At 41.6% G+C, this 72,089-nt stretch overlaps 2 long non-coding RNA genes across 5 annotated transcripts; one reads left to right on the top strand and one right to left on the bottom strand.

Annotated features, from left to right (window-relative positions):
• Positions 1–26,141: 26,141 nt before the first annotated feature.
• Positions 26,142–26,782, bottom strand: LOC140616896 (uncharacterized). Its single transcript, XR_012017213.1, has 2 exons — positions 26,684–26,782; positions 26,142–26,592 (listed from the first exon to the last, which is right to left on the bottom strand). It is a non-coding gene; the product is annotated as an uncharacterized lncRNA (long non-coding RNA).
• A 68-nt stretch (positions 26,783–26,850) lies between these two features.
• Positions 26,851–71,655, top strand: LOC140617631 (uncharacterized). 4 transcript variants are annotated; one of them, XR_012017810.1, is made up of 7 exons: positions 26,851–26,933; positions 30,051–30,169; positions 34,872–34,969; positions 52,467–52,553; positions 53,522–53,672; positions 62,955–63,042; positions 68,935–69,121. It is a non-coding gene; the product is annotated as an uncharacterized lncRNA (long non-coding RNA). The 4 variants fall into 4 exon arrangements; XR_012017812.1 differs by lacking the exons at positions 62,955–63,042; positions 68,935–69,121 and adding an exon at positions 71,300–71,655; XR_012017811.1 differs by lacking the exon at positions 62,955–63,042.
• The last annotated feature ends 434 nt before the right edge of the window (positions 71,656–72,089 follow it).

Here is a 72,089-nt window from a genome sequence, read left to right as displayed (position 1 = left end):
AGAGAGAGGCAGAGATACAGGCAGAGGGAGAAGCAGGCTCCATGCAGGGAGCCCAACGCGCGACTTGATCCTGGGACTCCAGGATCACGCCCTGGGTCAAAGGCAGATGCTCAGCTGCTGAGCCACCCAGGCATCTCTGATGTTCTATTTCTTGATCCAGGTGCTGGTTACATAAGAGTGCTCAGTTTGTAAAAATTCATCATAATTTCCACCTGTGATATGAGTACCTAAACAAAAAGTTCATTTTGGGGGGCGCCTAGGTGTCTTAGTCGGTTAAGCATCTGCCTTTCACCTCAGGTCATGATCCCAGGGTCCTGAGATTGAGCCCCAGATCAGGATCCCTGCTCAGTGAGGAGCCTGCTTCTCCCTCTCCCTCTGTCCACACCTCTCCAGCCCTGCTTGTGCATGTGTTCTGTCTCTCTCAAATAAATAAAATCTTTTTTTAAAAAAGTTTTTTTCTTAAAAAGCCAATAGCACAGCCATCAAAAACAGCTGGATGACATCATGTAAACAGTACTTCCAATTGCCCAGGTCAAAACCCTGACTGTTCAGTTGCAAAAGCCTTGCCTCCTGGCCATGCCCAGAGTCCCCATCCACACATGTCATGTACCCCAGAAATGACAGTTGTTATCCATTTTTCAATGTTCTTTACTCCTTACTGAGATGTTAGAGTTTGGAGGAGTATAGTGGATGGATTATGTCCCCTAAAATGATATGTACAAGTCTTAACCCCAAATATTTATGAATATGATCTTATTTGGAAATAGAGTCTTTGTAGATATAATTAAGATCCCGAGATGAAATAATTCCCAATTTATAGTACTTCCTAAATCCAATGACTGGTGTCCTTATAAGAAAGAGAAGAAGTTAAAAAAGAGAGAAAGAAAGAAAGAAAGAAAGAGAAAGAAAGAAAGAAAGAAAGAAAGAAAAAAGAAGTTTTGAGACACAGACACCAAGGAAGAAATATAGGGAAGAAGGCATGTGAAGATGGAGGCAGAGGCATAATGCCACAAATCAAGAAACACCAGAAGACACTGGAAGAAGCAAGGAAAGATTCTCTCCTAGAGCCTTCAGAGGGAGTGTGGCCCTGCCAAAGCTTTGATTTCAGCCTTGTGACCTCCAGAACTGGGAGAGAATAAATTTCTATCCGTTTAAACCAGTCAGCTTGTAGTAATTTGTTATGGTAGCCTTAGGAAACTAATACAGGGGGCAAATATACAACACTCCCCTTTCCCTGCCCTAGTTCTAAACTGAGAGATTAAATATTACACTCAAACAAACAGATATCAGAATTCTATCTTGACTGCTGATAAAGCCATACTGGACGGCAGGATTTAAATCATGCCAAATTAGCCTACTAATAACAGCCTAAGAATTGAATTTACTACTCTCCACGACGGATCTCCCTAGCAGGGGCTAGAATCTGCCCTAAAATGCTTACTATTTAGCCAAGAACAAGAAAGATCAGATTTATCCAAAAGATGTTCAATATTTGTTTAAAGGTGCAAGATGCTTCCTGGGGGGATGCAGTAAAGGTACTGTCCATCAGAGAAAGACAAATATGTGTGATCACACTTATATGTGGAATCTGAAAAAGCCAAACTCACAGAAATACAATAAAGTAGTGATTACTGGGGACTGGTGGGTGAGGGAAGTGGGGAGATGTTGGTCAAAGAATACAAAGTTTCTAGTTACATGATAAATAATTTCTAAGAATCTAATGTACAGCATGGCAATGATAGTTGATAATACTGTATTATATACTTGAAAGTTGCGAAGAGAGTAAATATGAAAAGTTTTCACTACACACACATAAATGATTAATTCTGTGGCATGATAGAAATGTTAACTAATGCTACAGTGGAAATTTTTTTGCAGCATATGAGTATCAAATCATGATGGACACGCGAAACTTCCACACTGTTGTATGTCAACTATATGTCAGTAAAACTAGGGTGGGGGAGAGCTGTCCATCACTCTGAATAATTCAGCTCTGGCCCCATACTTGCACACCCCCACCAGGAAGAGCTGAGTACAAGAGTCTTCTCTTATCCACTTGGGATACATTCCAAGCCCCCTAGTACTAAGCCCCACATATACCATGGTTTTTCTCCTATATACACATACCTGGGATAGAGTTTAATTTATAAATTAGGCACAGCAAGAGACCCATAGCAATAACTAATAATAAAACAGAATAATTATAATAATATGCTGCAATAAAAGTGATATGAATGTGGTCTCTCTCTGTCAAAGTATCTTACTGTACTGTCCTTACTTACCCTTTTTCCTCTTGTGATGATGTGAGAGATGAGACACCACCAACCTGGTGAGACAAGTGAGGTGAATGACATAGGTACTGTGCCATGGTGTTAGGCTGTCAGAAGGATGATCATCTGCTTCTGGATGACAGTTGACCAAAACTGCAGAATGCACAAATGTGGACAATGGGGAGACTATTGTCATCAACAACACCTTCCATGAAGGCAGATTAGAGGCTACTAGTTGCTACTTGGGCTTTGAGTATATCTCTTGAGCTTTTACCTACACAGATATCCACCAAGTGGCTCATCAAAGTATTCTCACCACATATATTACTGTGCCTATGACGAGTCATCGCTAAAAAAAAAAAAAAAAAAAAAGGTTTTGTTACATGTTACTAATGTTGGAACACCCATTACAGAGTATCATCCCTTACTGGGGCTTGCCTGGCCTGTCCCCAGGACTGCTCTGCTAAGGAAACCAGTGGAGAGATACTCTCTTTAAGATGATTCAATCTCGTTGTCACTCTGTAGGACAGAGAATGGGCTGGACATAAGTTCCTGTCTGGAAGGCTTACTGTGACAACAATGTCTACTCTCAATAATATCAAAGTAATCAGATGCAAAAATAAATGTGACAAGTAGCAGGTAAAGGTCCCCTTTGGCTAAGGCCCTCCTAGGGGTCTATCACTCTCCCCCGTGGGTGTTCTTGCTGCCAGACATGGTGCTCCACCCTGGACCACACAGCAGTGCATGTTCCAAAATCATTTTCCCCTCTTTCGACTGCACCCCACCTCTCCTCTCAGCTGATTGTCTGGGCAATGCCTGGGAGACAGTTCATCCCCTCTGACGTGCAGTGTTGGTGACAGCACGCATTGTCTCTCTCCGGGATATGTGAATTTTGAAAGAAGGCAACTGATGACAGTGAGGCCTGACGTCAAAGGAATGAAAGTGTAATGTCGCCAGTGTAGCCGGTGAGAATAGTCAGATCTCCCTATAGCCCTCAAATAATGTTCTGTGTGTGAGCATCAACTCTGTCGGGCCTAAAACAGGGGCTGCTCAGTGCATGTGTCATTGTAAGATGTGGCGGTCACCGTAGGAAGTCCTACTTTCCCTCACTAGGACACACGATGGGATGCCGGAGAGAGAAGGCATGACACCAGAGAGGCGGGCAGAGTCCCAGCACTGCGCAAGAGGGAACTGGGACTCTCTCCTGTGGGTGAGGGCAAGTAACCTGGTCCCACTGGCATTTTAGCAAACTACTCCACAGCCGTGTAGAGAACGGGTAGGGGAGCCAGCAAGCTCGGCTGGAAAGTCGCCGTGGGGAGGACATGAAAGGTTATGGAACTTGGAGCTCAGGCCAAATTGGTGTAGAAGGAGCGGAGGGGAAGGGTGTAAGAACACCAGAGAGAGGGCAGCCCGGGTGGCCGCGGGTTAGCGCCGTCTTCGGCCCAGGGCGTGATCCTGGGAAACAGGATCGAGTCCCGCGTCGGGCTCCCTGCATGGGGCCTGCTTCTCCCTCCTCCTGTGTCTCTGCCTCTCTCTCTGTGTGTCTCTTGAATAAATAAATAAAATCTTTAAAAGAAAAGAAGAAGAAGAAGAAGAAGAAGAAGAAGAAGAAGACCAGAGAGAGAAAAGAAGGAGCCGCAGTGACGGCCCCCCTCCGTGGCTGGGTGCCTTCTCCCACCTCTCCTGCCTCCGTGTTGTCTCCGTCCACAAACACAGGCGCTGTCTCGTTCCTGTGCATTAAAACCTCAGGGGGCGTCAAGTGCCCCCCCCCTTTCTGTTTCATATGTGTTTTTGTCAAGGACAAAACTCAGTCTTACAAATGGGATATCTGGGCCAATGATGGGATGTTCAAACATACTGCAGAGTGGCTCTGGATTGATAGTGACTTTCTTTGAATGACCCCTTCTGTCCCACAGTAGCCAAGGCTGTGTATCTTCTGAAGGACAGTCCTGTGAGAGCAAAGCCCAGAGAGCCTCAGTGGGGGATACAACAGGTGCCACCTTCATCTTTCATCCACGCAACTTGTCATTTCTTACCCCCTCCCCTAAAATTCAGAAATGACAATGTTGCCAAAAGGGTTCCCCAAATGGAGAAATGACAGCGAGCTCTTTCTGACAGAAGGCTGTCTGATTTGGCTGATGGGTGATCCATTAAATGTTTTCCACAAGGTGAGTCAGATTGATCTGTGCTACTGAGGTTCTGATGAAAATAGATGTAAAGCAAGTGACAAAATAAAAGCATTTTAACTCTAAGATGTATTTATTGGCAAAGACAACCAAAGTTAACCAATATTTCCATTTTCCGAAGGTCTCTGAGTTTATCTGGTTGAACAAGCTGCCTTTAAGTGAAAGAATAACAGGTATAATTTACAGTCATTGAACATGTTGGGGTAAAGCTGTAGTTGAATTCCCAGAAGTCCAAAAAAAATGACACTAGTATCTGAATAACAAATCCACTCAGAGGCCAAATGGCTTTTATTTAATCGTTTTCAACAAATTGGTGGGGGACATAAATTATCAGTTGATAAATCATCAACTGACAAAACATAGTTTTGATGACACATCACTATGTGATGTTTGGGCAAATAACTTGGAACTCATTTGAAGGACTGAATGACTCTGCCATAATAAAACTTCTTCCCTTGTCATCTACTTTTTATGTGAACAGAACGTCCATAAAAGTGAAACATCAGAATGGAATAGATGTTGAATCACATAATACTCATCCTCAGATACGTGGGATAATTGAGAATAGAAATTTCCAATTAACTACCAATAAAACTATCATTTCTGTAATTATTTTTGTAATAATTACAAAAATATGTCGATTATGTAAAGTCATAGAGAAAATTTCATTTCAACCTACATACATACTTTTGTGGTAGAGAAACAGAACAGGATGATCAATGAAAACTATTCAGCCATAAAAATAGTCGTGTGCAGATAAAATTCTGTGGGGCTCAAGGAGAAAAGAGAACTAGGTACACCCTTTGACCTTTAAAATTTATAAATGTATTTTTTAAATGAATGATGACCTGGGTCAAGTAGCTTGATTCTATGTGCTACATTTTTAAGTGATGCAACCATATTTTACAAATATGTTAAAATGTCAATGAAATGCCAATAGGACAAGAGTTTCAAGATTGACAACTATTAAAAAAAAAAAAGGTTGACAGCTATTTAAAGTTAGAATGAGAAATTCTGGATGCTTAAAATGGGTCGTTTTCAGACGGGTTGGAAACGCTCTTGGAGGGGGTTGCAAAGGGTGCCCACTGCTCTCCCTCCAGGGCAGCCCTCCCTCCCGAGGGCAGCCCCCACCCAGGGCGGTCGTCCCTCCAGGGCCCTCCCTCCCTCCCTAGGGCTGTCTTCGGAGGATCCCAGTTGGGCGACGCTGAGCCCCAGCGCTGTCCCCGGTGCGAAGCAGGGTCCCCTCGGTGGCCCCTCCTTCCCCCATTTCACACCCTTTTGGCGAGAAGGCTTCCCTCTGTCGTGCTTCCCGGGCCGCCCAAGGGGCTGAGAGAAGGCGCGGGGCCCCCCCAGCCCGCGCCCCCCAGCCCGCGCCCCCCAGCCCGCGCCCCCAGCCCGCGCCCCGGCCCCGGCCCCGGCCCCGGCCCCGGCCTCCGGAGGCGGCGGCCCCGCTCTCATTATGTAATCCGGCCGCCACGCCAAGCCCGGCCTTCCCGCGCCGCGTGCATTTCCGTCCGCTCTCGCCTTTCATCCGCCGAGGGGCCGGGAGGGAGAGGATGTGACCTCATCCGCGTGGCATCCGAGCCCAGGGGTGCCCCGTGCTCCCCGCCGGCCCGTCCGCGCGGGAGGGGCGCGCACGGCCGGGGGCTCGGCTGCCGGGGAGGCGGAGGGCGCAGACGGCGGCGGAAACGGCCTTGGCGAGACGTTCACTTTCTGTGAAACGTGCCCCCCCCCCCCCCGAGGGCGTGCGCGGAGCTGCACACTCAGGCTCGCCGCCGCAGGGCTCCCGTGCCCACCGCGTGCTCACACACACACACACACACACACACACACACGCACGCGCGCGCGACGCTAACTCCTTCGGGCCCAGGCACAATCAGGAGGCCCGAATCAAGGCGAAAGCTACCTGGAGGAAGGATGGAAACCTTGGGAATCCCGGAGTCGCCGTGGAGGGGGCATCAGGGCTGGGAGCCCCATCTTCAGAGCCCCCAGTCTATTCGGGGCTGCCAGCAGGCCGCCCATTGCTGGACCTCTCTCTTTTCTCCTGCCCCCAAAGAAAACATGCTCTCCGCTTCTGGTGATGCCTGGATTTTCTCTCCATATATTGGAGCTCAAATCCTTTGGGGTCTTCAGGGTTTCCAGTCTTCCGGAATCCTTGGCTTAAATACAAGTACCTCACGGAAGAGTCACACAGGAGCGTGCACACACACGCACTCACAGAAACACGCTTCTGAGGGAACAGGACAGGAGCAAATGTATGAAGGCGTGGGGCTTAAAAGGAGCAGGGGGGCAATGTCCCTCTCCCTCTCCAAATCATTCCTTAACCCACAGCACTGAGCCGGGTTGGTACCCTCAGGCTGGGTGCCAATCCCTAAGCTTGGTTTGCAGGGATGGCTGGATGTGCTGCTCCTTCCCTGCTCCTCCTGAGAACCCTGACAAAGGTGGGGCTCCCATCTGGGCCACTGAGAAAATGCCCCTGCCTTGTGGGATGCCCCCCACGCCACCAAGTTTGCAGAGACAGCTTTACTGCTAGCTACGTTTCCTGCAAGTTAGTAACCCAACCACAATTAATACAAAATGATGAATACAGCCGAAGTTGCTGATCCCCATCTCAAAAGCTCCCCACATGTCTTCTTAGCACACACCACATGCCTGCCACCTCTGCCACAACTCACCTCTTGGACTCTTAAACCCTTCAGGTCTTTATCAGGGAAGTTTCATTCAACCCCTCTACCTAGAGTTGCCTTCCCACACTGCCCTCTTGTTTCCTATATTGCCGTGCTTATTTTCTTCCAAAGACCTGTCATTATTTGATCTTATGGACTTATTTACTTGTTTATTATCTGAGCAGCACCATTACCTCCTCCACTCGGTCTCCAAGAGTGTGAGCTCCACAAATGAAAGGCTCCTGGCAGTCTCACTTAGCATTTGTACAGCCCCAGAAGGGGCTCCAACACCCCTAAAAGTTACAGATTTGTTGAATGAGAGAAAGAAGGGAGAAATATTAGGTGTTGGTGATGTCTGGTGCCCTCTGAATCCCTCTTTGTTAAAGCGTTTCACATTAAATTACTATTTATAATATATGAACATGTATATTAACATATAACATTTTATAAAAATTATAAACATTGTATTAAAAATATATGATTATATATATAATATGTAAATATACCACATATAATTACCAGTGTCTGCCTTCTGTATCAGACTGTGAGCTACCTGAGGGTGTTAACACTGTCTGAGCCCTCTCTAGAGGGCCCAGCATCCACCAGAGCTCCTCACAGAAAGTAAGTACTCAAGAGTTTATTGAACTGTGTTTGCTGTGTGATGACAAGCAAAACATTGTATATTACCAGGAGGAAAGGGATCAATCTTACATGTGTAAAGCTCTTGAGAGCCTACTAAGTTCTCCCAAGTCCATTTCATTCCCACAGCTTGAAAATGTAAGCATGGAATAGCACTCTCTTACTTTAGAAAAGAGCAAACTGACTCTCAAAAGGTTGAATGATTTGTCCAGGGCAAGCATTGGTAAGAAAGGAGCATGGAAATCTCCGGCAATACTTGAGGAATTGCCTACTTCTTCTTTCAGTTCTATTAGATATGCTTTATGTATTTGGAAACCCATAGAATTAGGGTGGGCTCATGCTACCTCCCCTCATGGCCATCCTTCCAAGTTTTCCATTGTGGTGGGTTTGCCCATCCTACAAGATGCAGTGCATACATCATTTCCTCTTAGTACCTTTTCCTTGATTACTTTTTTTGTTTGTTTGTTTTTTAGATTTTATTTATTTATTAGAGACAGAGAGAGAGAGAGAGAGAGAGAGGCAGAGACACAGGCAGAGGGAGAAGCAGGCTCCATGCAGGGAGCCCAAGGTGGTACTCAATCCTGGGTCTCCAGGATCATGCCCTGGGCTGAAGGCGGCGCTAGACTGCTAAGCCACCGGGGCTGTCCATTTCCTTGATTTCTTAAGCAGAAATCAGCACTTCCACAACTGTATTTCTGTTTTATGCACAATTTATCATAGCTCTTTTTTTTTTTTAAGATTTTATTTATTTATTCGTGAGAGACACAGAGAGAGAGAGAGACAGGGACACAGGCAGAGGGAGAAGCAGGCCCCATGCAGGAAGCCCGACATGGGACTTGATCCCAGGTCTCCAGGATCAGGCCTTGGGCTGAAGGCGGCGCTAAACCGCTGAACCACCTGGGCTGCCCTATCATAGCTCTTAATGCCTTCCCTCCAGTTACTTGCATTTGTGCATGTTAACTTAGTACTCTGACTAAACCTCAGGCAGGTAAGAGGGAGTGGAAGCACTCGTGCCCCATCTAAAGGGATAGCTGTACTCAGCTCCAACATATATGCAAGAATGGTGGGCGGAGGGGTATTAATGTATATTCCAATTTTTTAAAAGAATCTGGAAACCTGGACTTTTAAGAGAAATTCTCTGATTTTTAATGTTGGCTCAACTTAAAAAAAAATACTGTGTGTGCCAAATAAAACACACCTGTGGGTTTTAATGGGCCAATGGGTAGCCAATCTGGGAACACTGGTTAGAATGTATATAAAGTGTGAGGCTGGACATGGCTAGTAATGAGCAAAAGTAGAGGTTGAAGCATGAGAAAAGTTCTAGGGCTGCCTACGGAGACAAAATGGGGATGAAAGACCATTGCAGGGCTTTAATCTATGACCAGGTTTATATTTTAGGAGGACTATTCTGGCTGCAATATGGAGAATCAATGGAAAAGAACCAGCAGTGTCAAGGAGGAAGATCAGTTTTTAGAAAATGGTTGTGATAACACAGGTGAACAATGTGGCTTGGTCTTAGGTGGCGGCACTGGAGAAGGATAGAAATGGAAGCATTTGGAAAATATTCTGGATCTAGAATCACAGGATTTTCTGTCTGATTGGCTGTGAAGGATGAGAAAAAAAGAACAGGCAAGAGTGATGTGTAGGTTTCTGGCTTAGACACCCAGGTGGTGTTAGTGTCACATAGCAAGAGAGAAACACAAAACGGGGAGTGGGTTTGGGGGAAAGGGGAGTTCCATTTTGAACATGCTGAATTTAAATTTCCAGAGATAGCTCCAAATGAAAATTTTAGTGGACAATTGGATTTCAATGAAAGAAATTTGTGTTTAACATATAGATTTTGGAGTTACTGGCAGGTTATTATAAAGCCATGAGGAAGTGTGTGCAGAGAGCAGGAAAGAGCCCACGACAGAGCCCATTCTGTGGATAAGTTTGAGTAATTGCACATAGATCAAAACAAACAGAAAAGGAGAAAACCAGTTGAGTGTTGGAGGTGTTTTCATGGGAGCCAGGGAGAGAAGTGTTTCCAGGAGCAAATGGACAGCTGTGTCAGATGTCGAAGACATGTCAAATAAAAAGAGAACTGGAAAGTGTCCATAGAATTAGTGACATGGAGGTCCAGAGTGATCTTGGGGACGAAAGTTTCACTGAAATGATTGGGATGAAACCCACCTTATAAGGCACTCAGAAATAAATGAGACATGAAAAAAAGGGTCCAATGAATTTAGACATCTCTTTCAAAAACGTTGGCTGTGAAGGGAGAGAGAAACATAAGACAAGAGGAGAGTGGAGGATCAAGGGAAGGTTTTTATATAGAAGAAAGAGTTGAAAAATAATCAAAAATAAAAAATAAAAAAAGAAGAAAGAGTTGAAAAATAATTAAAAATAAAAAAAGAAGAAAGAGTTGAACATATTTTACTATTTATGAGAAATCTTTAGAGGGGGAGAAAGAAGTTGAAGGAACAAGAGAGAAGAAAAATCATCAGTAGTCCCAATGTGGCTAAGAAGGCAGGAAAGATGGACTCCTGAGCAAATGCGGAGAGGTCACTTTAGACCCATGATGAAAGGAGGAGAGTTGCCGGCTCAGTGTCCATAGTGAGTTCCATTTGAGGGCTGCTTCTTTTTCCTTATCAAATCAGAGTTAGGGTGGAAGTGGAAGCATTCCGAGAGTCAAAGGAAAGTGAATAATCTTTGGGGACATCTGGAAACAAAGTAAAAGACTTGCCTTAGTTCCTACATTTGGTAAGTCTGGGATTATCTGTGTGTTCTAGTGATTCCTCTTTTGTGCAAAGAGCAATTGGATTTCTCACCAGTGGTCCACAGCATTGGTATTCCTTCCCATATCTTGCAGAAAATGTTCTGGACTGGGGCCAAGAGGTCTGAGGAGCATCCCAGCCCCACCACTTACTAACTTGGACGTAAGGTAAAAACACCAGGGCATGAAAAGAGAGGTCATGTTTGGTTACTATATGCCCAAGCCAACTGTTCCCAATTTACAACCACACCATCTTCAGTTCCTTATCCTGAGTACTCAGCCCCCATCTCCTCCTCTTAGTTCCAATCTCTAGCATTTTGCCCAGAATTTTAGTGTTCAATCTCCAGGTGATAACCACTCCTAAATACCCAATATAAGTACTTCCCTATTTACCACGTCCAAATCTTTCATTTCCTAGAGTTGGCTCCATTCTGCTAATTCACCCCCTCTCAGCAACTTTAGAAAGAAAATAAGGAGAAATTCTCCTCTGGCCTCCTCCTTTAAAACCCAGTCAGGCAGCAAAGTCTAGGGGACAGCACAAGAGTGAGGCAACATTGGGACCCAGGCCCAAGGCCTGGCTGCATGCTGAGTGGTCCCAGAGATTCTTCTCTCTGATCTTTCACATTTGAATTAAGACTTTGTTCTTCAGAGGCTGGTGCAGACCTGCTGCGAAGGTGACATCATTCTCTGGCCTTTAAAAGAGCAAAACTGGAACTCCTAGGTGGCTCAATGGCTCAGCGGTTGAGCGCCTGCCTTTGGCCCAGGGCATGATCCTGGAGACCCGGGATCAAATCCCACATCGGGCTCTCTGCATGGAGCCTGGTCCTCTCTCTGCCTGCGTCTCTGCCTCTCTGTGTGTGTGTCTCTTATGAATATATAAATCAAATCTTTCAAAAACAAACAAACAAAAAAACCAACACCTAAAAGATTCTAGCTACTTGAACAACTTAACCTGTAGCTCACTGCCTTGCAATAAAGAAATCTTGGCCCCTCTATCTCTTGCTAAAGTGAAAACCTTTTTTTTTTTTTAATCCTCTCTCTGTGTACAGAGAAGGTTCCTTTGGCCTTTTTTTTTTTTTCTTTTTTTTTTTTTCCTTTGGCCTTTACCTTGAGTTTAATGATTTGTCTCACACTTCAGCTTTCTATTCTCCTATTTGCCCAAGGCCCCTCTGCATTTTGTTTTGATCCAACAACAGTAATAATACCATCATGTAACAAAATGGAAAAACCTGGATTTTCCAGAATTTCTTCTAGGAAGGAAACATATTTTTTGATAGGTGCTTGGGCCTGTGAGTAAAACGCGGGTAGAACTGCTTGGCACAGGTCTAAGAAAGAATTTGCTCTTGTCCATCACTCTGAGCAGATGAAGGGAAAGAAGGAGAGAAGAGATGAAGTTTTCCCCTATCTCCAAATCCTCATTAAAAATACCTCACTCGGGATCCCTGGGTGGCGCAGCGGTTTGGCACCTGCCTTTGGCCCAGGGCGCGATCCTGGAGACCCAGGATCGAATCCCACGTCGGGCTCCCGGTGCATGGAGCCTGCTTCTCCTTCTGCCTATGTCTCTGCCTCTCTCTCTCTCACTGTGTGTGACTATCATAAATAAATAAAAAAATTAAAAAAAAATACCTCACTCAAAAAATATTTGGGCCCAGGGACACCTAGGTGGCTCAGTGATTGAGCATCTTCCTTTGGCTCAGGTCATGATCCCGGGGTCCTGGGATCAAGTCCCACATCCCTCCGGGAGCCTGCTTCTCCTTCTGCCTATGTCTCTGCCTCTCTCTTTGTGTCTCTCATGAATAAATAAAATCTTTATTAAAAAAAAAATTTGGGTCTGACCAGATATTTTTATGGAAAATACTGAAGGAGCAGAGACACTAGATTGATAAAGCAGAGAAATATAACCAATATCAAGATTCTAGAGGAAGTCATTAGTCATCTATTGCATAATAAATTACCCTAAAATTTAGTGAGTTAAAACAGCACATTCTTTATTATCTCCTGTTTTCTAGGAGTCAGGATCCCGGCCTGGCTCAACTGAGTCCTCTATCTCAGGGTCTCTTACAATCAAGTTGCCATAGAGGTGTCGTCCAAAGCTAGGGTGTCATCCACAAGGTCGCCTGGGGAAAGATCCTCCTCCGAACTCACACAATTGTTGCCAGTCTTCAGCCCCTCTCTGGTTGTGGACTAGAGGCTACCCCTGGTTCCTTGCCACGGGGGGCCTCTCCAACATGGTAACTTGAGGAACCGCGACAAGGGAGTGGAGTCTAATAGCAAGGCAGAAGTCAGGATCTTCTGTAATCTAATCTGAGGAGTGACTTTGATTTTGCCATACTCTTATCAATTAAAGGCAAATTACTAAGTCCAGCCCAGGCTCAAGGGGAGGGAGTTATATGAGGACATGAATACCAAGGGGCAGGGAACTGGGGGCCACCTTATATGTCCACCTACCACAAATAGGCTCTGGATTTTCACAGGACTGTGGAATAGGTGTTCATGCCAGGTTTAATCGAATCTTAGAGAGGCGGAGGGACCTTGGCTGACATTTGGCTTTTAAAGAGGCACAGCTAATTGACACAATTATATGCCAGTTACTATGCTCAGCTATATACATGCATTTCTTTTTGGATGTGCAAAATAATGTTACAAATTAAATGGTTCCACTATCCAGATTTGAGAAACTAAGTAAGGTTAAGTAATTTGTCTGGGGTCACATAGCCAGTAAGTGGCAGAGCCAGGATACAAACACAGGCTTGTTTGCTTTAGACTGATGCCCTTAAAGCTGTATTTGTGTCTCCTCTACACAGCCAGCTCTGCATTTTAGACTCTGTTTACCCCTGGATACCAAAATCAGGATCAGTGAAGAATGAGTTTGGCTCAATATCCAACAACCAGGGTTTAAATATGAAAGGCTTAAATAAAAGTTCTTAGGACAAGCAGTCCAGTGCTATTGTTGCGACTCCCTAATTTGGTCTAAGCCCCAAACTCGTTCTCTTTTAGTTCTACCAATTTCTGTGTTGGTGAGTGACTGCTGCCCCTCTGGAATCTCACCCATATCCCAAGCAGGAAAAAATAGCGCCAGTCTTCACCTTTTGTGACTTTTTCTCTTGATTCAGAAAAAAATCCTCTCCAAGCAGACTTGCACTTATAGCTCTTTGATTAGAACTGGCGTGGGCAGCCCAGTCAGAGCCTGTGTCTCTGACTCTGTGTGTGTGTGTGTGTGTGTGTGTGTGTGTCTCATGAATAGATAAATTAAAAAAAAAATCTTTAAAAAATAATAAAATAAAAAAAAAGAATGGCGTTATCCTGTTCACTCTAAGTTACAAAGGGTATAAGGATAGCTAGAATTTTAGCTTTCCAACTTCTATTAAAGAAGGGAAAAGAAAGGATGACAAATGGGTTAGAGTTAGCCAGTTCATACCCTATGCCCAGCTTTATACATATCTATTCATTACAGATCTCCATGTCCCCATATTAAGGATGAAGAAATAAGTGCAATTAAGCTTCTTCCCATCTCCTCTCCTTTCTCCATCTTAAGATTTTTATTGCTTATATTATTATTATTGCTTGAATTATTATTCTTATATGGCCAAATTGATAGCATTTACACTCTTCCGAAATTGTAATTCACACAGTAAAATAAAAATATTTTATTTTTTTAAGATTTATTTATTTTTAGAGAAAGAGAGAGAGTAGGGGGGTGGGTAGAGGAAGCAGAGGGACAGAGGGAGAAGGAGAGAGAGAATCTTGAGGAGGCTCTCCACTGAGCATGGAGCCCAGCACAGGGCTCTATCCCACGACCCTGAGATCATGACCTGAGCCAAAACCAAGAGTCAGGCACTCAACCAATGGAGCCACCCAGGTGCCCCTGAAATTGTAATTTGCACACTTTTAAAACTGCCATTCTATATTTAAATCCTTTTAACATGGCTTTTCCATTTATCTTTTTTGTTGCCAAGTGTTAGGTTAAATTATACCAAATTGCCAATATTGGACCAAATTTGCCCTAGAAAAATGCAAATTTAACATGCTCAATCTAATAGTCAAGAGGATTTTTAAAATATCTGTCAGTGCCTTAAAATAAAATGAAAGTGTTTTTGTGTGACACTTTTTTTCTTGAGGGTTTATAGATCTTCTTTTGCTTTTTTCTAATATTAGGATGTTGCTGTTGAAATCTCAAACCAGCCTGATAGTATTTTCCTCTTAAATGACTAGGATTCTTGTTTAGATGCCCACAAAATTTATTACTTTTATCTTCTTTTTTTTAAAGATTTATTATTTATTCGTGAGAGAAACAGAGAAAGAGGTAGAGACATAGGCAGAGGGAGAAGCAGGGTCCAGATGCAGGGAGCCAGATGTGGAACTCAATCCTGGATCCCAGAATCATGTCCTGAGCCAAAGGCAGACACTCAAACAGTGAACCACCCAAGCGTTCCACTTTTATCCTTTTTCTTTTTTTACTTTTATCTTTTTTCATTTAAAAAATTCTTAATCCTAGAATTTCCAGTAGATTTACTGAGATACACATAATAGTTTTGACAGTTCATTATCAAAGATTTTCCTGGGAGACAATTACAATCAACACATTCATGTCTTTTTTTTTTTAAGATTTTATTTATTTATTCATGAGAGACAGAGAGAGAGAGAGAGAGAGAGGCAGAGACACAGGCAGAGGGAGAAGCAGGCTCCACGCAGGGAGCCCGATGTGGGACTCGATCCTGGGACTCCACGATCATGCCCTGGGATGAAGGCAGGCGCTAAACCACTGAGCCACCCGGGCTGCCCACATTCATGTCTTCTAAGAAATATTTTCATCTATTTATCATTTTTTCTTCTTCATTTCCAACATTCTTTTCCTTAAAGAAACTCCCTGTTCATTTGTTGGGTTGTCCTTATCTTCCTTATTTGTCATCTTCCCTCATATCCTTAAAATCTTTCTTTTCTTTTTTAATTTTAATTACGTTTTAATGTGCATTTTTCATGCCATTGTCTTCATCACCATTTTTTGTTTCTTCTATAATTCTAAGAAAAAATTGGTATACAGACCATATAGTATACAAAGTGTTCCAAGAATCTTGGAACAAGAAGAGAATAAACACATAAATTTGCCCAGATATTTATAAATATAAATATTAAAATGTCTAGAGTAATCATCTGGAATACAAACATAGTGTAAAACTTCTAAACTAACTGAGGGGGAAAAGTAATAATATATACATATTATGCAAAATATATTTATGCAAAAGAAAGTAAGCAAAGTAAAGAAAAGCAAACACAGAACAGGCAGGAAAAGTGAAGAACATAAAAGATGGTAAAGAATAAATATTAAAATATATTCATCTTTATGTTGACTATAAGTGACAAAATTGTCATAATGGATAGTAATTGTCAAAAAAATCCAGAATCATGCTTATTACTAGATACATGATTATTAATAATAATCATGCTTATTACTAGGTACAAACCAAAAGCATAAAAGTAAAGGAATGGGAATAAAATTGAATGACAAAATCTAATTGATAAATCAAAAATAAAGTAAGAAAGGAGGAACAAAAAGCAAATGTGACAAATAAAACCAACAAAAGAGTAGAGTTAAATACAATCACATCAATGGTTATATTAAGTGTAAATAGACTGAAAACACCAATTTAAACTCAGAGATTTTCAAATAGATGAAAAAAAATTAACACAGCTCTGTGCTACTTACAAGAGACATACTTTAAATATAGGAACACAGATAGGTTGAAAATAAACAGATGGGAAAAGATATGGCATGCACAATATAATCTAAAGAAAGCTATGATAATATATGAATAATATATTCATATATATAAAAATATATATATAGCTTGGTTTGATTATATTAACATCAGGGAAAACTAAACTTAAAGACAAAAATTATTTCCCGAGTTAAAGAAGGGCATTTAAGAATTATAAAAAAGATCAATTCCTCAGGAAGACATAATAGTCCAAAATACACATGCACCTAATAATAGAGCTCCAAAATACATGAAGCATAAATGGGCAGAACTAAAAGGGGCTGGGGAATAGAATAAACAGACAAAACTCCAGGAAAACCAGACAAAAAAACAGGCTATAAAAGATGTGAACAACAGTTTTATTCAACTTGAACCAATTGATATGTCTACAACACTGCATGCAACAAATTCAGAATATTCATTCTTCCAAATACATACAGAATATTTACTAAAACACAACTATATGCTGCACTATAAGACAAATATTAATAAAATCCAAAGAATTGAAATCATACGAGCATGATCTCAGGCCACAATAGGATTAAACTAAAAATTAATAATAGAAAATAATTGAAAAATAATGAAAAATCTTCAAATGTTTAAAAATTAAGCAATATATTTTTAAAGAATTCATGAACCAAAGAAGAAATTAGATAAGAAATTAGAAAAGATTTCAATTTGAATGAAAAGGTAAATATGATGTAAAAATTTGGAATGCAACTAAATTAGCACTTAGAAATTTATAACTTTAAATGCATCCCTTTCAAGGAACTAGAAAAAGAAATGCAAATCAAAAGCAATAGAAAGAAGGAAATTATATAGATAAGAACATAAAGAATGAGAAAACAGATATATAAAGGTACAGAACAAAGATGAGTAAGATAGCTAAAGCCATAGCAAGACTGATCAAGAAGAAATTACCAGGATCAGGAATAAAAAGGAGATATTATTTCAAACTATAGGTGTTAAAGAAAAATAGAAGGATATTATGCTGATACCTTTATGCCAATAAGTTCAACAATTTACATGAGTGGATGAATTTTTTTGAGAAACACAACTCACTGAAAGTGACACATGAAGAAATAGAAAATGTGAATAGCTCTAGGTCTGTCAAAGTATTTGTAAAGAGAAATCTTGTAAAGAGAAAATTCCAGGTGCTGATAATTTTACAGTGAAATTCAAATTTGTTCAGTAAAAAGGTAATGCTTCTCAACTAATTTCCTGAAGCCAAAAATAACCCTGATACTAAAACCAGAGAAGGAAATTACAAAGAAAGAAAATGCAAACCAATATCCCTTATGAATACAGACACACACATTAAAAAGTTTATAAAAGTATTAGCAAATCAAAGTCAGCAAGATGTGAAAAAAAACAATATATCATGACTGAGTGGGATTTATAGCAGGAAGGCAAGATTAGATAAACATTTGAAAAACAGTATATATCACCACATTAACAGAATAAAGAAAAAAAGAATATGATCATCTTAACAGAATAACAAATGCAAAATATTTGATTAAATTCAGTTCCTGGCCAGAAAATTGAAAATAAACAGGAACTTCTTCAATGAAAAAATATCTTCTAAAAATCTACAGTAACATAAAACTTAATAGTCAAATATTGAATACTTTCCTCTAAGAAAGCTAGGGTGTCCACCCTCACACTGTTATTTAATATTATACTGGAGGTCATAGTCAGTACAATAAGGAAAGAAAATGCATAAATATTAGAAAAGAAAAAGTAAAACTTTATCTATGAAAGCAGACAGAAAAAATCTATAGAAATCTAAAAACAAACTGCTTTAACTAGTACTTACTAGTTTTAGAATTTAGCAAGGTCACTGATTAATATACATAAATCAATTGTATTTATATATAGTTATATAGTTATATATTTTTTATATCCTATCAGTGGACAGTTGGAAAATAAAACTAAAAAGTAGAATAACTTACTATAGTATTAAAAGAAATCAAATTCTTGGGAACAAATATAACAAAATGTGCACAAGAGATTTACACTAATAATTTTTAAATATTTTTGAGGAAATAAGAAAAGAAGACCTAAGTAAATGTAGGAATGTGCCATGTTCATAGATCGGAATGCTTATTATTGTTAAGATGTTAGTTTGTCCCAAATTGATCTGTAGATCTATAGATTCAATAAAATTTCAGAAAAAAATAAAATAAAATCTCAGTCAAAATCCTAGTAGTCTTTTTGAAAAAATCGACATGCTTATTCTCAAATGTATATGCATTAGTAAGAAATTTTGAAGAAGAAAGAAAAATCAGAGAATTTACACTGTCACATTTCAGAACAATATAAAGCTATAGAAGTTAAAACAGCGTAGTATTGTCATAACAAATAGTGGAATAGAATAGAGAAATCTAGAAATGAAACCACACGAATACAATCACTTGATTTTTGACAAAGGTACCAATATGACTCAGTGGGAAGAATGCAAACGTTTCAATAGTGGTGCTAGAACAACTGGATTTTCAATAGAAAAAAAAATATTCATAAACTCTATTCCATGGCATACACAAAAGCTATTTTAAGATGAATCATAGGAACACCTGGGTGGCTCAGTTGATTAAGCTTCATTCAGTCTCTTGATTTCAGCTCAGGTTATGATTCAAGTTCTTGGGAAGGATCCCCACCTCCAGCTCCCTGAGGAGTCTGCCTCACTCTCCCTCTGCTGCTCCCCCTGCTTGAGTTCTCTCTCAAATAAATAAATATTTTAAAAAGGAGAGAGAATAAAAGATGAATTATAAAACCATGCATGATAACTAGAACTATAAAGCTTCCAGGAGATTGCATAGGAGAATATTTTCATGACTTTGGAGTAGGAAAATATTTTTTAAATAGGATGCAAAAAGTACTAACCATAAAATTTTTTAAATGATAAATTGGATTTATCAAAATTCAAAACTTATGTTCATCAAAAGACATCTAAAAAGTAAAAAAGTGGAGCACCTGGGTGGCTCAGTCCTTTAAGTGTCTGCCTTCGGCTCAGGTCACAATCCCTGGGTCCTAGGATGGAGCACCACGTCTGGCTCCTTTGCTCAGTGGGGAGCCTGCTTCTCCTTCTCCCTCTGCTGCTCCCCCAGCTTGTGCTCTCTCACTTAAATAAATAAAATATTTTGGGCAGCCCGGGTGGCTCAGCAGTTTAGTGCCGCCTTCAGCCCAGGGCTGGTCCTGGAGACCTGGGATCGAGAGTCCCATGTTGGGCTCCCTGCATGGAGCCTGCTTCTCCCTCTGCCTGTGTCTCTGCCTCTCTTTCTTTCTGTGTGTCTCATGAATAAATAAATAAAATCTTATTATAAATACATAAATAAAATCTTTTTTTTTAAGTGAAAAGTCAAGCCACAGACTAGGAGAAAATATTCACTATATATACATAAATACATATATATGAGAAAGCACAAATATTCAAAGTATATAGAAAACTCCTATAAAATAATAGGAAAAAGACAAACAATAAATGTTTTTTGAACGGAAAAAGGCTTGAACAAAAACTTCATGAAAGATGATATCCAGTAGCCAATAAGCATTTGAAAAGGAATTCAATATGCCATAAGGAAACTCATTATCTTCTTAAAATGAAGATCATAATTAAAGTTATGATCACCTATTCATCAAAAGGCACTATCAAAAACTAGAGAGTGGGAGAAGACATTTAAATAATAAGACTGGGATCCCTGGGTAGCGCAGCGTTTTAGCGCCTGCCTTTGGCCCAGGGCGCGATCCTGGAGACCCAGGATCGAATCCCACATCGGGCTCCCGGTGCATGGAGCCTGCTTCTCCCTCTGCCTATGTCTCTGCCTCTCTCTCTCTCTCTCTGTGACTATCATAAATAAATAAAAATTAAAAAATAAATAAATAAATAAATAATAAGACTTAGGGATGCCTAGATGGCTCAGCGGTTGAGCATCTGCCTTTGGCTCAGGTCCTGATCCAGGATCGAGTCCCACATCAGGTTCCTGTGGGGAGCCTGCTTCTCCCTCTCTCTCTGTGTCTCTCATGAATAAATAAATAAAATCTTTTAAAATAAATAAATAAATAAATAAGACCTAAAAAGATTTGTATCCTTTTTTTTTTTTTTTAAAGATTTTATTTATTTATTCATGATAGTCACAGAGAGAGAGAGAGAGGCAGAGACACAGGCAGAGGGAGAAGCAGGCTCCATGCACCGGAGCCCGATGTGGGATTCGATCCCGGGTCTCCAGGATCGCGCCCTGGGCCAAAGGCAGGCGCCAAACCGCTGCGCCACCCAGGGATCCCAAGATTTGTATCCTAATACAAAAACTCTTGTATATCAGTAGAGACAACCTCCCCCACAATTTAGCAAAATTAATTCACAAAATCCCACAGAAAACGAGGCACAAATTTTCCATGCAGATATAAAACTATCTTCAACCATTAGTAATCAGAGAATGCAAGTTTAAATTAGAACAACATACTTTCTATACCCACCCAAAGAGCAAATATTAAAAATCCTGCCAATCCCAAGAATGTAGAGCAATGGAACTCTCATCTAGTTGCTGATGGGAATTCAAAATGTCATAATTACTAGGGGAAACTATCTCCTCTTGCACCTACACACCAGAAGACTTACAAAATGTAAGAAAATGTCCACCAATAGTACAATAGATAGGTTTCTTGAGGTATTGTCATACATAGGGATACTCTATGAGAGTAAAAACTCTATGAGCTAGAGCCATGTGCATCAGCATGGGGAAAATCTTAAAAATATGACATTGGGCAAAAGAAACAAGTTAAAGAAAACTGCATACAAGTAGAAGTCTACTCATATGAAGTAAATAAATAAGTAATAATTTAAATGTTTGATAGCACTACTAAAATCTCTAAAGAAAAGAAAGAAAAGGGATCCCTGGGTGGCGCAGCGGTTTGGCGCCTGCCTTTGGCCCAGGGCGCGATCCTGGAGACCCGGGATCGAGTCCCACATCGGGCTCCTGGTGCATGGAGCCTGCTTCTCCCTCGGCCTGTGTCTCTGTCTCTGTCTCTCTCTCTCTCTCTCTCTGTGACTATCATAAATAAATAAAAATTGAAAAAAAATACTTTAAAAAAAAAAAAAAAAAAAAAAAAAAAGAAAAGAAAAGAAAGAAAATAATTGGCACAAAATTTGCTGTGAGCGAGGAAAGAGGAGAGAAAATGCAGTTGGTAAAGGGCATGGTGGTGCATGTCTGAGGTATGATAATGTTCAATTTTTTTTTATGTTCAATTTTTTTATGTTCAATTTTTTGGCCTAAATGGTGAGTACATAAGAGTTTATTATTTTCTTAAAATTATATAAATGCTTTTTCTTATATTCTTTTGCATGTTTTTGTGTAATTCGAAACTTAAAAAAAGAAGTTGCCCGGTTTTCATTACTAACATTTGACTTTATAAGTTCTATATTATATCTTATAATTCATAATTTATAGTTTCTGAAAACATGGGTGTAAGGTAGTTTTTTGAAAAGACTGTCATTTTCTGTTGTTTTGTAAAGCTATTTCAGAACCTAAAACACCTTGGGGCACCTGGCTGTTTCATCTGGTAGAGCATGTGACTCTTGATCTTGAGGTCTTGATTTCAAACCCCTCATTGAGTGTAGAGATTTTTTTTTAAGATTTTTATGTATTTATTCATAAGAGATACAAAGAGAAGCAGAGACATAGGCAGAGGAAGAAGCAGGCTCCTCACAGGGAGCCCAATGCGGGACTCGATCCCAGAATCCTGGGATCACGCCCTGAGCCAAAGACAGACCCTCAACTGCTGAGCCACCTAGGCATCCTGAGTGTAGAGATTATTTAAATCAATCAATCATCTTAATTTTGGACTGTTTCTTAGTGGGTGTGATGGTTAGTTGTATGTGTTAACTTGGCTAAGCTGTAATACTCAGTTGTTTAATCAAACACTAACCTTGATATTTCTGTGATGCTTTTTATAGATGTGGTCAGTGTGTACAGGCAGTTGACTTTAAGTAAAGGAGATTATCCTTGATAATGTGAGTGAGCCTCATCCAAGCAGCTGAAGGCCTTAAGGGCAAAAACAGGTTTCCCAGAGAAGGCAATATTCTGCCTTAGGACTACAGCAGCAATACCTGCCACAGTGTCCAGGCTGCTGACCTGCCCCATGGATTTCAGACTTGCCTGTCTCTATGATCAAATTTCTTTAAATAAATTAGTTCCATTTCTCTCAAGAATCCTGATCAATCTAGATTTTGGTGCCAGGAATTTGGGTGCTGCTGTAACAAATACCTAAGAATGTGGAAGTGGCCTTGAAACTGAGTTATGGGAAGAGACTGGAAGAATTTTGAGGTACATGCTAGAAAAAGCCTGGATTGCCTTGAGAGAGAATTGGTGGAAATGTGGATGTTACTTACTGAAGATTCTGGTATGGGCTCAGAAGGAAATGGAAAGAATGGTAGACAGGCATCTATCATCTTGGAAATATATATATATATATATATATATATATATATATATATATATATCATTATAAAAAGAATGTCAGCAGAAATATTAACGGGGCTTCTAGTAAGACTTTGAAGGAAGTGAGGAGCGTGCTATTGGACACAGGAGGAAATATGCCCTTTGTTAGGAATGTCAGAAAATTTGGCTGAATTGTGTTATACTGTTGGATAGGAGATAGAATTTGTAAGTAAGCCTTGGGGTGCCAGTGTGGCTCAGTGGCCGAGCATTGCCTTCATCTCAGGTCATGATCCCGGGGTCCTGGGATGGAGTCCCTCATCAGGCTTCCTGCAGGGAGCCTGCTTCTCCCTCTGCCTGTGTCTCTGCCTCTCTCTGTGTCTCTCATGAATAAATAAATAAAATCTTTTAAAACAAAACAAAAAAGTATGAAAGCCTGGGTTTTTCCTTGCTGCTTATAGTACACAGTAATGGTATAGGAAGAGAGATACACTGAGGAAGATAAATTTAGTGTTAAGTAAAAAGGAACCAGAACTAGATGATTTGGAAAATTCTTAGCTATCCATATTAGAAAAGATGATAAAGCATGCCCTCATGTAGACACTACCCATGTTGTCACTGGACAGCCTTGTGGTATGTGGCTATGGGTCCAACCAGCCACCTCAGCAGAAGCCAGGAATTGAGATGGGGTTATCTAGGAAGCTCTGCAGAGAATGGTTATGTCTAGTGGTGTGGATCCTCTTGACATCCACAAAAGACCTACAAGCATTTAGAGAATTTTGTACCAGCTTAAATACTGCCAGCCCGGACAGAAAGGGGCAGAGACAAAGTGAAAGGAGGGAAAGAATGATCTTTGAAAAGGAGCTTAATATCTTATAATGTGTAGGATAGAGTCACTGATACAGGAACCAGAACAGGCAGAAAGAGAGACCTAGAGGCTGTGTCCTCCACAGGCCCAGAGGGCAGAGAGAGAGCATTGAGCCACAGAGGCTCATTCTCAGGCCTTGAGACCTAATGAAATTTTCTCTGCTGAATTTCAGACTTGCTTGGGACAGGTGAACCCTTCATTGCTTCCATTTTCACCCCTTTGGAATGGGAATATTTATCCTGTGCCTGGCCCAACATTTAATTTTGGAAGCAAAAAAGTAAACTTCCAGTTGCATATGTTCACGGGGGAGAGAAATTTTGACCCAGGATGGATCACACCCAGAGGCTTGTCCATACCAAATTTAGATGACCTAAATGAGGAGATTTGGGGCTCTTTGAGTTAATGACATTTAGATTCTAGACTTAAAGCAGATGAGACTTTGGGAGATACTAAAATGGAGTTAACGCATTTTGCACATAGAAAAACATGAATTTTGGGGGGTTTAAAGGGAGGACTCACTGTACTGGGTTCAATGGTTTCCCCCAAATTCATGTTCACCCAAAACCTGATAATGTGATCTTATTTAGATATAAAGTCTTTGCAGCTGTATTCAAGTTAAAATGAGGCCATGGTGGATGATGGTGGGCTCTAATCCATTGACAGTTTTTTTGATAAGGAGTGTGTTTATAGGGAGACAGAGATACAGACACAGGGGAAAGCCATTGGTGACCCAGGCAGACATTGGAGTGATGCCACTGCAAACCAAGGAATGCCAAGGATTACCAGCAACCACCAGAAACTAGGAAGAGGCAAGGAAGGATTCTTCCCTAGAGCTCTCCTGCCCCTAGCTCCCTCCCAGGAAGCATGGCCCTATTGACACCTTGATTGCAGACTTCTAGCCTCAAGAACTGTTAGAGAATCAAGTTCTGTTGTTGTATGCCATCACACTGATGGTAGTTTGTTAAAGCATCCTGGGTAACTAATACAGCAGGCATGGGAAGTGATTACTTCTAGGGAAAGAGGGTAAGGTGAGGAATGGAACAGGTATGTTTTCTTTCTTACAGCAAATCTTGTAAAGCTTTGCTTCTCTAAATCATTTGCACCTATCTTTGACTTTTAGAAAGGAAAGTTTTCAAGTTATAGTTATAGATCAAGTAAACCTGACAGTTTATATAAAAATAAACAAACCAGTCTCACTTATGAATACCAAAGCAGAGGGTTGATCCCAGAACTGTAAAAATGATTCAAATAGAAAACAATGATTCTCCACTTCATTAGAGAAAAAAGATGACATTCTCCATAGATGCTGAAAAATAAAACTAAACATCTTTTAGTTTCTGTAAAATGCTTAAGAAAATAGAAATAGGTAGGTACTTTCTTAACATGATAGCATACACTTATAACCTAAAAGCCAGTATCCTCCTAAATGCACAAATATGAAAAGGAATTCCTTTTCATATTTTTTAAGGATTTTATTTATTTATTCATGAGAGAGAGAGAGGGAGGGAGAGAGAGAGAGAGAGAGCGGAATTCCTTTTCATATTTGAAGACTTAGGAACACCAAGGAACACTTAGGAACAGGACACAGGTGTCTGGTATCATCAGGTTCCAGAAAAAAATAATTAAAGAAGAAATAGAAATCTGACATATAAAAATTAGACAGGTAAAGATCAATTATCATTAAAGGCAAGTGAGAGTATAATATACTTCAAAGGTCACTCAACTTGTACTTTAAAGGACCAGGTAGTAAATGATACCTGGCATATTTTTTTCTTCTTCCTTTTTCTTTAAAACAGTTCTTTCTTTCTTTCTTTCTTTCTTTCTTTCTTTCTTTCTTTCTTTCTTCTCTTTCTTTCTTTTAAGATTTTATTTATTTATTCATGAGAGATACAGAGAGAGAGAGAGGCAGAGACATAGGCAGAGGGAGAAGCAGGCTCCCTGCAGGGAGCCCGACTTGGGACTCGATCCATGGACTCCAGGATCAGGCCCTGGGCCGAAGGCGATGCTAAACCACTGAGCCACCAGGGCTCCCCAAAAGCAGTTCTTTCAAAAGAAAAAAAAAGGTGAATTTCCTGGATGGCAGAGGCAGTTGAGCGCCCGACTCTTGGTTTGAGCTCCAGTCATGATCTCAGGCTCATGAGATTGAACCCTGAAACAGTCTCTATGCTCAGCAGTCTTTTTTTTTTTTTTTTTTTTAATGCTCAGCAGAGTCTACTTGGGATTCTCTCTCCCTCTGTCCCTGCCTCCCCAATTTTTAGTTCTCAGTGATACAAAAATAGCCTATAGCTGGCATTGTCCCAGAGGACATAGTTTGCAGATCCTTTGCATACCTGGAAAAAGGAGAATCAAAGGAAAATACAACAAACTCAAATAGAATTCAATAAATTCCACTTGTATATATATATGGAAATCAAACAGGACTCATATCTACAAAAATAGCCTGTTAGAAAATACAAAGAAAGCAAAGACCCTATTTAGAATAGCTAAATAAATAAATAAATAAATAAATAAATAAATAAATAAATAAATACATTTTAAATCCTGAGAATAAACTTAAGAAATGCAAGCTCTACAATTTACAATTTTAATGCTACTGAAGGACACAACAGAAGATTTAACAATGCAGAGGCACATGGTGTCCTTGGATTCTCAGCATCATAAAGCTGTCAAAGATAGCTCATCTGTAAATTTAATGTCATCCCAATAAAAATACCAAAAGGGAATTTTTTGGGAACTAGCCTAGCTAGTTCTAAATTTCATATGGAAAAATTACCAAGAATAGCCAGGAAAATTTTTAAAAATTAAAGTAACAAGGAAGGTTAAAACTACCATATATAAAAAGCTATTCAAAGTCCTTAAAACGTGAATAGAGGGGGTCCCTGGGTGGCTCAGCGGTTTGGCTCCTGCCTTTGGCCCAGGGCGCGATCCTGGAGTCCTGGGATGGAGTCTCGCGTCGGGCTCCCGGCATGGAGCCTGCTTCTCCCTCCTCCTGTGTCTCTGCCTCTCTCTTTCTCTCTGTGTCTATCATAAATAAATAAATAAATAAATAAATAAATAAATAAATAAATCTTTAAAAAAAGGGGGGGGGGGAATAGAAACAAAGATCACTAACCCCAAACAGAAAATCCAGAAATAGATTTTAGAGAATTTATGAGAATTTTCCATGTTAAATAAATGATCTTGGCTCAGCTGGATATCCTTTGGAAGAAAAAATAAACGTAATGCTTTGTTCACAATTAACATCAAGATAGATTCTGACAGACAAAAGATTTCGATGACCTCATAAGTTCCTAGACAGAAAGATGAGAAGTATTTTATAACCTCATGTGAGAGAAACTATGACACAAAATCCAGAAGCTTAAGTGAGTGTTTTTGTTTTTGTTTTTGTTTTAATATAAGCTATGCTGGGCAGCCCGGGTGGCTCAGCGGGCTAGCGCCTGCCTTTGGCCCAGGGCCTGATCCTGGAGACCCGGGATCGAATCCCACATCAGGCTCCCTGCGTGGAGCCTGCTGCTCCCTCTGCCTGTGTCTCTGCCTCTCTCTGTGTGTCTCTCATGAATAAATAAATAAAAAATCTTTAAAAAAAATAATAAGGGCCGGCGACGCGCGGGCGGTGAGCTGAAGCCGGCGGTGGACGAGATGCTCCCCGAGGGCGGGGGTAGCACCGGGCTCCTGAAGGACTTGGCAGCCGACGAGAAGGCAGTTCACGCAGACTTTTTCAATGATTTTGAAGATCGCTTTGATGATGATGACCTCCCGTGAGACGCCGTCCAGGGGCCTGTGTGCTCACGCCTGCACCGACCGCTGCGGTGGAGCTCCGCAGAGGACGACTTCAGATGGCTCTAAAGGCTCATGGACATCACTTGAAAGGAGGTGGTTAGCAAGAAAGAGAAGGATGGTTTTAAATATCTGCATGAAGCCCGCTAATCTCTGAATGTGATCAACTTTTGTCTTTCAATTAAAAGAAAAAATGATGCCGTCAAAAAATAATAATAATAAAATAAAAATATAAGCTTTGTACTCAATGTGGGGCTCGAACTCACAACCCGAAGACCAAGAGTCACATGCTCTACTGACTGAGCCAGCCAGGTACCGCAAGAGTGATAAATTTTAACGTGTAAAAACGTTTTACTTTGTTTTCTTTGAAACAAAGACAAAAATAGTAATAGTAATAGTAATGCCTCAGTAAAACCGAAGGGTAAGCAACTAACTCGGGGAAAATTTTTTTTGAGGTGAGGGAATCACCATTTTGTTGAGGGGCTTCAGAGACCGGTTGAAAGGGTAGGAGGACAGTTAGATTCGACGTCCTTGGCCAGAATCTTCCCAGTTCCACAGTCACCAAAAAAGTGGGGAAAATATTCTTAACTTGGGACTCCTGTGGCTCAGCGGTTGAGCGTCTGCTTTCTGCTCAGATCGTGATCCCAGAGTCCCGGGATCGAGTCTCGCATCGGGCTCCCTGGATGGGGCCTGTTTCTCCCTCTGCCTGTATCTCTGTCTCTCTCATGAATAAATAAATAAAATCTTTAAAAAAAAGAAAAATATTTTAACTCACATGATAAGCAAGTGTTATCTTAATATATAAAGAACTAAAGTAAATAAGAGAAAATCCCACAATCTAATAGAAAAATGGGCAAGGAATAGAAACAATTCTATAGAAAAAGAAACCCAAATAGCTCTTGAACATATGAAAAGATATTCAGGCTTAGTCATCATAAGAGAAAAGCAACTTTAAGTTCCAATGAAATGCCATATTTTCACCTGTAGGGTTAATAAAGATATTTTTTTAGGTTTGATAGCCTCCTGAGCTAATGAGAATGTGGAGAAACAGACATTCACATATTGTTGGTAGTAATGCAAATCGATACAACTGTGCAGCAACATTTGCTAATCTCTGTCAAAATGAGAAGAGTACACATCCATTGAGTCAATAGTTGCATCCTTAGGTGTCTATCCTATAAATATGCCTGCACGTATGAAAAATTACTGTCAGAACATTCATCGTTTGTCACAACAAAGCAATGACTCTATGGTGGAAACAACACAGTGCTTTATCATCGGTATAAATTTTGATATATCTGTATAATGAAATACTGTCTATCATCCATTAAAAAGTATATGGCAGTTATCCTGATAGAGAAAATTGCTAAGATATGTTGTCAAATGAGAAAAGCAAGGTATAGAACAATGCATATAATAGGCTGTCACTTGTATACAATACATACATATATATGTATATGTATATGTATGTACATATAGTGAATATGTGTGTGTTGTGTATGTATATAAATCAAGAAGCTGACAACTTTGGTTGCCTCTGAAGAAAGGAACTAGGTAGAAGGGGTACAAAGATGGAAGGGGAGGTTTTTCTCTTTACTAAATTATCTATTTTTTGATGTACCATAAAAATGTAGAACCTGTTTAACAATTTGTTTTGAAGATTTTTATTTATTTGAGAGAGAGAGAGAGTACAAGCTAGGGGAGGGGCAGAGGGACAGGGAGAAGCAAATTCCTCACTGAGCTGGGAGCCCAATAAGGGGCTGGATGCCAAGACCCTGAGATCATGACCCAAGCGGAAGGCAGAGGTTTAGCCAGCTGAGCCACCCAGATGCCCCTAACAAAATTTTTTAAGTAATCTCTCCATTTGGGGGTCAAACTCAGACCCAGAGATCAAGAGTTGTATACTCTACCCACTGAACCAGCCAGGTGTCACAAGCCTATTTAAAAAATAAAGTAGCGATCCCTGGGTGGCGCAGCGGTTTGGCGCCTGCCTTTGGCCCAGGGCGCGATCCTGGAGACGGGGATCGAGTCCCACATCGGGCTCCCGGTGCATGGAGCCTGCTTCTCCCTCTGCCTATGTCTCTGCCTCTCTCTCTTTCTCTCTCTGTGACTATGATAAATAAATAAATATTTAAAAAAATTAAAAAAAAAAAAAGTAATATAGGGGCACCTGAATGGCTCAGTCAGTTAAGCATCGGACTCTTGGTTTCAGCTCAAGTTGTGATCTCAGGGTAGTGACATTGAGCCCTACCATCAGCTTTGTACTCACTGATAAGTCTCTTGAGATTCTCTCTCTCATATTCCCTCTACCTTTTACCCCTCTGCGTGCACCCTCAAATGTGCACGTACTTTCTCTCTATATATAAACAAATAAATTTTAAAAAATAAAATAAAAAATAAAGTAATATATGCTCATTGTAGAAAACAAAAATATTAAGGAAGCAGAATAATAATCTCACCACCGAAGATAATTTTACGTTTCAGTAGTTATTTCCAGCCTTTTCTTTTTCTGAGCATATCATTTTTTAGTGGTAGATATGTTAAGATCACACCATGTATGATTTTTATCATTTCCTTTAATATTATGTAATGGACCTTTTCCCATTTTCCATTTCAAAATGTATTCTTCTCTACAGGTCTCTAACTTTTTACTGGTTCAGAGCTGGGATTATAATTGACACCTTTATTTCCTTTTACATTAGGTAGACAGCATCTCAGGAAGAAATACTGCTGCATGTAACACAAGTGAGCTGTACTCAGCATCTTCTGATCCAAGCTCATTGAAGAAAAACCTGAATGATCTCAAGAGCCCTTCTTTAAGGTATAATACCTGGTAGGGAGAGAGAAATAGAAGTGACCATATATTTCTTAGCAAAGCCACCAAGTGGTGCAGAAGGAAGACATCAGGAACCATCCAGGAGGGCATCCCAACCTTCCTGGACCCTGCAGGGCCCTTGGCAAGGTCCTGGAACTAGAGCCAAGGCCACTGGGGACTGCAACCTATGTCCTTCACTGGGCCAACTGGTCATATTCACTATCAGCAAAGGCCCTTGTAATTCAAAGAATGGACTTAATGTACATTTTTCAACTCATTGTAAGTGACAGTAATCTGCTAGACACTAGGAATCAAAAATGAATAAGATGCAGGTTCTTGCTTCAGTGGGCTTCCACTTTGGGAGGTGGTGGTGGTGGAGGCAGCTGCTGAAGCTTCCCATGGGAGCAATCACAAAGTAGGGAGGTGAACACTGTATAAAAGTGTGCAGAAGGTGGTAGCGAGTCGGAAGAGCTGGCAATCCTTGCTTGGTCTTCCTGGGCTTGTATCCACTGAGATTTGTCACCTGGCCTCCTCCTCTTGCATGTCCTTCCTGTAAGGACACCACCAGTAGGATTGGGTTAAGCCGCCCCCCCCTCCCCATTCCAATATGACCTCATTTTAATTACAATGACCTTAATTTCTGAGTAAGGTCACTTTCTGGGGGTTACCTGCAATTCAACACGTAACACTTGCTTACTAGACATTTGGGGAATGGGTTAATTGACAAATAAATAAACTCCTGGGAATGGGGTTGCTTGACTAGAAATGGGAAGTCTGCCAGTGAGTCCCCCAGTGGCACACAGCTTTCCCTCTGCATGCAATTTTAGTCATTCTCAGTGGGAATTGCAGGAAAGTAAACCCTTTCCATTTTTTTCTGGTGAAGGAAGGCAGCCTTCCCCACCCCTCTTCAGATACACATTTGCATTCATACGGATCTTCACTACTACCCTGTGGCATATGAAATCACATTATCCCCATTTCATGGATGGAGAAACTGAGCACAGAAGGGCCACGTGGCAAGCCCTGTTACTAAGTGACAAAACCAGGACTACAGCTTAGAACTTTGGGCCCATGGACCTTTTTTTTCTCATAAAGAAAATTATCTATTTTTTCTTCATCTCGCATATAAAGCTGGAACAAATGTTCACCATAAAAAGTTCAAACAATACAGGGGCATCTGGGAGGTTCAGTCAATTAAGCGTCTGCCTTCAGCTCAGGTTATGATCTCAGGGTTCTGGGCTCAAGTTCCACATCCAGCTCCCTGCTCAGTGGGGAGCCTGCTTCTCCCTCTCCCTCTGCTGCTCCCCCTGCTTGTTCTCTCTGTCTCTGTCTCTCTCTCTCATAAATAAATTAATCAAAAAATAAATAGTCTTTTAAAAAATTCAAATAGTACAGCATTACATCAACCAAAATGTTAAAAAGCCCCTCTACCATCCCCTAACCACTCCCAGGCCCAATCCCTTCCCGGGAGGTAACTATATTTGCAGACTTTTATCTCCTTCCTGGCTTTTTTGTTCCTCTGCATTTACTGTCCAATATGTATATTTATGCCTATTTTTAGTGCTTGTTTTTTATTTACATAAAGGGGATCACACTCTTCATGCTGTTCTGGTACTGGCGCTTTCCACTTAACAACACCCTAGAGATGTTTCTCATGTGTCAGCAAAGCTGATATTCACCCTGGGTGTACCTGCCCAGTGACAGGGCTGGCTCCTGCCTCTGCTAGCCAGACTTCTGTTCTGACTGGTCAGTTCCCATGCTCAAGCAGGGGTGCGTGTTTTGAACATTGCCCTGCGTGTTAAAACATTGGGGTTGTCTTATTCGTTTGAACTGCTGTGTGGTGCTCTGCAGGACAGAGCTGACATTTTTATGTCATCTTGCATTGTTAGCACATATTTCTATTTTTCCAGTTGTTCAGTATTTCGAACAACATTGCCCTACCATCCTGTACCTGCCTTTTTGTGAACATGTGTGAAAATGTGAAGTATTCTCTCCAGAGCCACTTGTACAATAGAGACATTTGTGATCTCTCTGTGGTCTGGGGTGGGACCCTGGAGCGTCTGGAACCACTGTAGGCATAAGACCAAGAACAGGCAGGCCACCCTGGCTGTAGGCTCTTAGGATTCAAGATCACCTGGGGAGATTCGTGCCTTGGGGTCCCCTCTCTCCCACCCCTCAAACTCTCACCCAAGGAAATCTAATTTAACCAAACCAGAGTGACTCCTAGGCACCAGTATTTTTTTAAAAAACTTCCGTAGGTGTTTCCAACGTATAGTCAAGGTTAATAACCATTAACAAAGGACCTCTAAGTCTTTTATAAAGGTCCGATCAAAAGACTTAAAACCTGAAAAGAAAAAGTATTAACAGAATAAAAGCAGGGAGAACAGAAAAGGGAAAGGGGGGGCTTTCATCCCAGAATGCTGAGGCAGCCCCACCTTCAGCCCCACAAGTCAGACTGGATCTTGGGGAGGGCGGATGCTGCAGTCTCACCTGTGAATCTCCGTACACATTCACTCCCTCTAAAAATCTCTCTAAAATGAGACCAACCCTACATCAGTGCTTTCCACCCTCTGTGAAGATAAGGACTCCTTTTAGAGCCGTAGAACTATTCTGTATGAGGCCATAGTGGTGGATTCATGACATTAAACATCCAGGAAAACCCACAGACTGTGCAACACAGGGAGAGGCCGCTGATAAGGTTCATGAACTTCAGCTAATAATTGTGTATCCATCTTGGTCCATCAGTTATAACAAATGTATCACACCAATGCAAGATGTTAATCACAGAAGGGCGTCTGCCAGATTGGAAGCCTATAAGGGAACTCTGTACTTTCTGCTCAATTTTTCCGTAAACCTCCTCAAAAACATAAAATCTATTAATTAAGAAGAAAATCTCCCCATCAGGAGCCCCTCCCTCTGCCTTTCCCCATCTCCCCAGACTAGTTGAACCTTTTAAGATCTTTTGTTTGAGAAACTGCAGAATGTCCCAGACCACCGCGAACTCCTTCAGGCTTTGTAAATTAATCTCTAGTGGATCATCCTAACAGCAAGGCCAGGCTAGAAAGAGACCATGACTACCTTGGAGTGCATGGTGACATGTTGCTTCAGTCCCCAGGCTGCTGTGTGCCAGCAACTCAGGCCTCCTTAGCCCCTGCTCGAAGTCCTCGCAGGTCATCCAAGGGTTAAGGACCTCTGCATGGTGTGAACCCCTTACACTACCTCTTCCTTCACTTCACATTTCTTTGGCCCAAGACTCCTATTTCAATGGAGTTAATCTGATTAGAGTTAAGGTGTTAATAACTTGAATGAATGCCATTAAACAGTACTAGATAAAATCTGCATTTCAACAGAGGTGCCCAAAGGGCCAGAGGCTGGAATGTCAAGCATCTGGGTAGGGCCCTGGGAGTGAGGCTTGGGAGGGGTCCCTTCCAGGACCTCTGGGGAGCCTCCCATTCTGTATCTAATAATCCCTTTCAAGAGTGTAGTGTTTTATAATTTGTAAGACAATTTAACAATAATTTTTTTCCAGTGCTGCTAAGTGTCAATACTGTGCTAGGTTCTTACATTATCTTACTTTATTTTCAAAGCAACTCAATGAGGTAAGTTGTAGGTTGAGGTATCATTGTCTCCATTTTGCAGAGGAAGTGCTTAAGGTTGGGTAAGCTAAGAAAATGACTGTGTGTGACAGAGGAGACATTCAAACCTGGTTTGAATTCTATTTTAATCCCTTCCCTTCTAATCTATGGATCCCTAACTATTAGCAGAAGTTATGAATAGCCGAATTTCTGTCACTCCTAGGTGACAACAATGGTAGGACCTCTTGTGCCTGCAGCTGTCCCTCTGCCAGAACAGACTTTCCCCTACTCCTCACCTTGCTGCTAGTCTTCCCTGGCCTCTTGGCCCTGCATGGTTAATATTATCAGCTCTGTTTGGAGAGATCCCCAACTTCCCCAATCTGACTCTGCCTTCGAGCCAGCTTTGAGACAGGATATTTTGGCCCTCAAGGACCTGTAGATTGAGCTATTGTGGGCCAGGCCATGGCAGCGTATGGTAAAGAGACCAAGAACCTGTAATTCACTATTCTTGTATCTGGGTGTGCAATATCAAATATGACTACTAAGGTGAGGTCCCTGCCCTCAGAAAACTCCTGTCCACTAGAGGAGGAAAGAAGGGTGGGAAAGAAAGGGGAGAATGGAGAATTGAATGAATAGGCAGTTGATTTGAAAAAAACTCACAAAGGGATTCAAAATTGCCCCCCCCCCCCCCTTGAAAAACCACTCATAGACTCTTCACACTTTCAAGGGCTCCTCTAACTCGGTCAGCTTTTCCATTCTTGCGGTCATTAGATAGGAGACAGGATAAAGCAATGTACATGAGCCATTTCAAATCTTATTCATATATTTATTCAACAAATCTATACAGGTTGCCCACTTTGTGCCTGCCACTGTTCCAAACCCTGGCTCATATAGGAGGGAAACAAGACAGATGAAACCCCTGCCTTCAGGAAGTGTCCACTTGAACCACCAGATCATAAATGAGTAATTAAGTAGATACATAGTACAATAGCAAGTGATTTTATTAAGTTCTAGGAAGAAAAAAAAAGGCCACATGAAGTTAGGGTAAGAACATATTACTTTGAGTAACAATTTGATATACATATTATGTGTCTCACAGGTATGCCAGCAACATCTTTTTTTTTTTTTTTTAGCAACATCTATTTTATCTGGAAAACACAGCTCTGTCATTTGAAAATAAATTGTAAATACAGATCACAGAAGAAATGAAGATATCACACACAGAGACAAGGTAGTACTACCAGGAACATGATCTGTTGGAGAATTTGGCGCCAGACAGCCTTAGTTCAAATGCTGCTTCTCTCATTTGCTAAGTATATGACTTTGGAAACTACTTGATCCTTTTAATTTGCAATTTTCTCACTTGAAAAATTGGGCCAGTGATCTCTATCTTAAAGATGGTGGTGAAGTTTAAAATCAGTAATATTTGTAAAGTACACAATGTCTTGGCACAGTAGATGGTAACTACTATTATTAACTTTTGCTACCAAGGGCTGAGATGGTCCAAATATTTCTTCTCATTTTAATTATTGTTAGTAGAAAGCATGACATTTATATGTGTAACATTACGTATTTTTTTAAGATTTTATTTATTTATTCACGAGAGACACACACAGAGAGAGAGAGAGAGAGAGGCAGAGACACAGGCAGAGGGAGAAGCAGGCTCCATGCAGGGAGCCCGGTGCGGAACTCGATCCCGGGTCTCTGGGATCAGGCCCCGGACTGAAGGCGGTGCTAAACCGCTGAGCCACTGGGGCTGCCCAACACTATATTTTTTAAAGTACTTTTACATATGCTATCTTACTAAATCCCCAGCAAATCTCAGAGTTGGGTATTATTTGGGGGACATTTCCCTGGAAACAGTATCCATATTTCTTTTTTTTCTTTCTTTTCTTTTTTTTTAAGATTTTATTTATTTATTCATGAGAGACTCAGTGAGAGAGGCAGAGACACAGGCATAGGGAGAAGCAGGCTCCATGCAGGGAGCCTGATGTGGGACTCCATCCTGGGACTCCAGGATAACTACCTGAGCTGAAGGCAGCGCTAAACTGCTGAGCCACCCAGGCTGCCCAATTATCCATATTTCATATAAGAAAACTAAAAATACATGATATATTAAAGATCAGACATGGTGAATGATAAAGCCAGAACTTAACCAAGACAGTCTGAGCCCAAATCTATCTTCCTTCTCCCTTCTGCATTTTCAATTGATTTCCAAGGGCTATTATTATTTTTGCTTCCTGAATGTCATTCAGAGCTGTTGGCTTTTCTCAACTGTTACCATTCTCATTCAGGCTACAATCTGCATCTATGACATCTAGGGGCTGCAAAGTAAAGAAACTAGTTCCTAGCATCTGCTCCTTTCTGCTTCTTGCTGCTAAGATGACCTCTCCAAAAGTGATCATATCCCCCTCTGCTTCTAACTCTTCAGGAGTTCCTATTGCTCTCAAGAAAATGTCCAGAGGCCAGTGTGGTGTGGCCCCTGCCCATCTCCCTGTCTCATTCCCCTCCAATGTTTTCCTTCAGATTCTGCATCCTACCTGCATTGGCCTCTAGTTCCTGAACACACTCTGCTTCCTCTCCCCTGGGGGCCTCTTCCTGGGCTGATCCCTCCTCCAAACACAGTTATCCTCTCCAATATCTCTCCCTGCTACTTCCCACTCATCCTTGGTATGTGCCACCCTCCCCTCATACACCCTCCCAACCTGGGCCAGATTTCTGTGTTAAATGCTGTATCAGCTAGGAATTTAATTCACTTCTAAGCAGTAAAGACCCCTGTTCTCCAAATAGTGATTTAAACAAGATGAGTTAGGGGCAACAATCAACGGGGTGGGAGTGGGGGTCTTTTCTCTAATGAAACAAACAGCAAAGACACAGGCAACCAAGACTGGTAACAGCACTACTGTGCCTACTGGTGCAGATCCCTCTTCCTCAGGTTTGTCAAAGGGCTTTCCAGAGCTCTGGACCTCACAACACCTACTCCCTATTAGAGAGAATTCCCAGAAGTCCCATTCCAGAACTTTTACTCTACCTTATTGCACCAAATTGACTCAACAGCCACGCCTGTCTTCATGAGAGGCTAGGAAAAGTAAAATTCCAATTGGCCCTACTGTCTCCTCTAACCAAACAGGGATTCAATGAGTAAAGAGGAGACTAGGCTTTGAAGAGGCCATCAGCAAGCAGTCTCTGCTACATACACTTGCACAGAACAGTCTCCCTTCCTTCATAACACTTCACTGAGTTGGAAGTAAAGCATGCAGTAGTTTGAATGTTTGAGTATTGTATGAATATCTGCCTCCCCACTGGGTTGTAAAGTCCTAAAGAGCAGAGGCTGTTTGGTTTTTGTTCATGATTAAATTGCTAATGCCTAGCACAGCACCTATAGGTGCTCTATAGACGTTTATGAAATGAATGACTGAAAAGCAAACATTAAGTAGTATCTTCTTCCTGGAGGCATGTGTAATGTATGCAATTCCAGTGACTTTGTAGTGATGAAGATAAGGTAACAACTTGATTCCTACATATCTGGGGATCTGCAGACAAATGAAAAGAACCATGGCACAAGTGGTGAATTATGGCTTCCCTAGAAGAGATGAAACATTGGATGGCTCCAGACCATAATATGTTTAAGCAGGACACTAATTCCTCCCTGGTCAGTCCTGGAGAGCACCATAGTTGCTGGCCCACTATGTAGTATTGAACAGTCAAACATAATAAGCTAGAGGCCCATGAATTCCTGACCTTGTGATATCATTAACATCCAGGGCTTGACTTGAAAATGGCAGAGTAATTCCCTGAGAGGCACACATTGTCTGGAAGCCTCTGACACACTGGAATCTATAGTAGAAGAAGTCAATCAGTAACTCCAAAACTACACTTTTCATCAACATAAACCATGAGAAGTAAGCTATTTGCCCTGTTAAGAAATCTTAGCAATGACCTTGTCAACCCTTCGTCTTACACACCAGAACACTGAGGCTCAGGAAGATGAGGTTAGAGACAGAATGAGAACCTGGAACTCAGGACCCCACTCTTCACAATAAAGCACTCAAGATCTTCAGAGGACCAGAATGCAGAGGACCCCCAGTGAGCACTGAGCCTCCTTCCCCATGTTCCTTCCTTCTTCTCTCTGAAGATATTTAAAAATGAACACACTAGAAGACAAAAGTGTCCATGTCCCATGGACAGCTTCCTTGCAAACCTCAATTTTCATCCCCTTAAATTCTCTGATGAAGGCTCTGACTTGATTGGCAGACCCAAATACAGCTCTGAGCTTGCTTAGCCAACTATTAGTAAACAAAGCAGTTTTTCCAGGCAGTTAGTGGCCACTGAATTAATTGTAAGCAGTGATTCCACAGATCGTGCTCTCAAGAAACTTAGATTCTACTAGAGTGCAGGATGCGTATCTGAAACAAATGACCAATAGATGGAAGGTGCTTGACTGACCTTTATCCAGAGAGGAGAGCCAGCTACCTCCTGTGCCCTTCCCGGAACCCTCACTTTGAAGCAAGTTGCACTGGAGACTACCATAGTAGGAATCAAATGATTACTGTTTCATGTTTTCATTTGAAATTTTAAGCTCAGGGTTTCTGACATAATTCTTTACTACTAATCTCATCATTGCTCAATAATTTTTTATAAGTCAATATTTACTGATTAACTGCCTAAATGAGTTAATTAATAGCACATGCAATATAATAATGACCTGTAGAAGACTGTGTTACAAGTAATTCAAGGAAGATTACTGTAATTATCATTTATTTAGTATGCTATGTTCCAGGCACTTAGCACACAATATCTGTAATCCTCACAACAAATATGCAAGGAAAATATTGAAAGGGGGCATCATTTGCCTATAGGCACCCCGCTTTTTAAGTAGTGGAAATAGGATCTGAACTCAATCCTGACTTCTAAGGCTCTGGTCTTCTACTGCCACACTACCTTTCAACTTTGCAGAAAGCACTTGTCCATGCAAACATAGGTCAGCCCTGTCCTTTCTACTCTGGGAGTCAAATGAAATGTGTAATTTGTTTTTCAGTCCAGCTTATGGCCCACTTTTCTGGGCCAGTAGACAAGCAACTACTTAGCAAGGGTGGGGTGAGATGTGGGAAGCGTCCTCCCTTCTGCAAATGTGTAGGAAGCAGGCAGTGGGCATTCAGAATATTTTCACCAGAAAGGTATTCTGAGAGTGATAGAACTGCTTAAAAGAAACAGGCCAAGATAAAAGGGATTTCTCATCCCCTTTACAGACGATGCTAAGCTAGCACTCCCTAACACAGAGGACAGAGGCCGATCTTTCATGTGACAGATTGTTTAGACAATGCCTTGCCTCTCTGGTGGAAAGGGTCTCGGGGTTAAATTTCCTCTAAGGACTCTCCCACCATCTCATACCCCTTGAATCACCGGAGGGAGACACATACATTGGTGCCAGTGTGGAACCGGTGATACACAGAAGGTGAAGAAGGGTGGGAGAAGGGAACAGGAGGGGCAGAAGATCCCACTGCAAACTTAATGCAGAGTTATCCATCACCCTCTGTCGACTCCAGGTTGTTTACAAAACCCTCACCTTAGTCTCCACTGGGCTGTCTTAAATAGCCCTTGCTCCTTCTTTAAGAAGGGGGCATTGATTTTGTTATAGCAAAATAAAAAACCCTAACTTTTCACCCAGGGAAGACACACCCAAAAACTGGCCTGGGGGAAATGGGGTTGCTTCCCATGTGAATTCAACACCCAGGAAGTATGGATGCTTTCTCTTAATATCTTTAAATGTTCTTCCCCCCCCCCCCATCTCTCTCCCCCTACACTGTTTATGTGAATTTATCTGTTATAAGCACGGGGTGAGGGAATGGAAGTGTCAAGCAACCTACTAGAGTGAGTGCCACTGATTCAAAACATAAAGAGGTAAAGAGAAGAGGAGAGAAAAGCAGATTCTCAGTCACTTCACAATGATCTGTATATCCCTTTAAAGCCTACGGCCTGGTCAGGGAACTTCTTAGGGAAAAATGAACTTCTCTTTTCCCCGTGCTCATTCATGAGTGATGGAAGATGGCAGAAGCTGCACGGTTAGCAACTGAGACTGAGAGCCATGCAATGCAGCTTTGGGGACTCTCTTGTCATTTCCACCTGCTCACACCAAGGTTCCAGAAACAAAGAAGCCAACTGGTCAACCCTAAGTCAGAAGATGGGCATTTCACCCAATATAAGGGTAAATGCTCCCCACTGCCCTCAACACAGGCCTCTCGTCTACCCTTATCTCACCCTTCACAAAATAAATGTATGCTCCGGGAACACAAATTCATTTTAATATGGCCTTACAGAAAGTGACTGGAGGCAGGTCCCCTGGCTACCTCCACCAGGAGAAAACCAAAGCATTCATAAAAATTCTTCAGTTTCTATTATCCCTGTATCTCCTGATCAGGGATGCTAGTAAATCTCAACTGACCAGTGAACTTTGGGAAACCAGAGCATCTGGCATATGAATATTTCAAGGACTTGAGTGGTAACCCTCCTGTGCAGTGTGACCCCGTCTCCCCTAGCCCATCTTGGCTCTGGGTAGCCATGGAAGCGGGCGCCTGAGAGATGGTGGTGGAGGCGTCCTCGGCTCTCCTCCTGTGGGCTGTCTGGCCAGCTGAGCTCCTGCGGTGGGCGGGGAAGCCAGCCAGGCTTGAGGTTCAGTCAAGCATCCTTCATGAATTTACTTTCCACAGGAGCTTGAACTGGCAGAACCAAAAAGCAGCTTGTCCCCAGCATGTTCTCCCTTGATTTTCATACCTCTCTGGATTTCAAGGGTAACATAATTCAAGGGTGTCTGGTTCATTGAAAATAGCTCAGCAAAGTGTGGTTTGTGAAAGCTATTTGATAACTAAGATGTCTTTCTTTCCCTCTTGGTCTTCTGAGTCCATCTATTCCAAACCCCAACCCTGGCTGGAAGCTGGAAAGGCACAACCCAAATTATAGAGGGAGCCGGGGCATCGTGCAGAAGTGGATTTAATCCTTCAAAATACTCCATGATTTTTATCCCTAATTCACAGCCAAGAACACTGAGGCCCAGATAAGGACATGCTAGTTTGTAAATAAGCCAAGTGTTGAATAAGATTGCCTGAGTCCAGAGACTTTCTTTTCCACTGCATGGCACCACATCCCCGGGAAGCAGGCTTCTCAGCCCCAAGGATGCCTCCCAATAGTTTATGCTCCCATTGGCTTTTTCTTCTGTTTCCTCATTCTGAAGCCCTCCGCTAGCAGGCATCTAGAAGGATCATCTCAGTTCTCCAGCAAAACGGGTCTCATTTATACTATGCTATTGCCATTGGAAGTTTGCTAGGTCATTAGCCACTGATCCTGGTGGCTTGGGGAGGAAGTATTATGCGTGTGGTGTACAAAAGTGCCATGACCAGTTCTAACTGTGAGTGTGCCACACAGAGGCTGTGTTGTGACAGGCCTTAGGTTCCTTATCTGTAAAACAAGAAGATGAGACTGCTCATCTTCAAGACTCCTTCCTACTCTGACAATCTGCAAGGCTGAGTCAATACAAACATCCTGGTGCCAGAAGACTATGCTATTCCAGAGGCATCTGAAGACACATTCTGGCCCCCCTCTCTGCAAGGGCTGCAGTTACAGCCACAAGGATTCAGATTAGAGAAAAGGGCTGCCTGACAAGCTGTGAAACACAGGAACACTTAGGGAGGGCTTACAGAATTTCTTTCCCAGAAAATATACACCTGTCACCCTAGCTAGGATTAGTCTCTCTAATAAGACAAACAACAAAAAACTTTAGGACCCGTTAACCTGGAAAGACACAGCTGAGAATGGACATGAGCCGTGTGAAGAGAGACAGGGTAGATGTGTATGTCCAGTTCAGAAAATCAAACCTGAACTGTCTCCTCTACAGAGTTGCCCACCCCAAATAAGATAATATCTCTGAAAGCATTTTGCCAGGACAAGGACAAGAGATTTGTATTGTGTACAGGAGCTCGGGGTTCTCTCTTGAGGTCGTAAGGATAAACAAAGGCAGGACTGTAAGCCACCCACCTGACAGGAGTAAGGCTGAGAAGTATAATATACTCCAAAAAAAGCTGGAAGATAGTTCATGAGTATCAAGGATTCAAAGTTAAAATCAAAGCATCCCACTGTGGCTTAGCTTGACCAAAAACAGCCTCATCTACCTCCATTATCATCCATCACTCTTCCATTTTTTTTTAAGATTTTATCTATTCATTCATGAGAGACACAGAGAGAGAGAGAGGCAGAGACACAGGCAGAGGGGGAAGCAGGCTCCATGCAGGGAACCCGACGTGGGACTCGATCCCAGTCTCCAAGGATCACACCCCGGGCTGCAAGCGGCACTAAACCACTGTGCCACCAGGGCTGCCCGCATCACTCTTCCTATACGTATGTTTTACATTTTTCCTTCAATTCTCCCCACACCTTACAAGAGCAGTTCAGGGACTGCTTACCCCAGTCTACAGATGACAAGACTGAGATCTGAAGGGGTTCCATGAATTGTCCAGGGTCATATAACCAGCTGAGAAGCTCTTCCAGCTCCAGATGAAGGCCTCTCTCCTTTCTACCAGCCTTTGGCTCTCTTCTGTGATTCCTTCCTTTGTTTGAGTTCATCCTTTCAACAGATACTTAGCAAGCATCTTTGAAACACAGAAACAGTTAACTAGAGTAAATTTTCCTTCTAATCTCATTGTGCAATTAGAATATTTCAGTGGAATAGTGGGGCACCTGGGTGGTTCAGATGATTAAGCATCCTGCTTTTGGTTTTGGTTCAAGTCCTGGTCTCAGGGTTATGGGATTGAGCCTTGTATCGGTTTCTTCCCTCAGAACAGAATCTGCTTGAGATTCTTATCCCATTCACTCCCCTCTACTCCTCCCCATTCACATTCTCTCTCTCTCAAATAAATAAAATCTTGAAAAAAATTCAGTGCAATAGTAACATCATGCCATGTGTCTGTTCTAAAATCACCACTGTCTTCTCCATCATGAACTTTCCTTCCCATGCCAATGAGGTCTAGCCCCAACCCCCACCTCATCTCTTGTTTCTTCCAGTCTCTCTCTCTGTGATCTAAGCACACTGATCTTTCAAGGGCTTAATTATTCCTGTCTCAGGACCTTTGAACATGCCATTTCCCTGTATACACACATCTGCACTATTCTCAGAATTCAAGCCTGACCTCAAATATCCTGTCCTCAGAGAGGATTTTCCTGACTAGCCTACATCATCAATACACACAGGCTCTCTTGTCATAAGACTCTGTTTTCTTTATAACACTATCATAATCTACAATTTTCTCATTTATTTTTACTTTTTTGCTGTCTTTCTCCCCCCACCCACCCTCAGGAATGCAAATTCCAGGCATGGGGGGCCTTGTCTGTCTTGTTCACCGAAGTAGCTTTCTATCCTATGTTTTACATGTAACAATCACACAGGAAATATTTATTGAATAAAGTCATGAATTACTGATCAGAGTATTTAGTGCATGACATTCAATTGCACTATGTACTCCATGCAGCTACAGATGGAAACCAAGTCTTCAGGTTCCACTGAAATCTAATCACCCACAAAGAAAAAGTTGCAGTAGGGATAGTCAGATTCACATGCAGTGGCAACTTCCTCCATCTTTTGCTTTGTTTGTTTTTTTGCATATGGCCTCAGTTTGTGAACACAGCTTCTTCAGCTCCCAGGCTTCCCTTGGAGTCCCAGTCTCTGAGAAATGCTGAATATGAGAAAAGTATCAATTAACAGTAAGCAGTGGACAGCAGCCTCTTCTAAGCAGTCATGAAATAAAAAATGCTGACAGGTTCACAGAGAGGGCTGTGTGTCTAGCCAGAGCAAAGACTTTCACTCCTGGACTCAAAACAGATCTATAAGAAATCAATCTGGCAGCTCTCAGGTTGAATCTCTTTCAGTAGTTTTTCCCCTCATAGTTGGCACCTTTTCCTTAGTTACCTCTCACTCTTATTTTCCCCCTCCCCTCCTCTCCCTTGCTTTTATGAAAGGAGCTGGAAAATGCATTTACATGAAGGCATAAATGACTGATAACCTCCTGCAGATGAAGAAAGAAAAGAGCCACACCAAGGAATAAAGTTATAGTGGAATTCTAAGCATCTACAACAACTAGATAGGAGTGTTCTCCTGGTTCCTTCTTGCCTGGGGTGTCTTGGAAGAAAGACCTCCCAAGCCATCTAATCATGCTGGATCCTGAGTCTGTGGGTAAAAACACCTTCCTGCAAGGTTAAAAGCAGTAAATAGTCACATGGCCTGAAGATAAATCTGAAGAGAATCTTCAAGAAATGGCAGGGCCTTGTTTGCATCCACCATTTTTGTGAGAAATTTCCATTGGCAGGTATATCTTAAAGGCATCCGGTTGTAGAACTCTTAATTCTTCATTCATTCATTCATTCATTCATTCATTCATGAGAGACACAGAGAGAGAGGCAGAGACACAGGTAGAGGGAGAAACAGGCTCCATGCAGGGAGCCCAATGTGGGACTCGATCCTGGGACTCCAGGATTATGCCTTGGGCCGAAGGCAGGCACCTAACAACTGAGCCACCCAGGGATCCCCTAGAACTTTTAACTCCTATCTTAACACAGTAATATGGAATGTAACCAGAGAGATGAGTGTGGGTTTAAGGAACTTTAAAAAATATAATTGCTCATTTACAATGCACTTCTTTAGAGCTGCAGGCATGGGGATAAAACTCGTGTCAAGTTCCTTACTCAGTTTGAATTATGTAGCATTAATATGACTGAGAAGAGTGTAATAAATATAGCTTCTATTTATTCAACAATGCTTTGCCTAATTTTCACAAGCATCCTATGAAACAGCCATGATCATCCTCATTTTTCAAACAAAAAGAAAACTGAGGGTCACAGTAATATACACACCTGCACAAGTTCATATAGCTAGACAATGGCAGAGCCGCGATTCCATCTGATCTGAAGACCCTGATCTTTCCTTGAGCTTTCTTCTTCACATTTGTAACTCAGAGTAACCTACTGAAGAATGAGCTTGTAATTCTCAATCAAATGTATGTAACTGTACATTTAACTTCCCAAACTAGAAGTGAAAGTTCAGACTAAGTTTTCAGTCATTTGCTTCAGGTTTTTGGTTCAGATACAGGATATTCGTGTCTTCAAACAAATATTTACTGAGCAGATACTACGTTCCTGATGATACTGTTGGAGGGGGCAGATATCCAGCAGCAAATAGAACTGCCCAACAGTCTTGACTTCAAGGAGCTTACATTCTAGTCTGGGTAAGGTAGAGAATAAGCAAGTAAGGAAAGTGTAGATGATGTCAGGTAGTGGGAAGTGCTGTGGAGTAAAATAAAACAGAGAGTAGAACGTGGCATGCAGGATCAGGAGTTGCAATTTATGTAGTCTGCTCAGAGGAGGTCTCACAGAGAAGAAGGGGTTTGAGTAAAGACATGACAGAGGTGGAATTTGGGGAGCAAAGCGGGTAAATATCTGGGGACAGCTTATTCCAGAAGGAAGGGCAACAAGGACAAACGTTTTAAAATGGGATGTGTCACTTTTGCTCAGTTAATTACAAAAATAATTAATGTTGTGAAAAATATCAGCCTTGTAAGTTGTTTGATATAGTAAATGCCAGAATAAGAGAAAAAAAAAATTTCTTGAGAGAGAATCAGAATGAAGGGTTATCTTTGGAGAGGGCCGGGATTGCCTGAAGGGTGAAACCTGCTAAGGTGCTAGAAATGCTTTCTATCTAGATCCAGATGGGATTCAACACTTAGTCATCTCCTGTACACTTAGGTTTGTGTACTTCATTGTATGAGGTTATACCTCAATATGAAGATTTAAAAAAAAATTTTTTAAAGAAGCCTTAGTTTTTCACTTCTGGCCTCTGAAGTTCCATGATATCAAAATTTTTAGTGCACATTTCATGGTTCCTTCTTTGCTAGCTCTGCCCAAGGCCATAAGGGTCACTCAGAAAAACAAAAGCTTAGAGATCAGGGTTCAAGTCTCTGCTGGATGACCTTGGGAGAAGTGATCATTCTCTCCAGATCAGACGGAGTGTGTAAGCCATGAAGTAGGGCTGGTAGTGATGGTATCCACCTTACAGAGTTACTGGAAGACCAACACAAGGTAAAGTCTGTAAAAGTTCTTGCTTTTAAGAAGAGTAGGGGAAAATTTTGCCACCCCAAAGTGTGTGTCCATGGCATGTGGGTTGTTTTACGCTAATTATTTTTAAGAAACAAGACTCAAGAAGACATTGTGACCTCCCCGCTAACTGTCCCGAAAAATTTGTTTGGAGGACCTACTCCAGGAAGGCAGCTATTACCACAGACAACGACGGAATAATATGAACTAGGTGTGGCAGACAGGAACTTAGCAAAGTCTGTTTGTTAAAATTCCTCTCTGGGACCCATTGTTTCTGCATAGTCCAACAAACATTTGTTTACCAAACGTTTGGCCTTTTTTATCTTCCTGTGAATTGTTTTCCTTCCCTTTGAAGTCCCAGCCGCCTATCCCTTCTCCTTAATTTTGGATGGCATGTAAGCCTCAACTGCCTGACTGACTGTGGACCTCATATTCTTACGGAACCCTAGTACATATGTAATTAAATTTGATTTTTTCCTGCTAACATCTCAAGTCAATTTAATTCTTAGACCAGCTAAAAGAATCTTGAAGAGGAGAGGGTGTTTCCTCCTCAACACAGAAAGCTTACTTAACATTATAATTAGACATGTAGCCAATACTTCATCAGGAGTGCCTACCAGGTCACTGCTGTGGTCAGCTACTACCTGGTTATTTGCTCTTGAGCTTGTCACCCTCTGCTGGGCACTGGGTACTGCATGTACAGCAGGTCCTCAGCCACGTGACATTCTATATATAGCAAGGGGGCAAAATTAGTCCTGTTACTTTGGGGTAATACTCTGTCTAGAATGACCTCCTAACAGAGTTAGTCATACCCGACAATCTCACAGGGTTTAATTAGTGGCGCTTTCTGTTACCGCTACCTCAACCCTACTGGACTCAAACATGAGCTCCCTGGGCAGAGAGACCGATGTGAGAGGTGGTAAGGTTAATTCATATGTCTGGACCCACATAATGGAGGCCACTGCAGTGGCCCGGACCAGGTCACAAATCTAAACCTAAGTCAGCCTGTACTTTCAGGAAACATCTATGGGGGCAGGGGAGGTAACATACTCCAATCACAGTCCTCCAGCTCAGCTTTAGCTAGCTCATCTTACTCTGAAAAATAGGACCTGCTAACCAGTCTTGCCATTTCTGCATTGTCTCTTCTCAGGCTCTATAAAATTCAAACTTGTCCCAGATCCCTCAGGAAGTATCCCCCTGCCTGTGAGGCACTATACTTCCCTAATCCCTGGATTATTTTCCCTTGAATAAAGGACATCAGACTCACTACTAAATTGCTTTGGCAGAGGTGAAGGCCCTGCAGTGCTGAGAAGAGCACCTCTCCTCTACGAGTAGGCCTTGCAGCTAGGTCACACTTGTCTTCCCTAGCTCCTTTAGTATGAGTTGTCTGAGGATGGACTGCTTGCAAGGAGACAATAATGAGGAGCATTTTCTGTAGAGAATTTAAAAACAGTAATGAAACTGAAATCATGGACCTGACATGTACCTGCACTTCTAAACAAAGTCATTGAAAAAATGCTCCCTGCCCCATCAAACCTTATATTGGTCTCAGTTTTAAATAGTTGCTATGATTACTGTTGAGTTTATACATACAGATACACACTTACATGACTCAAATTAGCCCATTTTAGTGAACATTGTATTCCATATAGTAGTTAATTTCAAGAACTCCCAGTTACGTAGTCCTGTTTCCCTGACCCACCCTACCCCTGAGGACTCACTAAAGGACTCTGTTTCCAAGGGTATGTTTCCAGGGCATAGTGGTTCAGAATTGTTGGAACTCTCCTCCAGACTCACTTCATATCTTCGCTCCCTGTGGTATCATATCTTCTCACATTTATATAGCCGATTTGAAATAAACGGGGTGATACATATATATTTTGGTCTTTGTCCACAGTTCCTGGCTCAGCTTCTCACTCTTGGAATTTCCTGAGTGATAAGAGCAATGGGAACATCTTTTGTTACAATATTCGATCTTTTGTCCTCAGTTCCTAAAATCACTTCAGAGCCATAAAGGTGAAATGAGTGTCTTGTTATTCATAACAAGCCCCTTTCCACCACAAATGGGCTTATGTTAATGAGGTGACTTTTGGAAAGTCCCTAGGGATGGGGGCTAGTTGCCAGAGGAATCAACCAAGGTTTGAGTGTCAGAACTTCCAGTCCCACACCTTCCTGGAGGGAGTGAGGTTGAAGATTGAAGACTATCCAGTGGCCACTGATTTAACCAATCACGACTATGTAATCGTGCCTCCATAAAAACCAAAAGGAAGGATTCAGAGAGTTTCCAAGGTTGGTGAACTGAATGCATCTGTGAGCTGGGAAGATGGCACTTCCCAAACTCCACTGGGACAGAAGTTCTAGTGTTCAAGACCCTTCTGGACCTCACTCAATGTAATCTCCTTGGTAATAAATCGGTACCTAGTAAAAAAAAAAACAAAAAACAAAAAACAACAACAACAACTGGTGTCCTGAGTTCTGTGAGCTGCTTTGGCAAATTAATCAACCCAAGGAGTGGGTCATAGGTACCTCTGATTTATAGCTGATTGGTTAGAAGCACAAGTAATAACCTGAACCTGAGATTGGTGTCTGAAATGTGGGGAGTGCTGTACGACTGAGCCCTTACCTGTGGGATCTGACACTGTATCCAGGTAGACAGCATCAGAATTGAGTTAAATTTGTGAGGCACCCAGACAGTGTCCACTGAGATCTGGAGAATTTCTTGATGGTGGTGAAAAAAAACCCAGACATTGGAAAAGATAACAGTGCAGTGAATGTAGAGGCAGTAAGGACTCAGAATCTTATTTGGGTTTAAATTCTAAAACACTAGAACAGAGTGTGAACTGCAGGGTATAATATTTTCCTTGGTAACAGTTCATTTTGGACCATGCCTAAAGTGTTTTCCTAAATTTGGATATCTTTAATATTATTGTTTATCTTTTTTAAGTTATTATTTTAAAACTGTAGAACTAATCAAGAAAATGATTATTATAGAAAATAATTTTGAGGAAATAGGGAGGAGTGAATAATAAATTGATCTATTCCAGGCATCAAATATACTAGGCACACTGAAGACTGTGTAGCCCTTAACCAAACACTGAAATCCAACTGTGGACATATTTGCTCTCAGGCTGTGTGCTCTCCTACATTATCATTATTTTTTTTTTTTTAAGGACTTTCTTTTTGGAGCACCTGGGTGGCTCAGTTGGTTGAGTGTCCAACTCCTGATTTCGGCTTGAGTCATTATCTCAGGGTTGTGAGATCCTAGGTGTGGAGCCTGTTTAAAATTCTCTCTCTCCTTCTGCCTCTGCCCTCACTGATCTGCAAACATGTGCTCTCTCTCTCTCAAAAAAAATTTTTTTTAATAATAAATAAATAAATTTATTTTTAAGTAATCTCTTCATCTAATATGAGACTCGAACTCACAACCCTGAGATCAAGAGTCATATACTCTACCAACTAAGCCAGTCAGGTGTCACTCCCCTACATTATTATTGCTACCATTCTAGGATAGTTTCAGATATAGCCCCATTAGGATGCAAGGGAGCAATGCAGCTGACCCATAAGATCTCTGTAGTTATTCATTCACTCAAAAAAAAAAAAAAAAAAAAAAAACACTTATTGGGCACCTTTACTGTATGCTTGGCATGTTCAGAGCACTTGACCCTAGAGAAGGCTATAGAGCTAAGGAAACTACGATTTCCCTCTTAATTCCAAAATTGAGAAAAATAGCAACAGATCAAGGTTAAATATCTTAGTCTTTAAATGGCTACAATTATGGTATCATTTCCAAAACACACCTATTAAAAAAAGGGGTTTATAGGAAGAAAACACACACTTATAATGTAGTAGTGGATAGACAGAAAGCCCGTTTATGTTATTATATATTTATAAGATGAGTCCTAACCTGCTGTTAAGAGACCAGTAATTGTAGAGAAACTCCCTCATAATGGTGAGCAACGCATGATCCAACATCATCCAAGCATTTAGAGAGCCTCTTGACATGTCTCTGGAACATGTTGTAAAGTGCATTTTCCTGATTTATTTAGTAAAAGCAATTCTTCTTGCTCATTATTCCTCTTATTATCATTGGTAATAATAATAACAGGGTGTTTGAACATGTTACTTTAGCTCTGGGATTGGCCAGAAGGGAGGCTTATATCCTATTTTATTACTCATCTAATAGTTGAGACCTGTGAACCAAGTGGGGTGTGTACGGGATGGAGAAGAGACACTGCCTTAAGGGCTGTGGGAAGGATGGTTAGTACCACAGGTGTATCTGTGGCAGGAGAACTCCTCCCATCCTTGTTATTCCTCAATAATAGGATGCTGAGAAGATGCTGGTCCTGTCAGTGTCTCAGACCATGTCTGAAGGATGTCAAACATCACAAGTGGAAATGCTCCAAAACTGAGGTAGTCTTTGATTTTGAACTCATTTCTGCCATTGTGGAGATGTGAGGCCCCATTCTTTCTGTGACATGTAGGCACCATGATGGCCTCCTTGATTAGACCTTTGAAGAGACAGCTTACCAGAAGCAGCCATAGCACATAGGGAAGACAGTCTTTTATTTTGGACACTGATCCAGAAAAGGCAAGGGTGGCAAAAACTATGAGATGTGGAAGCCAACTTCTTTTGTAAGAGCACGTGTGGAATCTTTCTCCCTGGTTTAAAAACAATAACTAGCAATTTCACAACCTGCTGAGTCTACAAGAGTCTTAGCCTCATGTCATCTTACCTGTGACCAGCCTGACTCCCTGTAGAACATAGGTTCAATCCTCTTTGCCCTAGACACAAAGGAGCTAAAAATCAACTTGGGAACACCAGGAAAAGGAGGCTCCAGCTTTGACCTGGGTTTGAAGTTCTGCTCTTCCATTTACCAGAGGTGGTAACTGAGGTAGTTAGTTGCTCAAATATTCTCAGCCGCATTTTCCTCATCTCTGTAATGCAAACCATAATGGCAAGGATATAGGTTCATTAGGGGACTGAGGCAAAACTGTATGTCCAACAGCTAGCATTCAACCAATGTTGTTCTCATTACAGTCCGGCCCACAGGAGGCTGTGGCACTCAGTGCTTCCTCAAAGTCTTGAGGCATTCTCCTTTCCACATTCTAGAAAAGGTCAGAATAAAGAAAGTGAATCGGATGGTTTTCATTTGTTTCCTCCCAAGGAACTTAAAGATAAATTTGGTCAAGATATTACCTCATTGATGTTTAAGGGCAAAGTATAAGAACTTCCATGCTTTAGATAGAGAAACTGAGGCTTGGGGAAGTTAGGGAATTGCTTAAAATCATAATGAGCTGGAGCTTTCACTCTGGAAGTACTAGGGGTTGGGGTTTGTTTTTTTTTTTCCCCCTAAGGGTGCTTTCCACTATTATCATGTTGGTGACAAGAATAAAATTTATATATATAAATATATATATACCACCTCCTCAGTGCCCGGGTGACAAGAAAATTCTAGCTGCAGTATGAGTACAATGAATTAGAACCAATATTGGTAAACAGAGCTCTTTACAGTTTACAAATAATTTCCACAAAACATCTCCCTAATTTTGTAATCTGAAATTTCAAAAGTACTTTCAAGATGAGTATTACTATTAACATGTACAATTGAAAAAGTAATTCTAAGATGTTCCTTGACCTGTCTGAGAAGTCACAGTACTCAAATAAGTAGAGCCCAGATCAGTGTGACTCCAAACAAGTTTCCACCATTATGCGTTATACACTATTCTTGCACATGTAATGTAAACATTGTATGAGTATTTTGCTTAAAGTATACTTCTCTACCCTCACATCCCGCATCACCTGCCCCTTTCATTTTTTCTCTCACTCCACGAGGCTTCCAGCTTTCAAATCCTTGCTCCACTGTTTGTCTTGCCTTGATTTGTACCTTCCTTTCAGATCTCAAGGTATCCTGATTCTTCACCTCATCCAAGTGCTCCCGACTCTCCGAGAGCATGCTGTGAGACATGAACCTGTAGATTACTACTTTACCTTCCGACTTTAAAACTCAATCCTCCATAAGGGATAATTAAAGATTTGTGGGCTTGATGTTTATGTAATTTAGGGGGGCCCTCTATAGGTAAGAAAAACAAAATTAGGTACAGAACCTTGGAAGAAGCTCTTCCAGATGAGGAGGCCTAAAACTCATGCTTCATGGGTTCATAGCAGATTCACAGACTGCCGATGTCCCTGTGTAAGATACAACTCCAGTTGGGCTACCTGTTAAGTGAACCCACCTGGGGCCAGAGGCTGAGGCTGCAGGCCTATACGCTCCACTCTTAACAGCATGGTCAAGAAGGTGTGATGGTTTCCATTTTATAATTTGATTCCTCTCTAGTTTATTGTTTGCTACTTGAGTTTGAGTTTTTTGAACTCAAGGAAACTGCTTTCTATTTCTTGGTAGGACTTCTCATTGAGTCCAACACAACTCTGAGTTCAGAAATGTTATATGAATGAAAGGATGTTTGAACAGATGAATAGATAGAGTATGATCCAATAACTACTTGTTGATTTCTAGCAGACAATGTGATGATTTTAATAATTATCCCTTATTGATTGTCTCTTACGATTCATTCATTCTTCATATGTTATCTCTGGTCAGAGCACTCCTGAAGGGAGGGAGTTATTATCTCTATAGCCGAGAAGACTGAGGCTCTTAGTGGTTAAGTCACCTGCACAAGCTCAGACGGTAAGTGGCAGAGCCCGAGCCCATCACTCTAAAACCTAAGTTCATTCCACCTCACTCTACACCTTAGAAGCAAGAAACAGGCTACTCCAATTAGGTAAACTGAGTCCACCTCACTTTAGAATGTTAGATGCAAGAATCAGGCTACTTCGATCAGGTGAACCGAGTCTCACATGGCTGGGCACATGCTCACTGTGTCTGCTTTACCTGTAAATGAGGAAGTGAAGGGAAGTCCTTTCTCATGTTAGCGGGCTTTGTCTTCTGCATTCTCTGTTCCCACAGCACCTTGGACATGCTCTTCCCAGTAACATACTAGTCTCATGAGTTTGAACAGTGGACAAAAATACTCTCAATGAATCTCCAGTAAGAAATTGAATTAAATAAAAGTTAGCTTGGCGAACAGAATAACCATGCCAAGGAGACCAGAGTGTTGGGGACCACACTGGGGAACAACAGCCAGGGCCCCAGCAGAGAGGAGGAGGTGAGCAAGATACTCTGGTGCTTTTGCCTTCTGCCCTAGACTGCTCTGCAGATAAACCAGCAGAAAGATGCCCTTTGTGGTAAGACTGTGATCATAGGGGAATGTGAGAATGAATGCCAGATTCCCACCAAGTGCTGTAATGAGATCTCTCTTGGGCAATTTTTTATTTGATGAAAATATGGTGGTGCTTTTAAGAAGTTTCAAGAGCCTTAGGCAAAAGATGCTCTGATAACTTTGGAATGAGGTGCTCAAAGGCTTCTACCTCCATTATGCCACTGAAGTCTCTACAGCCCTTTTAGGATGAGGAGGGAGGCAATCACAGTAATTCCCATTTTATAGAGGGGAAATTGGGAACCTAGGATCACAGAACCCAGAAAGTCATTGTAATTCATTCTATATTTGGCATAGCATGTGATTGTCCCAAAAAGAAGTTTCTGGAAGACAAAGCGAACTGGAATTTTCTTTTGTATTAACCTTTGTATTGCACTAGCAATCTAGCACCACAGAAGATTTGGTATTCTCAGAATCCTGGCTGATACTGGGGAAAGCGGCTGTTTGAACATGGTGAGAAGGACTATGGTGACTGTGGCTCACAGCAGAGACCTGAATTCATGCTACAGTAACAGCACAAAGGATGTGAGGTAATTCATCTGTCCCCAAGTCCTTGAATACTGAGGCCCAAAGACCTTGCAGAGTCCTTCCAGCTCAGTGACACATCACTCATGAGGTGACCCACAAAAAAGAGAGGGCAGGGAGATTGGAATCCACCTGTTCTTCAGTTTATATCCCAGGTCTGTAGTTCATGATTCAGTCAATAAGTGAATGTCTGGCTTTGCCTGGAGCCCTGGCAGAAGAGGACATGTACTCCTCAGCTCCCCTTTTAAGAAAGGACTTGAAGAGCGTGCCTAGATAACAGGTGCCAGATTTTAGCTCCCTCAGGGTCAACTTCAACTACTTTGGAGGGACCAGGCGGGAGTGAGGTGGTTGTATGAAGACCCAATTATTTTTCCCCTGAGGGAGAATCCTCGGTTGAGCAGTCCTTCCTCTGTAGCTCCCCATCGAGCTGGCAGAGACTTTAGGTGTGCATCTTATGGGTCCCCCCGCCCAATTCTGCTTGCTTTCCTTCTTTCACACATGCTCCCCTCAAAATCCTGTGCACTCCTTTTTTCTTTTTAATTTCATTTATTTATTCATGAGAGACAGAGAGAGAGAGAGAGAGAGAGAGGCAGAGACACAGGCAGAGGGAGAAGCAGAATCTCTGCATGGAGCCTGACATGGGTAGGACTCAATCCCAGGTCTCCAGGACCATGACCCGGGCCGAAGGCAACGCTAAACCACTGAGCCACCTGGGCTGCCCCCTGTGCACTCCTAATTCCACCTCAGCCTCTGCTTCCTGGAGAACCAACCAACACACTTCCCTTAACCTTCAAAACAATAGTGGTACCTAGTGCCAGAATGAAGCTAGAAACATTAAGATCTTATACCCAATAAGAGGAAAAGGAAGAACTCAGCCCACTGATCAGCAGAGGAAGAATAGCCTAAGTGATCAGAGGCATGCACAGAAGTGGCTAGCCCCCCGACTACACGTGCAGTCTAAATTGCTCTAAGGCTTGGGTTAATTACTGCTCTAAGCCTCAGGTACCCTGTGTGTAAAATAAGAGAAGTAACACATGTTGTTAAGGGCTACGCTTCACCTATTCCAGAGACGATTCTGTTCTTAAGCCCCATGTCTGGATTGAGTACACCAATCTTCTTGCCCTGGACTTGGTGCCTTAATGAAAAGATAAGGACGTGAGTCACACATAGGGTTTTTTAGATGGCTAACCTACATCCGAATCCTAGCCTTCTACTCTATTCCACAACCTGAATTTACCTGAGTGTATGGGAAAAGCTATATACCCACACACAGGTACATTCAGCACCCATCCATGTATGATCCAGGGGAAATTTTTTGCTGGAAGGGAGAGGAGTTCCAGTCTAGCTTGGTACCAAGATGGCTTGGTTAACCCAAGAAGTGAATTCCATTTGGGAGATACAAAACCTCCAGCCTCCAGAGATCTGTTCTTTAAGGGCCAGGCAGGCAACTGTTACAGGTATCAAGGGTCAAGGACCAAGTGTGTTTTAAAAGAACACTATGTTTTAAAGTAGGATGTATGTTAAAAAAAAGTACATAAATCGAACTGTTCAACATAATTAGTCATCAGGGAAATGCAAATGAAAACCACAGTGAGAGATACCACCGCACACCCACTAGGATGGCTATAATCAAAAAGACAGATAACAACAAGTATTGGTGAGGATGTGAAGCAATCAAAAGCTTTATACACTGCTCATGGGAAAGTTAAATTGTGCAACCACTGTGGAAATTGTTTTCTGGCAGTTCCTCAAAAAGTTAAGCAGAGAGTTATCATATGACCCAACACTTCCACTCCTTTGTGCATACCCACAAGAGATGGAAACGTGTCTACACAAACACTTGTACACTAATGCTTATAGCACATTCATAATAGCCCTGAGGTAGAAACAGCCCAGATGTCTGTCAGCTGATGAACTGATAAACAAAAGTGGTATATCCACACAATGGAATATTATTTGATCATAAAAAATACATACTGATACATGTCACAACACAGATGAATCTTGAAAATGTTATGCAAAATGAAAAAAAGACACTTGCAAAAAACCACGTATTATATGATCCCATTTATACTAAATGTGCGGAATCAGCAAATCTATAGAGGCAGGAAGTAAATTAGTGATTGCTTTGGTCTGAGTAGGTGGGAGCTACAGAAAGATGATAGTTAAAGGGTACAGTTTCTTTTTGTGGTGATGTAAAGGTACTAAAATTGACCATAATAAATGAGTTTATGTATCTGTATATATTTCTATATACCAAAAACTATTGAATTGTATGATTTAAATGGATGAATTACAAATATGTGAATTATATCTCAATACAATCGTTGTTTTAAAATATTCAGCTCAAAAAAATAAAAATGGTTAGCTCAATGAATTATTCAAAATGAATAACTCATGTAACCATCACCTATTTCAATACATAGAGCATCCTAGAATCCCAGAAGTCTCCTGATCTCTTGTGAGGATATGTATTTTTGTTTGTTTAATTAGTTCCCTATCTCCAGAAATCTTACTGCATATCTCTAGGATAGGTCATTTGGTGTGATTGGTACTAATTCCCAATGAGTCTGTAATAAAACATGGTGACTTCTCTGGTGATCTTTCTCATGAGGCACAGAGTTACGTTCTTGGTCTCCATTTTAAAGAGGGACAAATTTGGGCTCATCCCACAGCACATGGGCAACATGGGGAGAGGACCAAATCACATGAGGAGGATCCAGGTCTATGTAGCCTAATTACTGGACGTGTGGATGTGAGGCATCTGTGCTGTGTCACCTCTACAGGATATCTAAGAATAGGAGCCAGGGCAATCCTACTATGTACAGTGTCCAGCACTACATGTGGCACCCAACACATGAACATTATCAAAATCAGGTACCGAGGGCCTAGAATGTGTCAGGTACTGCATTAACTCAAGTCTGCACAAAGAGCTTGTCAGATGGGAGTGATCATCCACATGTTGCAAATGAGAAGTTAACTGGGAGGAGAAGAGTTGTTGATGGGGATAGATGGCACTGCATGGTCCTCTCCAGCCCCAGCATCTTTATCCTGCTTTGAATAAAGGGGCAAAATTGCCCACAAAAATGTCATAAGAAGCTGTATGGGAGAGGGGGGAAGGAAAGCTAAGAGGGAAGAGCTTCCCTTCCAAAGTTTCCCATGCTGGTTGTAGGTGTAGGTTTGCCTTTAGCGCTGCAGAGGTCTGGTCTGTCCTTGACCTTAACCTGCCCTTGACCACTCCCCAAGCTCCTATAATCATTGCTCTAGACTCATTTCAAGGTGAAGGCAAAGGTTTTCTTTCTTTGACTCCAAAATCCATTCCTAAGGATCAAGGAACGTCTCCCCCAAACACAAGCCAGCACATCCATGACATGAAGCCAGGGAGACACAGAGAGACTGGGCGGCTGCCAGCAAGGAAAGAGAAAGAGGGAGAGTACCAACATGTGACAAAGAAGCTGTGGCCATGGGGATGACACTGTTCCCTTGGGTGGTCCTGCTCCCTTCCTGGAAATTCATATTTCAGATTCTGAAATTCATCCTGAAGGCCTTTTGCTATGTGCTACGTATGCTGAGCTGGATAACTTCCTCAGTGGTAACCTCCATGGAACCCCATAGCGCACCTATGAAACATGCATCATCCCTAGTTTTCTTTCTTTCTTTCTTTCTTTCTTTCTTTCTTTCTTTCTTTCTTTCTTTCTTTCTTTCTTTCTTTCTTTCTTTCTTTCTTTCTTTCTTTCTTTCTTTCTTTCTTTCTTTCTTTCTTTCTTTCTTTCTTTCTTTCTTTCTTTCTTTCTTTCTTTCTTCTTTCTTTCTTCTTTCTTTTATTGTTTTTGTTATTGCACATCATCCCTGGTTTAAAGATGATGAAGTTAAGTCTCAAATCAGCAGCTGCATGGAACTCAGTGAAATATTACTCTAAAAAGGCTATTTCAGGTTCATTCACAGCTTCTCATCTAAACCATTGTGAGATGACCCACACAGATAATCCCTTCCCTGGCTTCAGTTTCCCAGTCTGTAAGCATGGAGCATAGGCATAGGGCTGCACAGTAGCTTGAAGAAATGGTCTGAAGAGAACAAAGAAAGTGCTTTTTGAAACATGGGTCCATGCTGAGGCACCATGCAGACCCTGGTTTTGGCCTGAATTGCTCACAGAGTTGACCATACAGAAAATTACTCAGATGGCTGAGATTTGGGCAGATGGTATCAAGAGATCTGACAAAGTCATTCTAGATCTGAAAACAAAGGCTCCATGCCCCAAAGTCTTGAACGTCTCTAAGGCTCTGGCCAAATCTGTGTGTCATAAATTTGCTTTCAGTTTCCTTTGACAGAGATGGGGAGCTGGTGGGTGGGGGAAACCTGCTTTTTTTCCTCAGATGCGGTAATGCATACTTAATTGGCTTGCAATTACGATCACCCAGTGAAGGCTCTGACAACTTCTCAACTTCTGAACATTAACCTGGCAACCCACGCCACATCCCTGCGGCCTGGCTTTGGGCCAGGCTTCTGAGTTTTATCTGTCAGACCCTTAATAAAAACAGGAACCTGATCCTTAATGACTCAGTGGCTTCTTCTGGCTCCTTTCTTGCCCAGTCTATTCTTGGCTCTCTCATATGGACTCTAAGCTCTGAAGGAATGATTTTCTCAGCTCAGCAAAGGGCCATAAACATCTTGGACTTCTATAGCTGTGGCTCACAGTTTAACCTCTTATGGCTGGAAGAGCTTTGTAAGTCCCTAGATCCATCCCACTGCCACCAGGTTGGCCACATGAAGGGTTCCCAAACCTCTCCGCCTTCTCCTTTCCTTAGGTCCACATCTGTGCAGGCCTTGTGAATCTTTTAATCAGATCAACCAGTCGTGGTCAAAGATTTTCACCATCCCGTGCCAGCTAGATCCTCAGGCAGGCACAGATGGGGACTTAGGATCTCACATTTGCACCTGCTGCTTTAGAGGACTCGAGAAGCACAAGTCCTTGTATGACTCAGGATGAGTCGGGTGGTAGTCCCTGACCTTGTTCTGCTGTCCTTGCCACATTCCCTCCTCCTGGGTCTAATAGCACTGACTGTGTGTTCAGTTGTATCAACAATCTCTTGTAAGGCTTTGTCAAGTTCTCCTGAATGCATGGGCTATTTTCCCAAATCATCCATTTGCCTTAAGGAAGGGAGAATACATCTTATACTTTTTTGGATTTCCCACTGTGCTTAGCATAGAGACTAGACGTTGTAGTAATAGTAATAGCCATGAGTTATGAGTACCTACTCTGTTTCAGACATTGCAAAAAGAACCGTTAACACATTAGTTTGTTTATTTTGATAAGAATACCCAATTAAATATTGTTACCATTTTAAGACAAAGAATTAAGAATCAGGCTCATTAAGGGACTTGTTCCAGGTCATATAGCTTATAAACAATGGAATTAGCATTTAAACCCAAGAGTGTGTGAGAAAAAGTTGTAGGAGGCTAAGCTAAGCTATGCTGTATAACAAATAAACTCTGAAATGTGAGTGGCCATATATACATATACATAAAGAAAGTATATTTCTGGGATACCTGGGTGTCTCAGTCAGTTAAGCACCTGTCTTCAGCTCAGGTCATGATCCCAGGGTCCTGAGATCGAGCCCCTCTTTGGGCTTCCTGCTCAGCAAGAAGTCTACTTCTCTCTCCCCCTCTCTTCCTCTCCCTCTGCTCGTGCTCTCTGTCTCTTGCTCTCACAAATAAATAAATAAAACCTTAAAAAAGAGAGCAAGTATATTTCTCACCCATGCAAAAGCTGCTACAGGTCTGAGTGTCTCTCCCAGGGTTGCTTCTCTCTTTTAGGCCACTGAGCAACCTTGTCTCTTTCTACCTCTTGTTTCTGCTACCCTCACGTGTGGCCTTTGTGATTCATCTGTCTGAGGAAGAGAGGGCTGGAGGGATGTGTGGGGCTTCCACAGTTAGATGTCAAGATGAGTGGACAATATCACTTGCACCCATAGTCTGTAAACAGATCACTCACATGGACCCCCCTGACTCCTCTGTGTTCGGGGAAAGAGGAAACCCAGAAATGGGGAAGCCCTAGTCATCTGCTACAGAAGCTTATGTGTATTCCACCATGCTAAGCTGCCTCTAAAACCTAAAATTAAAAAACAGTGTTTTCTGACTGACATCACCACGAGGGTATCACTAGGATACAAAAGATTATAAAGGAGGAGATGGGGGGAGGGAGTTCACTCTTGAGAAAAAACAGACTTTGATACGTTTAATCAGCCCTTAAATCCCCAACCTAATTATCACCCAGACAGAGGAGTTGGACTCCCCTTCCTTCCCCTCATTCTGAGTATTGCTCTTCTGTGACTCCTCATTAAGGTGCCCCTAATATTCGCTATTCCCTAATCTTCATGTGCAAAAACGTGGGGGTGGTGTGCACAGCAGAAGGGGACGCCAGGAAGCAGACACTGTGTGTGCGATGCTGGGCAGCAGGCACATGGCTTTCACATTGGGTTCTTATTTAACCCTCACCATAAACTTATTTGGTGTTGCTCCTGCTACTTTCACCCACGTATGGAGCATGAAATGGAGTGTCTGAGTGATTATGTAACTTTTCCCAAAGTTACACACGGGATCTTCTGATTCCAAATCCTGAACATTTCTTTTACAATAGCCCTTCATTTTCCCCCATCCTCTTTTATTTCCTTAAGTGGATTTCAATTACTCTGAACTGTGTCAATCATAATGCTTATTTCATGATACACTCATCTTTGTTTCATGCATAACTTTATTTGGGTTGTTGTTTTTTCAATTTTATTTTTATTTTATTTTGTTGTTTTTAAAGATTTTATTTATTTATTCATGAGGGACAAAGAGAGAGAGGCAGAGACACAGGAAGAGGGAGAAGTAGGCTCCCCACAGGGAGCCCTGTGGGACTCAATCCTAGGACCCGAGGATCATGACCTGAGCCAAAGGCAGACACTCAACCACTGAGTCACCTAGGTGTCCCTTATTTTTTTTTCTCCTTATTTTTAATAGTATAACAAACTCCCAGAAACATACCACCCAACATGTGGCTTTTCTTCATCTCATCCTCCCGGCCTCTTCCACTAATATAATGTAACCAATATACTAAATTCTGGATATGTCATTTCCTTGCTTTCCTTTTTATATAATTTTATTCCGTTTATATGTATTCTTATATTTCTTTGTTTTTAATTTTATCAAAGAGTATGATTATTGTAAGTTATATTTTGGGACTTATTTTTGCTTGAATATGATACTACTAAGGTTCATCCATATTGTGTGTCACAGTGGTTCATTCGTTTTGAACACAGTAGAATATTATTGTATGAATTATTCATGTTAAATCTCCTTTCTTATTGCTATTGAGAACAATGCTGCCATGAAATGTCTTTTGGGGAGCGTGAAAAATTTGTTTATGTAACTAGGAGTGAAATTACTATGTTGTAGCATATGGGAAGATTTTCCAAAGTAGTTGTAGCAATTAACATACCTATAAGCAATGAGAGATGTGTGGATCTACATCTGCTAACATTTGGTTTGGTCAAATTCTTAAAGTTTCCAACAGAATGGATGTATTTCTCTAATCACTAATGAAGTTGTGTTTGTTCATTAGCTATACATGCTTCCTCTTCTGTGAGTACCTCTCCATGTCTCATGCCCATTTTTCTACTGGGCTGTTTATGCACTTCCTGTTGATTTACAGGAGTTCTTTATACGTTCTTTAAGCCAACCTGTTTCTTTAAGGTGTCATTTGATTTTTTTTTTTTTTGCTTTAATACCTCCAAGATTAACACTTTCTGTGTTTTGTTGGAGAAACTTTTCCCTGCTCCAAAGTCTAGAAGATATCCACTTGTGTTTTCTATTAAATCTAAAATCTGAAACCTAAAGTTAAGTTTTTTAACTTTTTTCTTTGACTATTACTTCAATCTGAAGGTGTTTATTTTTATATGGTCTGAGGTAGGGAACAAATTTCCTCTTTTCCCAAATGGTTAACAATTTTTTTCCAGCTTTGTTTGTTGAAGAGCACCCCCTTTCCCTTCAATTGGCCATGCCACCTCTGCCACATTTCAAAGTTCTAAATCCAGACAGGTCTGTTTCTGCATTCTCTATTCCATTAGTCAGGATGTCCATCCTGTGGCATTGTCACGATATCTCTCCATTATTCAAGTAGAGTGAGATAGGCCTCTCCTGGCTCTATTTCCCCCAACATTGGCAAAGACATTATCTCTTTCTAGAATCATCCAGTCCAGATGAATTTCCTTTTCTCCCTAACCTGCTTAATCACAATCGGAGACTCACTTCATCCAAAGAGCCTCTATACACAGAAGGAGTTGGCAGGTCAAGAACTTGATCTCAGTGGGTACCACCCCTGGGTATTCTTGCCTGGCTCACCCTACAGTGCCCAGTGTCCAGGGCTGCACACTTGCTTGTCTCCAGCCCCAGGTACCTTTGTCTAGACAATCCAACAAGCCCTTACAGTGCCTCAGCTGGACAGAGTCCTTATCTCCAGTTTTGCTAAAACCCAGGGAAATGTGTAATGGGAAGAGAAGAACTTCATAGCCTCTGGGATTGGCTCTGGTTTGTAGATGAGAGAGTCCTGCCTTCCTAAGATATGATCCAGCCTAAATTAAAGAAACTGTAATTTCAGAGTTTCTCTTATTCTTTGTGTACCTGATGGTAGAGTATCTGGGGTTTAAGGATACTCCTTAAAGGGATTTTTAGATATGCAAAGGAAGATCTCAGAATTCAGTGGGATGTTGAGTTTAAAAGTAAAATTGCTGGGCACCTGGGTGGTGTAGTCAGTTGAACATCCAACTCTTGATTTCAGTTCAGGTCATGATCTCAGGGTCCTGGGATTGAGCCTTGCACTGGGCTCCATGCTCAGTGGGAAGTCTGTTTGAAGATTTCTCTTATTTCCCTCTGCCTCTTCCCCAACTCAAGAGTGCACACGTGTGCTCTTTCTCTTTCTGAAATAAATAAATCTTTTAAACAAACAAATAAATAAAAGTATGTTAGTGAGTTGTTAAACAGACATTTGAAAGTTACACAAGGTTGGGACCCTGTAAGAGAGGAGATGGGTGCAAGGGTCTTCAGAGAAGGAATCCCCAGCAACTGAGTGGGGGCGTGGCCAGTGAAAAATCTTCCCTGTCAGGGAAGGGCTAACAAGTTTCTAGAAGCAATGGTGTCTGACCTTCAATATGTAGTTTTTTTTTCCTTCTTTGTGCCACCCAGCTAGCTATTCCTAACCCTTGGGAAAGTCTGTTAAGTACAATAACTGTGTGTTCATGTTGCTCTAGGGGAAGGAGAATCAGCTGTAGTCTGAACACTAGACAAGAGAAGGGTGAGGAAGAACAGCTGCCCTGGCATGGGGGTAGGCATCAAAATGTAAGTGAGAATCCAGAATTTCTTAAGGGCAAGAATTAGAAGGTAAATATAACCATGAAAATATAAACTCCTGAGCAGGATCATGGGAAATGTTGGAGAGGACTCTGGGAAAGACTAGGCTTCCCATGGTGCTGAAATGAATGTTGAATTCATATTTTTTGGAAGTGGAGGCAGAGGTAGCAACAGAAAATCGGAAAATGTGGATTCATTTAGTAACGCATGATACAGAGGCTGCAGGGAATATGATGGTCTTGAAAACTTATGGGGCTCCTTTAAGTCTGGGCTGAGCTTCTCATTTCAGTTGTTCTGTGGAAGGAGCAGGGATGGCAAGCAGGCAACCCCAGAAGCTGAAGGGTTAATTTACCAGGGTTGAAAAACAAAAATCTATCCTTCAGGGGTTCCTATTTCCTAACCACAAACTCTTCTCTGATCAGGGGCCAGCCAGAATCAGATGTGAGACTGAGAGCTTTCTTCTTCCCTCCTTCTTCCCTACTGTCCTCAGGTATGATGACCTGAGAGCACCTGTCAAACTATTCAAGGGTAGTCTGTACCAGGCAAGCTTGGATAAAGAAAGCAGTAGCACTGAGAGACTCTCTAATCATTTACCACTGATAATTGAATCAGTCTCTCTCCTTCTGTCTCTGTCTCTCTCTTCCTTCACCTCCCATATATTTTTCTATTATGGCAAAATATACTTTTTAGCCATTTTCAAGTATACAGTTCAGTGCAATTAAATAGATTCATAATGTTATGCAATCATCACCACTATTTCCACAATTTTTTATTTTTATTTTTATTTTTATTTATTTATGATAGTCACACACAGAGAGAGAGAGAGAGAGAGAGAGAGAGAGGCAGAGCCACAGGCAGAGGGAGAAGCAGGCTCCATGCACCGGGAGCCCGACATGGGATTCGATCCCGGGTCTCCAGGATCGCGCCCTGGGCCAAAGGCAGGCGCCAAACCGCTGCGCCACCCAGGGATCCCCACAATTTTTTATTATCTCAAATGGAAACTCTCTGCCCATTAATCAATAAATCCCTATAATTAATTAACAAATAAACAATAAATCTCCACCCATCCACCCCATCTAGCCCTGGAAACCTCTAATCCACTTTCTGTCTCTGTGAATTTGACTACACTAAGTACTACCTATAAGTGAAATCATATACTCTTTGTCCTGTTTATCTGGTTTATCTTGACAAAATGCCTTCAAGGTTCATCTATGTAGTGTGTATCAGAACTTCATTCCCTTTTATGGCTGCATAGTAGTTTATTACATATATATACCATACTTTGTTGATTTCTGTCAATGTAGACTTGGGTTGTTTCCATCTTTTGGCTATCATTAATAATGCCGCTATGGATATTGATGTGCTAGTATCTGTTAGAATCCCTGCTTTCAATTATTTTGGGTATATATCTAAGAGTGGACCTGCTGGATCATATGCTAACTTTATGTTTAGCTCTTTGAGGGACCACCAAACTATTTTCCATAATGGCTAGGCCATTTTACATGCCACCAAACAATCCATAAATTTTATGATATCTCCACATTCTCCCTTTCATTTATTTTGTTTTTTAAATTTTGATTTTAATTATTCTTTTTTTTTTAATTTTTATTTATTTATGATAGTCACAGAGAGAGAGAGAGAGAGAGAGAGAGAGAGAGAGAGGCAGAGACATAGGCAGAGGGAGAAGCAGGCTCCATGCACCGGGAGCCCGACATGGGATTCGATCCCGGGTCTCCAGGATCGCGCCCTGGGCCAAAGGCAGGCGCCAAACCGCTGCGCCATCCAGGGATCCCTGATTTTAATTATTCTAATTGGTATGAAATGGTATCTCATTGGGGTTTTGGCTTGCATTTCCCTAATGACTAGTGATGTTGAGGATCTTTTGATGTGCTTATTGGCCATTTGTATACATTCTTTAGGGAAATGTCTACTCAAGTTATTTGGCCGTTTTTTAATTGAGTTGTTTGTTTTTTTGTTGTTGAGTTTCATGAGCTCTTTATATATCCTGGTATTAATCCCTTATCAGATATATGATTGACCATTTTTTTGTCCCATTCTGTGGGTTGTCACTTCACTCCCCTAATATCCTTTGATACACAAAAGTTTTTAATTTTGATGGAGCTCAATTTATTTATTTATTTTTGTTAATTGTGGTTTTGGTGTCGTATACAAGAAATCATTGCCAATTCTAATATGAAGATTTTCCCTTCTTTTCCTTTTTCTTATAAAAGCTGTATAGTTTTGCCTCTTATATTTATTGTCTTTGATCTGTTTGAGTTAATTTTTAAAATATAGTACCACATAAGGTTCTAATTTCATTCTTTTGGATATAGATATTAAGTTTTTCCCAGCATCATTTATTGAAAAAAATTTGTACTTTTCTATTGAGTAGTCTTGATTTCCTTGTCAAAATCATTTGACCAGACATTTGAAGGCTTATTTCTGGGTTCTATATTCTGTTCCATTGGTCTATATGTGTATCTTTATACTAATACCACACTGTTTTAATTACTGTAGACTTGTAGTAAGTTTTGAAATCAGGAAGTTCAAGTCTTTCATCTTTATTCTTTTTCAAGATTGTTTTAGACCGTTTTGGTTATTCAGGATTCCTTGAGATTCCATATGAACTTTAGGATGGGTTTTTCTAGTTTCATCAATATATATATGTAGATCTATATCTATAGATCTATAGACATCTAGATCTATCTATATCTAAATCTATCTATCTATCTATCTATCTATCTATCTATCTATCTATCTATCTAGTCATTGGGGTTTTGTTAGTATTGTCATCTTAACAATATTAAATCTCCCAATCTGTAGGCATAGGATGTCTCTTTATTTATTTGTCTTCAATTTCTTTCAGCTAAGTTTTGTAGTTTTTCATGTACATTTTTTTTGCCTCCTTGATTAAATCTATTTTGATTAAATCTATTTGTCTTTTTGATTCTATGACAAATGAAATTTTTCCTTAATTCCCTTTACAGATTGTTCAATAATATACAAGAACAAAACTGATTTTTGTGTGTTAATTTTATATCCTGTAACTTTACTAAATTTGTTTGCTTAACAGTTTTTGGTGGAATATTTATGGTTTTTTACATATAATATCATGTCACCTGTGAACAGAGATCAGTTCGCTGCTTAATTTCTAATATGGGGGATCCCTGGGTAGCGCAGCGGTTGAGCACCTGCCTTTGGCCCAGGGCGCGATCCTGGAGACCCGGGATCGAATCCCACATCGGGCTCCCGGTGCATGGAGCCTGCTTCTCCCTCTGCCTGTGTCTCTGCGCCTCTCTCTCTCTCTCTCTGTGACTATCATAAATAAATAAAAATTAAAAAAAAATTTCTAATATGGTTCAATACAGGAAAACAATGACAGGAATCTTTGGCTGGCAGCACCCTGACCTATCAACAACATTCTTAGGGTTGTTCCTTCTCACAGCTGGGTCTCTCTACTCTGCCTGTCTCTGTCTTGCTGTCCCACTCTCTGCCCCAGCATCAGCCCCAGAAGATACAAAGGAAGAGCAAGGTGTACGCAAGGTGAAAAAACCTTGAGAGGGCAGGAGGTGAGTCGCCACTGAAGTTCAGGGAAAGGTAAGGGGGGAGGACTTGGATTCTAGTTCCATCTCTCTCTTTAGCTAGAATCTCTTTAGTTCATGGTCCTAGAAAGATCACTTTACTGTTCTCGACTTCAGTATTCTCATCTGAAAAGAGGGGAACTTATTAGTTAAGAGAATGCTGGCTATTATAGCCGTGAGAGCCCCAAATCTCAGTGGCTTAAGACAAGAGAAGCTTCTGTTTCACTTAAAGTCCACCTGATAATAGGGTGGGGGGCTACTCCACAATATCATTTAAGGACACAGGCTAAGAGAGGCTCTGCCATCTTCAACATGACATTCAAAGATGTCTGGCTATCAACATGCAGCTGCCAGACAGGGGAAGAGAAGGGTGAAATGAGGATTTCATGGGAGGTATCTATGGAGCAGGTCTGTAAATGGCATACATCATTTTGCATACATTCAATGCAGACATAGGTAGACTAGGAAATAGATGAGCCATGTTCTTAGGAGACACGAGAAGCAGACAAAGACCCTGCACTGATAAGGCTCACTTTCTAGGAGCTTGCTGCTTAAGGTGTAGTCCATGGACTGCCAGCATCAGCATTTCCTGGGAATGAATTAGAAATGCAGAATCTCAGATCCTACCCCGATGCACTTGATCAGAACCCGCATTTTAATAAAAGCCATAGGTCAGGCACCTGAATGGCTCAATTGGTTAAGTGTCTGACTCTTGCTTTTGGCTCAGGTCATGATCTCAGAGTTGTATGATTGAACTCTGCATTGGGCTCCATGCCCAGTGCAGAGCTTGCTTAAGATTCTCTTCCCTCTCCTTCTGTCCCTCTCCCCCTTCTAAAAAATATACATAAATAATAAGAGCCATAGGTAGTTTGTGTGCACGTTTCAGGTTTGAGGAGAGTACCTTAGTGAGGGGAAATGAAGATGCTGATCCAGTATCCTGGTTATTTGGTTAACAAGGGCTGTGAGTCTTATGAGCCTGACTGAATCCTGTCTGACATAATCTTGGGCAAGTCATTTTAATCAAATTTTAGTTCCCCCAATGGTAGTAATAATGGTACTTACTTACAGGGTCATTGGGATTATCAAGTGAGACACCCCATGTAAAGTCCTCATCAGAGCCTGCTATATAATTTGTGCTCAGTAGAGGTTAACTATTATTAATCTTATTATGGCTGATACTTTTCCCAGAGTTGGTCCCTTCAACTTCCCTAAACCAACTCCAGCACGAGTTTAATAAATACATGGCAAGTATCTCACTACTTTGTTCTCCAGTGTCCAAGACAGACTTGCTAGTCATTCAAGACACTATTTCTCCCAGAGCCTACCCTGGTCTGAGAATCTGCCTCACACAAGGCTCAGGTAGCTGTTATTATTTCATTGAAGTAAGTATGAAAGATAAAAACTATTTGCTATCTCTGGTTGACTTGGGCATTCGCACTGACCACATCTCCCCTTTACTCTCAGCTGTATCGGTATTCTTATTAATGACTGACATGGGGACAAGGAAAGGGAGGAGGCCAAAGGCAAGCAGAGAATGTCCAGCCTGGGAGACTATGAGAATGATGAGGTCATTGCAAATGAGGGGATAGGAGAGGGAGTTGTTCTGAGGAAGGTGCTCAATGGGAGGCAGGTCATATTTGAGGTTTTTAAAACATCTACATGGAAATATCAGAAGGTATGAAAACACAAGACTGGATTTATTTATTTTTTTTAATTTTTAAAATTTATTTATGATAGTCACACACACACACACACACACACACACACACACACAGAGAGAGAGAGAGGCAAAGACACAGGCAGAGGGAGAAGCAGGCTCCATGCACTGGGAGCCCGACGTGGGATTCGATCCTGGGTCTCCAGGATCGCGCTCTGGGCCAAAGGCAGGCGCCAAACTGCTGCGCCACCCAGGGATCCCAAGACTGGATTTAGAAGAAACTTCTGGGTTGAAGACAAAGATTTGGTCACACCAGTGGCAGACACTGTTCATTATCCAACAATCATTTCCCCCGTCTTAGCTAACTGTACCGTACTTTTGTTCACATGTAGAGTGGTCATTTTCCAGAGGATATTAGACCCCAACCCAGCCTCAGACCCTAGTACTGTTGGTGAATCTTGATTAGCCCAAAATAGTCACAGATAACTCCTTTCCTCTTACCATTGTTTGAACTTGGGTATGTCATACATTTCTCAATAATAAAAAATGTCTGCTAAGAGGATTCTAAACATTTCTAGGATTCATCTCTCTCTTTTTTTTTTTTAATGATGAAAAGAGAATCTTCCTTTTGTCTGCCTCTAGATGTGACTCTATGAGATGGACCGCCGGAAGCTAAAGAAGCCACTTTGTGACCAGGAGGGGACAGGGCTGAGGGCAAAAACCAACATGCTAAGTATGGCAGAGCAGAAAGATGGAAAGAAATGAACTCTAGTGATATCATCAATCTACCAAGCTATCCAATTCCAGAAATGACCTCAGGCTTCCTTGCTAGGTGATAATAAATGTACTTTTTTATTTAAGCCAGCAGTCAAGGTCTCTGTTGCTTGTTGCCAAAAGAATTTCAACTAATATACCACCTCTGTAGAGAAATACCTATATGATAGAAGTGACCATGAAAGTCATGAGAGTGTTTGTAAAAATTACCAGAGTGTGCAGGGAGGAAGAAAGCAATGGGCGAAGGCCATTGATGTAATGAACGAAGGAAAGGAAAGAGCAAAGGAGGCAGAGAAGGAGCACCACTAGCAGCAGGAAGATAATTAGAACACCTTATGTCATACAAGTTAATGTAATGAGAGGTTCGAGAAAAAATAGAGAGACAGTGGTACAGAAGCCAGTGGGAAGGGAGAAAAGATAATTATTTGTTGGCTGACTACCTGTATGTTTGATTGCTTGCTCTACAGCTTTGCTCCCTGCCTCACCAGCTACTTTGTGGTGGCTGGGATGACCCCAGTGGCTAGGACTTGGAAGCTCTGGCCATTTGGGTGAGAAAGAAACATCCTTCTGCAGATATGAAAGCCACATGCCCGGGGCTTCCGGGACAGTGGGGCTTACAGAATGCTGCCCATTGTCAGACCATGAGTCCTGACACCTGGTCCTGACCCTATCTTCTGTAGACAGAACATGAAACACAGAGTTTTGTTTATCAGTTGTAACTTGAGGGAAATCACTTTGTTGCATTCTTGTTGCCAGTACAGTGAACAGCTCCAGCTTCCTGATACTCTCCTCCCTCCTTCTTCCTTCCTCCTCGTTCCGTTAGCATACTCCGTGCTTCCTGCCTTTGATCACAGGGTTCCCTCTGCCATGAATATCCTTCTTCCTCATCCCTTCTCTACTTGTTAAAGTCTCTTCCTGCCCCACAAGACTGACACCTCCTTCATGAAGCCCTCCCCATTCACCCACATGGAAATCATCTCTGGCACTTAAGTGATCCCATTCCACTTGGCTTGAGCCTCTGTTTCCCTAAGCACCAAGGAGCGGGGGGTGGGGAGGAGGTTTGGGGCACATGTGGTTTCCTAGGAGATAAGAAAGACACAGAAAGAAATTCACCTATACAAATAATGCAAGGTCTGCACAAAAAAGTGTGCAGAGAGTGGGCAGAGGGGAAATAGAGAAGTGACTGGAATCTCTCCTCCCCCCTACAAAATAGTCCTTCTTCTCTTCCCTTCTCCAGATGACCTCTGGAGCAGAAAAACCTTGGCAAAGCAGGCTGGGTAAGTCCGCAGTCATCGGGAGGGCTGCTCCCAGGTCACCCTGTGCACTGCTGGCCTTCCCCACCATTCAGAGGATAAGTGGCCTCACAGGTCCCCAGATAAATGTCCACTTCCTCTTGGGCTAGCCTCACTCTGTGGGCCTCCCCTCTGCTTGGCCCTTCTCCACCTCTGCAGTCTTTTCTCCTGGGCTCCAAGCCCAATGTCTAGCCACTCTCTCCTTATCTCTCTCTCTTTTTATCTGGCATTGTTTCTTTCTCTGTCTGCCCATCTCTCCCAGACACTGTCCTTGTCCTTCCTCACCTATTTTCTTCATGCCCTAGTCCTCCTGACTGAAATAAATATCCTCCAAAGAAAACAAATAGGCTTCTTGGGAACCAGGAGACATTGATCCGGGGAATTGGAAATCGATCCAAAGGAGGTGACACTTTTGGAGTGTCTGGTACCTGGCAGCAGAGAAACATACACATGTTATGCAGACTTGGTTGGACCTTGGAGTAAAGTCATGAATCACGGGAGAGGTTTGGTGGCTCAGTCAGTTAGACATCTGACTTTTGTCTCAGGTCATGATCTCAGGGTCCTGGGACTGAGCGCCACACTGGGCTCTGTGCTCAGTGGGGAATCTGCTTGAGATTTTCTCTCTCCTTCTCCTTCAACCCCTCCTCCTGCTTACTCTCTCCTCTCTCTCTGCCAAATAAATAAATAAATCTTAGAAAAAAAAAAATCCTAGGTCAGGATGCAGAAGGCATGAGTTAGAAATGCAACCCAGCCCCTTACTAGTATCTTAAACTGGCAGCCTAAACTTGTTTGATTATATGCCCCTATCAGTTTTTAAAAATATATTTTTTAATCCCTCAATATATGCACATCTATTTTTTAAGTCATAAGTGAAATAAAATTATCAATTGTGGCATAGAATGCCAGCTGCCACCTATTATCCCTTTTCCTTTCTTCTACAGGATTAAACATGGCCATCCAAAATGAACCTACACTTCCCATTCCTGGAACAGCTGGGTGTAGCCATCTGGATCAAGTTCTGGCCAATGGGATTTTCGGGAAAGCAATGTGTAAATTCTGGAACCTGCCCCTTCCCTTCATCTCCCCCATGCTGCCCTCTAGAGCATGGGCTTGGTAGCAAACCATTGTGGACAACATGGGTTAGGTTAAGATCTAGTAATGATGAGGAAAAAGAAGAGAAGGAGCCTGGGTCTCTGGACAGCCTGATAAAGAAGAGACTTCACCCCAACGTTGGGGCCACTGGCCTCCAGATGCTTTTATGTAGTTGAGTCCCAGGATCCTGCAGCTGAACCTATGTTTTAACTAGGTTAAAATGGAAACATTGTGAATATCATAAAACATACATAAAATATGGACCATTTTACATGTAATTTTTTTAAAATTTTTTTATTGGTGTTCAATTTACTAACATACAGAATAACCCCCAGTGCCCGTCACCCATTCACTCCCACCCCCCGCCCTCCTCCCCTTCCAACACCCCTAGTTCGTTTCCCAGAGTTAGCAGTCTTTACGTTCTGTCTCCCTTTCTGATATTTCCCACACATTTCTTCCCCCTTCCCTTATATTCCCTTTCACTATTATTTATATTCCCCAAATGAATGAGAACATATAATGTTTGTCCTTCTCCGACTGGCTTACTTCACTCAGCATAATACCCTCCAGTTCCATCCACGTTGAAGCAAATGGTGGGTATTTGTCATTTCTAATAGCTGAGTAATATTCCATTGTATA

Source organism: Canis lupus, chromosome 25, assembly GCF_048164855.1.
Source record: "Canis lupus baileyi chromosome 25, mCanLup2.hap1, whole genome shotgun sequence".
Classification (NCBI taxonomy): domain Eukaryota; kingdom Metazoa; phylum Chordata; class Mammalia; order Carnivora; family Canidae; genus Canis; species Canis lupus.
The sequence above is the reverse complement of the archived record's forward strand: the minus strand, read 5'-3'. Positions and strand labels throughout refer to the sequence as shown.